Source organism: Electrophorus electricus, chromosome 22 (assembly GCF_041902795.1).
Source record: "Electrophorus electricus isolate QZ-2024a chromosome 22, ASM4190279v1, whole genome shotgun sequence".
Lineage (NCBI taxonomy): Eukaryota > Metazoa > Chordata > Actinopteri > Gymnotiformes > Gymnotidae > Electrophorus > Electrophorus electricus.
In genome coordinates, this window is record NC_137518.1 from 7,297,285 (window position 1) to 7,369,170 (window position 71,886).

Genomic DNA, 71,886 nt, shown 5'->3' on the forward strand with positions numbered 1-71,886 from the left:
TTCGTCATTTCACAACTATTCAGTTGTTCGGTTTTGTATGCCCTCCACATAGAGTACAAAAACTGCAAAGTTTGATACATGAATATTTCTTTTGTATAGAACGTCGTAATATTTTTAGTCCCTTCCTTGCAGATCACCGTGTTAACGCGCCACAGAATTAAAACGTTATCATTGCTAAACGAATGTCTAAATACTAGGTCACAAAACATGTGGTGATCATCTGAAATGCGTAGTCGTGGTAGCCTATAGATTCTGTAAATAATCATATATATGGCATAGATTCTTTATACAGCAGCCAAATCAATAGACCAGATTAACCCTTCACGTCTTTAAGTCTTCGCACGACTTTTTTCTTGAGAGGCTATTGGAGGTTACGTCATGCCAAATCCTGAGATTATCGCTTTAAACCGCTGTCACGATAGACAATAGCGACTCGCGATGCTCTGCGAAATAGGGAGGGCTGAAAGATTGGCGAAGCAAAGAGTTAAGCAGTTAAGCAGCTTTGCAGTGACTTAGCATCTTAGACTGGACTAGCGATATTGCGGTGAAGAAACATTGGAAAGGATACTGATAGCTTTAACCTACTGCTCTGTAAAACCACTTAATCTGCAAAAAAAAATAATTTAAGGTCAGAAAATTAACATTTATTATAATTTAATTTGCTTGCCAACCAGTTGCTAATAAACCGGCTAACTCACCAACCATAAACAAAAAAACAAAACAAAACAACCCCCCCCCCCCCCCCCCCAAATGTTAGCTATATACGATATATTCCATCTTCCCGATTGGCGGCCTCGCGTTTGTGTAGCCTAACGCTACCATTTTATAATCGGATCTGAACATGTTCCGATAGCTATATAAAATCTTCTTACACAGGTCTACAGTTGGTATTTTCTCTATTTTGGCGCTATAAAGCTGCTATGCAAAGCCCCGCCCCTTTAAAACAGCCAAAACAGTAGCGTGATTGGTTGAGGACGCTCAACGTGGCTAATTCCTTTGAAAACCGGCGGTAACCTATCGCAAGTAAAATTTGCGTGGCGAAAAAAAACCATTCACTTGAATGGGAAAGGGCGCCTGAAAGCGAGGAAGTAATTCGATTCACCGAGTTTATCCGGGTGAGGTTTAATTTAAGCTTGGAATCGTGAGCCAATAGAAATCCAGAGGGCAGGACTATGCGCTTTTCCTTCAGAAAGAAAAAAATAGTTAGCAGTCTTTTCTGCTCATTCGTTAAAATAATGTCACAAAAACAAGACTACTAAAACAGATAGTGTTAAGGAACATTAGCTGTTTGCTGAATGATTACGTCCTTCCAAAATGACACAGTATGAAGACCGCCCATAATCGCAATAATTAAATAGCTTTTGCTATAAACAAAAAATAAATTATATATATATATATATATATATATATATATATATATATATATATATATATATATATATATATATATATATATATATATATATATATATATATATATATTTAGCGTCATAATTCGAGATTAACAAAACTAGGCTACGGAACTACTAACAATGAGCCTATTTTGCATTTTCTTTTGTCTGGATAGAAATATATACAGAGAACTTTATAATCGTATTAGTCTATATTTTATGTGACTTTTTTCAGAAAAAAACAAACAATTATTAAGATCTTTGCATTCTTTTACTAAAAGTGGAGCTCAGTATACCATGTTTCCCACTACATTTCTGTCTTAGGTAGGGTCACATCCTTCCTATTAGTCAGACACCAGCACATAATTTAAAGATATTTCCTCTAAACAATCTACAAAGTGACTATGATGTTTAAAAAAATGCTGCCCACACACCCGCACACCCACACGTACCACAGTCAGAATGGTGGATAACATCTTTGAAAAGGTCAAAAACCATTAGCTAGGGACCCTTGGCCTCAAGATGAACCCAGGCCCTAGTCATCATCTATTTGAAGAATTCCTTAGACAAGCTTCTTTTAAGGTGGTTTACATGAAGCAAGCATCGCCCAGAAGCTGCTGCCTTTGTAATGGTAACTGTAGTTCTCCACCACTATGGTTCACGTCTTTGCACATAATTAATGAACAAACAAAATGCGCCTAATACAGGACCAAGAAAAGCAATACTACAACAACTATGATTATGATTATGATTATGATTATGCTTATATTATTATTATTGTTGTCATTAATATTGTACGTACTTAGTAATAGATTATTCTAATTGGATATAAATCACCCGTGAGTTCTTTTTTTTTTTTAATTTAAGGAGCATTTATGAACTATGTTTTTAAAGTGACATTTGAACTATTTAGATTGCCCTTATATGTTTCACTCATGTGAGTTTACATGCCACACTACAAATAACTAATTATTTTGGGAAATTGTTATTATAGTTTAATTATTTTACCATGGCGTGTAAACAGTCATCCCTAAATTATGCGTGTAGACTATTTAATTTGCATTTAAAGTGCTCCCATCATCATTCCTTCTTTTACAATTGAACAGTCTCACTTTGCTTTGGCACCCTTTTATTGACCAAGGTCAATTACATCACAAAAAGCATCAGTTTAATTTTATGTTTTCTACAAATTATAACGAGGACCTAACATACAGTGCCTCCTGTATGCATCCATAACAAAACACACCTAACTGAATTTTGCTTTAAATGTTCTAAAAGTCTCAATATTTTACTAGGCTCATTACATTAGACTGTGAAAGTTTTTCACATAAATATGAGATAAATCAGTTACAGTTTTAATAAATATATGATACTGTTTGGAAACTCTTTTTATCCAAGGACAAAAAGTCTTCATGATGACTAATATATAAAAATGCATTTGTATAAAAACAAATTTTTTCTTCTGTACTTAACATATCTCTTTAAAGTATTGTAATATCCTGGTCTCTGGCGATAACGGACACACAAGAGCGTCCTTCGGAGCCCGGCCCGCTAGTGGTTCGAGTAGTCGCTGTGTTGCAGACTGCGGTGGTTGTGTTGCCGGCTGAGTTTGAACCAGAAGAGGTCGGTCGAATTTTGGTGTTGGCTAATCTATGATCTTTTTTCCACTTCATCCTGCGATTCAGAAACCAAATTTTTATCTGCCTCTCAGAAAGTACCAGGGCATGGGCGATCTTCTTCGCGTTACATACCGACTATAGTGGAAGTCGTTCTCCAGTTCTAAAATCTGCTGCCGGGTATAAGCCGTTCGGGACCGTTTGGGCCCAGATCCACTGAAACAGGAGCTCACTGAAACAAATGGATAAAAGAAAGAGTTGGCTGGGGGGGGGGGGGGGTAAACCAGCGTAAACTGGTTTCGGCATTTATTCTATATTTGTATTCACATAACCACATTTGGGACTTGGCCTGTGTAAGTAAGATATGAGCTACTGAGAATATCGCCAAAAATATAAATCTAACATTACAAATATTGGGGTTTTTGCTTTATCTTAGTGTGTCTCTCCGCCTTCCATCTCTCTTCTCCGACACATACTTACGAAAAAGACTGCCAAGAGTAGTTCCTCTGCTGTATAATTTATGGCGGGTGTAATTGCAAGTGCTCTGTTGTAAATCCGCCTCGTATGCGTCGCTTCAAAGGACTTTTCTCTTATATCGTTAACATCATATCCAGCATGACTGGTAATGGCAAACAAGCGAAGTAAAGTCATGGGACTGGAACGGAGCAAACACGTGCAGAGAAAGATGGAGAAGGAGAGTTGTCGCTATGGGACAGCAATAACAATTACATAAGCTATGCCTACCCGCACTGGCGTGGGTTTTCTTCATCCAGGGATGACCCACGTGCTGTTTAGTCGCGGCTGTGTTGTTAGGTAGTTCAGGGGTAGCTTGGATGCAGGCGGTTGCGCAGCTGTTGGCGTGGAAGTGGAGGTCAGTATCGTCGGTAGGCTGTCATGTGGAGCTGTCTGTGCCTTCCCCGCGAAGAGGTTTCCACCATGGGTGAACCCATGCCTGTGTGGAGGCTCAGACTCAGAAATGCTTTCACAGTTATACCGTCGCTCCTGGTAGGTCACGCGCTGAAGATACAGTTCCTGGTGGAGATGCTGGAACCCGGTGTCCTGTCTATAATATTCAGGACTGTGGTCAGTGATATTGTTTTTTTGGGAATATTCCTCACAAGGAGGAAATTTAGGATCGATGTAATTAGAGTCCATCAAATACAAGCTCATGATCATTAATTTCGAGAGTGAGAAATAAATTTTCCACCTTTCTGCTGTATAAAGCCCTCCTACCAGTGTGGGGACGCTGTAAAGTTACGTTTACCACGTGACTTAATAGTCCAATTGCTGTTAGTGAGGTCATATCTGGACAGGGAACCAAATGTTTATTTGTCTTTTGTACCTTTTGTGTGAGGTTATGAAACGTATTTCAAACTGCCATATATAAAAATAGTTTAACACATGGCATCAGTAATAGAGAGGGACAGTGATTTACTTCATATTTCATAGTGTCATAAAACTGAAAATGTTTCTTCTGCGTATAACACTGTGCAGTTTTCTAATGTTTACTTTAACTCACAACGAATTTATGCCACAGACCTGCCGTAAGTTCAGGACGATTATACAAACTTCGCAAAACGTGGAATTTGGAATCGCCCATGTATTCCCGTAGATACGAATTTGCGGTAAATATTACACAAATTCGGCTCTACAGGGTGCATATAGACGACTTAAGGATAAATAGGTGCAAACGTCTCCATCCGTTGCCCCGCCCCACTAGAACAGATGGACCGTATACTCGTTTAGCCATACAAACACGCTTTCTCTTTCTCTCTCTCTCTCTCTCTCTCTCTCTCTCTCTCTCTCTCTCTCTCTCTCTCTCTCTCTCTCACACACACACACACACACACATCGTAGAAATCATAAAAGACCGCTTATTTTACTCGCGAACCGTAGCGTTTTTAATTTTACATTTACATTTAAAGCATTTAGCAGACGCTCTTATTCAGAGCGATTTACCAAAATCTTAATTCTCGTTTTCTTCTTGCTGTTTACCACATACTGTATTTCTAAAATCAGCTTGTTGGATTAGTAATTGTAAATCTCCAAATATTCTATTTCTACCTTTAAGCAGTCTATAAAAGACATTGTACATGACCAGTGACAATTTGGCAAATAAAATGTATGATAACATTCACGTTAGTCTCGTTTTAGTTGGATTATTACAGTGAGATATCTCAAAGCAAAATCAAACTGCCTTTTCTGATAGGATATGACAGCAAATCCGTACGAATGTGGACGACCAAACTCATATAAAAAGTTGTTAATTATTAACTTTTACGGCCTCATTGTGAGGAATTCAGAGACATCTCTTTGCTCGTGGTAATCTGACCAACTTTTTAGTGAGATGAGATCACACTTGTTTTTCTGTATGCTTCCGTTAGTCTAGGATGCCAACAGCGCAGTCGCCCATCCCCCGTTCACCCTGTCTCCCCCTCTCTTGCTGAAGGCATATTTTAATATTAGACAGCCTGACCGACGTTTCACCCCAGGATAAGATTTGTTTCAATAGTTCACTGCCAAAGAATTATTGATGAGACACCGTCAATGAAATTTGTCCCTATACAAATGTCATCTATCCTCTTCTCATTCGCTGAGTGAATGTAGACTTAGGCTACTATGCATTTAGACCATGATGTTTTTTGAAACAATACTAAATGTTTGAGGTTATGCTTTATTCTACTTTGACTTTGATTCATATGAGACGATTAAGAGTAGGCTATGCAGTGCAGTCGTTAGGAAATAATCCTTGTCCGAGGATCGCCGGTTAAAAATCTATAAAACGGTTATAGCCTGTATTGCTTTATTTCATTACATGTATACACTTATTCGGTCCATTTCTAGCCTGTGAACTATTTAGAAACCTAATATTTGCATTATTTATACATCTATATTTAATTTCTATCTATTTTTATAGCGTCAGCGTCATCTCATCTGTTAAAACGGGTGAGTATATCTATAGAAAATGTCGCTTGGATCTATTGGCATATTGTGTTTGAATTAATAACGAGAAATTTAAACGCAAAAACCTGAACTCCATGTTATAGAACCTATATTTTTTTGGAATTCTCAATATTCCAAACAAAATCACAACAAAAGTGCTAGGCTAACACGTACAGTGTTTATGTCCAGAAGAATTAACAGTGTTAATTCAACACTGATGACTTTGCTGTAGTGAGTTAGGCCCTACATTTTATTTACTAATATAAGTAGTAGTAAGTAGTAATATGTTATATTGATGCATTGCAAGGTAACGTTTAGCAGGACGTGCGATTGAGATCTACCGAATATCTCTGCCAAACCTTTGACATCAGAACTCAGAATAAGTCTGATCCGAATCGTTTACTTAAAGAGAACAAGCCGTATAATTCCTCATTCTGCAGGCTGTCTGTTTGCTTGATTTTTTACTGTTTGTAAAGGAATTCGGGGTGTCATCGCAGGTCACGCAGTAAGAAGGAACTTCGGTGTCTACTTGCACAGCCTGTCCAGAGAGAATGTTCATTTCTCTGTTAGATCCTTAGACAACATATGAAGCAACTGAAGTATAGTATAATTGCTAACATAATGATTTTAGAAACGCACTATGAATAGACTTTCAGTGAGGATGAGACTGATTGCCAGGTGTCATATTTTATACAGACGAACAGCTCTTACTGCACGATTTATCATACGGGAAATTCTTTGTAACGGTTGCTTTACTACTGCAGGATACGATGGTGCAAAGATACATTTGACTTTATGAAACTGCTTGAGGAAGAACAACAGTGATATCTAGTCACGCTTTCATTTTGTTTCAAATTATTCATACAACCTGAGGATCATGAAGATTAATAATATTAAACAGAATGTTAAAATCCTAATTGAAACCCATTAGCGCAAAAACACCAAAGCATTTCTCAAAGTAACATTAAATTATGGTATTAATTAGTGCCCCGCCCTCAAAGACACCCCTTGGGTGGTAGAGGGGCAGGTGTCTATTTCATTACTAGCCTGAAAAATAAGATTATTAACTTACTTCACCGTGTGGAAGCCATTTGCCGGGGACGAGTATACAGTTCGTGGATCATTTGGAGTAAGATAATAATCACTAGACACTCGTGTTCTAAAATTCATTTAGATAAGATGTAGTTCACACGGTTAAGTTGTTTGATGTAAATATATTGAGGTGTTTGTCAGCTCTGCCTAACCATAAAACTTACTTTAACAGCATCACGTGCTGGCCGCGAGCCACTCACGTCACTGAACTTAGGCCCGGTGCCTTATTCAATCTCCAAAAGTTTAAAAAGTGAAAAAGCCCTACAAACAGGTTTCTGTCAGACACAGTCTAAGATCCGTGGTAATTCAGCAATGCTATATAAGTTCAGATATTAATACCACTATATTCAGTTTTTACAAGGCTGCGACGGTAAGTAACCTAATAGTTTAATAATTTGTTTTCTTTATGTGGTAGCCATATGCAGTGTATATTTTACCGGTGGCCGTCAAGTGTCTGTCATTATATATAACATTCTAGTGTGCAAATACATTTGATTTTTCAATACGTTGTTGTGTAGTTTGTTAATCTAGAAGGTCAAAACAGTTAAAACGCTGTATCCCCATTTAAGATAACTGTCACTTCATATGTATTTTGATATGAGCATAATGTGCAACATATGAACTTTCATTTAATTTGAGCTATTTTAATTTAATTTCGTTTATTTCCTGCTTTAACTTCACAGAACATTATTTAAAAGATAAAAAAAAACTTTACTTAGGCCTCTGTTGTCAGTTGGTTTTGGGAGATTTTTTAAAATTTCTTTAACCGTAATTCAGACTGTCTTATTTACACTGCCTTGTGCTTCGTTTACAAACAAATGTGTAATTATCTTTAGTCTGGTAATTGCTGACGTTTTGGATTATTCTTATTATGCCGAACGTATTTAAACTACTCCTGCATATATCAAAGGTAGCACGGTAATCTGTCAAAGTAAGGGCTATCTCCGTTCCCATCTGTTTCATTAGACAGGAAACAACTGTCGTCGTTTTAGAGGTGCTAGGCAAAGCCATAAAATTTTATTACGCGTCAGGGCCATAAAAGTTTTACAGGCACACGTCTGTACTGTAAATAATTACAGAGGGCCACAAAGAGCCTGCATCAAATCTCAGCTACGAAAGTAAAACAGAAAATGGGTCGTGCATTGTTTGATGAGTGAATCGCTACTGCTTTATCCATTTAAATATACTTATCTAGTAACAGAGAATTCCATACATTGTGAAATCAGAAGTTGCCTGCACTTCATAAGAATTCTAGCTGATCTATTGGTCACAGTAATACGACCAAAACACAGTAATAATAACACAGTAATTCACATTCTTAAACAGGGGCGTTGGTTTCATTTCTACTTTTGGGGGGTGAAGGACGAACGACGACGACACACTGCTCACATCACCCAATCTAACACATTATATGAGTAGTGTGATTAGGAATTATTGAGGGTGGCCCCCCACCCCCCGGCACCAAAGACAAAAACAAAAGTAAACTAAACTGTTTTTACGGAGTTAAAAATGTAAGCCTAATTGTATAGAATCTATACAATGTAAGTGTTTTGTAGGATTACACATTAATTTCTTTGATCGACACGGAAGGTATTTCTTAAAAGTATGTTTAAATGATAAATTAATTTATCCAGCATCCTCAAGATCAATTTGACACATTGCGGATGTCATTACCCATTCGGACAAGAGACATGGACCGGAAAGTACTTAGTGCCTCTTTAGTGACAAAACACTGAACCAACAGGCCAAAATACCTCACACACTAACATGGAAACATTATACCCCCTAATGACGCTTTACAACAGGATTACATGTCTATGTATTTTTATTAAGTACATACACGAAACTTACAGGTTGTACATTTAGTCCACGTTTTTTCCTTCAAATCTTCTACTCAGTTGACTCAGTAGCCACGAGGTGATTATGCGAGTGTTTCCAAGCAACCTGAATTTTTTTTCTTTTTGGCTATTCAGACATGAACACACTATCTATTGGCTATTCGACACATTTTAATGAAACATCCAAGTTCTACAACTAATTCTACGTGAATTTAAATAATCAGTGAACTTAATAAAGGACAGTAACGGGTCCTTCGAGATCAAATATTACCATAGGAAATCTCTTTAGTTGGCAAGTTGCATGTAGTGCATAACGGACAAAATTTAGGCTAAGCCTGCAGAAAATGTAACTCAAAAGACAAAACATTTCATGTTCACATTATTTTCTTAATCTAATATTCACCGCTACAGCTCCAACCTCAGTAATACTAACATTAATTTACATCTTAAACTGTACATAAACAGACACACACACCAAAAATCTCAGACTATGTCTGTCAACGTTTTAAAAGAATTGCGCATACATGTTTTTAACGCCGTCCACTGAAATCCGAGACCTAGAATTGCTGTTTAACTTTGAGTTTGGAATCCTTCTTCCACTTCATGCGGCGATTCTGAAACCAGATTTTGATCTGTCTTTCGTTCAGACACAGGGTGTGGGCAATCTCGATGCGCCTTCGACGCGTGAGATAGCGGTTGAAATGGAACTCTTTCTCCAATTCCAGGGTTTGGTATCGGGTGTAACTCGTCCTCGAACGTTTTCCATCCGATTCTGGTACCAAATTGAGACACCATATTAATAACTAATGCATAGTTAAGTCATATGCAGCAGTTAAAGCCTGGTCCTTACTTCCTTCCTAAAAAGATCTGCTCTAGACATTTTTAAGTTACGTGGACGTAGAATACTTCCTGCACCTTTTAGTTATATTTAAGGCCTGACACAACTGATGCTGGGATACGGATAATCAATCAATTTAAATCCAGTCTAAATATCTAAACAGCAATTAGGTCAAGCCACTGTTCGCCTATAATAACAGATATTATTTCCCTTTTTCATTTAAAGACGTTATTGATTCTTCTTGGGATTCCCAAACCACTTTAGAAACATAATAAATATCACATAATTCAATGTCTGATTTCTATCAAGCAACTCTGAAAGAGCATTTCAGGCCATTTTAAAAAGTTTTAAACTTATATTGAATTTTGATCTTAAATCAGACGCAGGGGTTTTGGATGGTGGTTTGTTTCCTTTATGCAATTATGCCGTCATAAATTTGGGCCAAGATAGTCTCCTCATCGTAAGCGGACAGTTTTATGAGCAATTGAAGCCTTTGTCATAAAATTTACGACTGCTAGTTTTATTATTTCCGAATGCGGTCTATAAAACAGAAGAAAAACATTGAACGGACTCGAGGGGTTTAGGGAAAACGACATACATGAAGCAGTTATGCTAACCCAAGTACAACTGGAGGAGAGAAAAACTTTACCGTGATTCATGTGTAGTTTAGTCATCCAGGGATATATTTGCGGTTTTTGCGGGCTTAGTGGCTCCTGACGCTGTTGACAAGTTTGTCCCACTGTCTGTACGGACTGCGAGGGTCGAACTTTGTTTTCGACGACGTTTCTTGTTTCGCCTTTGGGCATATCACTCAGATTTTTTCCACCTTCTTTTTTGTGGAGGTAAAATCCATTGTTTAGAATACCGGTACTGTCTGCATTTCTGCGAACACTGGACGAGTCAAAGACAACTGACGGCTCCGCTTGACCAGAGCTCATTTCCTCCACTCGCCTCGAGGTTGATGCTGATGGGCTCATAAAAGAGCCGCGCCGGTTTTTGAGCACGCCGAAGCAGTATCTAGCTGGTACGTGGAACTCGGCGTCTGAGCCGTAGGCATTATGCACAACGAAGGCGGACGCTTCATGTTTTGATTTCTTGAACAACGAATTGGAAACATAAAAAGTCATCTCACATGTAACAACAAGAAAGAAACATTTACATTCCGTTGAATTACTACACAGATGTTTTATGTTCGAGGTGCGAGAATAATTTTGTTATTGTAAATGTATTTGATTTGTTTGTCTTTTGAACTTCATGGCGGCTTTATATTCTAAAAGGACCTAAATTTATATGTTAAGTTTTGTTTTTTTTCTTCTTTTTCTATTGCCAAATATGGATTGTTTAAACGGAATCACGTGCGTGTGCCGTACAGTCATACATTTGGTTAGACTGTACCAGTAGGTTATGCATGGAAGTGTACAAACATTTGATAAGTTGGTAACGGGGACGCAGGAGAAGTCGCAGGGAGAAACCGGACAGAAGACCAATAGCGTCATCTGCTGCTTAAGACTGTTTAGAGCAAGCAGTGGGGAATTGGAGCCTTTCTAGCTTTGTATTGTTGATTTGTATGCCAATAGTAAAGGAAGAGAAGGGAAATCAAAAAGAGAGTAAACAGATGTTCTAATCATATTTTCATAACAAGAAAAAAGAATTATCTAACTTTGTTGTATTCTAACTAAAACAGATCTTTCCGTCAGCATTACGCAGAAAGATTTATAAGAAGATTTATATCAGTGCCGCCAGGCCTAGTACATATGCTATATTAAAACAAGTCCACAGTAATGTTACTTTAGCCATTGCAGTGCCTGTTCCATCCTGTTCCAATATAATTTATGGAAGGCTATAATTTGCAATCATTGAGCCTTTTCAAGCATTTGAAATGTTTAAAATGAATAACGTATGTAAGAAGTGACAATTTATGCATGTTATCTAAAATTCCCCCAAATTTTAATGCATTTTTCGTTCATTTGCTTTGTATTACGAAATGAAAACTAAAATAAAATGATCTTTTAATGACCAAATATCTATAACCTACTCAATTTTAATTAGAACAAAATATAAATATATAAAGCCAAACCTGTTTCATGGTGTACTTAATTTTTTATTATAAACTTCTTCCTTGTATCGTCTTTGCCTGAGCTATTAACTGAGTTTACGTCATTAGATCATTTAAATTAAAATAATTAGTGAAAGATGTTAAGGTATTTCTTTTTTTCTACGTTTAACAAATAACAAGCCGATGTGTATGAACTTGAATTTCAATGCTTTGGTGGCATTGTATTTTGCTCTCGCTTTTTACATGCATTATCATTTTTACATGCCATATTTGTATGAACTGAACTGAATTATTTGGTGACCTCGTTGTCTTTATGTAATTCATGCTAACCCTTCCAGTTTTAACTTCACTTTAATGATTTCCCTTTTGAGCCTTTGGATAGTCTAAAGTATATGACGGTTAAGTAACTTTAAACTCACGAGATGTGAAATTCCCAGAGTCCGGTGGATAAATGGGAGGCACTAACACATTGCAAACATTCTGAAGAAAAAGAACTGACTTTTTTTTACTCTATGTAACCCGAACTCTTTGTCCAGTTAGGCGAGTTCCATTTCATCTTAGAGACTTGCAGTCTAAGAACATAACATCACCTTTAAAACGTAAGCCAACAATGGTTCTTGATGTGGGGTTAACATGGAATTTGGTGTGAATTCTTAAATGTTGTGATGTACATTCTAAGAAGGCATTATTTAGGTGGCCTATACAGGACGCAGAAAAATGCGGCGCAACACCTTCAGTTTTCGTAAATTGAGTAAAATAGTTTGCGTGCACCTGGTTTAATCCTATTTCTGTTTTATGTGTGACGCCACATTTGAAGACCTACAATGTGGACACGCTTTTACATGTTGTATAAACGTCAATGTAACTACTACAGCCTAAAAGCTGAGAAATACAAACAGAGGCTCAAGCTGGTATTATGTTTTATATTCACAAAGACATTCAAATATGTTTACAGTTCTGATAGTATATTTGCATAATTGGTTTAGAATTGGTGCTTCATACTATGAAACGATGATAAAAATATAGACTACATGCTTCGTAATGTTTAGCTTCTACATCACAAAGCAACGAAAAAACGTAGTCCTTAGATATAGTCTAATTTTCCCCAAAAGCAAAACAGTGTTATATTTATTTATTTTGGAATTTTCAACATTGTAGTAGTTAATTATTTGCGCAATATGAAACATACATTCAATGTGGAAATTTCAATAGCTGCCTGTCAAGTGGTAGGTACACAGGCTATGTTCCAGAATGAAATATGGAAGTAAGCGTTTAGCCGTTAAACACGGGTACATATATACAAGTGACACACCTTCTGCATACATTTTTTTTCTCTCTCGTCGAGGGTAGGTTGGGCTTGCAACAACTGCCAAAGCTCAATAGGTAGTTTCAATAGGTAGTTTGATTCAATACTTAGTGCTTGGACTATTCCTTCTTCTCATTAGTCACCCCTTTTGCGCTCTCTTTGAGCGGTTCCTGGTCACCCACCACTGAGACATTGTCGTTTAGGGTGGATGTTAGGTTTGTCTCTTTCTTCCATTTCATCCGGCGATTTTGAAACCATATTTTGATCTGTCGTTCAGTAAGGCACAACGCGTTGGCAATTTCGATACGTCGGCGTCTTGTCAAGTAGCGATTGAAATGAAATTCCTTCTCGAGTTCTAGAGTTTGGTAACGGGAATAGATCTGGCGACCTCTCCGCCTATCAGATCCATAGCCGACCCCTGTGAAAAGAGATTTGATTTTATTAACTTATGAAATCGACGTCAATTTAAGACTGAACATTTCTTTACCTAATAATATTTAATAGGTATATTCCAAATTTGTGCATATTCCAAATGACAAGATCTTAAATATTAAAAATAGAAATATCTACTTAGATACTTGACTGTATTATGCATAACCAACCTACCTTAATTCCCGGAATAGCAAGCCATATATTTCAAACTCCCATACAGCAATTAAAGCCCTATTTGCGTTTGTTTTGAATGGGCTTGGTTTCTGACAAAGCACGTGTATTTTGGCCAAAAGGGATTTCCTCAAGAGATAAAAGACGTTTATTGCTGGGCGACAGCTCCTCTGATGCTTTATGGGGTGATAAAACGTGGGTTTCCAGTCGTAAAAACTGGTCCTGCTAAAAATTTATCTCTCGTGTTTAAGTACTCACCACTGTGAGAGTTCATCCGCTGCATCCAGGGGTAAATCTGAATGGTGCTCTTTGGTTCCTGACACGCACTGCTGCCTTGGTCTGAAGTGTAGTCCTGTGCCAACGGACCTTGTGCGCTCTGTCCTAAGCTTTGCCTGCAACTGGGAAGCACATCCTTGTCCTGATAAAAGACATTTGATGCGTAATCGTACGGTCCTCGGCTGGAGCCGAACATAACGTTGTCTTGTGGTGAGTAGAACGGCGTGGGATATATCCGGTTCTGGGCCACTGCGGCGCCATAGCTCGAGAAATGGCGAACAGGGTCATAAGTAGTCGAATTTAGGGCCACGTTGGGTAGAACATCCTGACCGCCAGTTAAATGGCACGAGAGCGACGTGTTCGTGAAATAGGAATTCATACCGTCCCTCTCACCCTCTCAACCTTGCTCCCACTCTTTCCCACCCTCCCTTACTTTCTCTGATCTTTCTCTATGTCACTCCCTCCCTCCCTCACTCACTAACTCCCTCTTCTTTTCTCTGTCAGTCTTTTTTGATACAACTGCCTTATGAATGCTAAGTAATTTAATTCGGACGCCAAAAAAGACACCATGCATGCAGTCGAATGTTTCCAAAGCCTGGTTCTAAGATGGACAAAGATGACAGTGTCAGCTGACCCGTTTCCAACCAATGAAAAGCTTGATCATCAGAAAAGAAGAAAAAAAAACTGAAGTCGACTTTTTCATTCTTTACCCAAGTAACGACACATCTTACACAGTCTACATGCACAACCTTCAGAGCTTTTGAAAACATTTTTCACATACTTAGTAACTGACTTTCTCTCTTTCTCTTTCCATTCTCTCTCTCTCTCTCTCTCTCTCTCTCTCTCTCTCTCTCTCTCTCTCTCTCTCTCTCTCTCTCTCTCTCTCTCTCTCAGACCTCAGACACACACAAACACATACACAAGCACTCAGCATCTCACGAAACATCCTGATAATGGCCTGATCCTACCCCACAGTGTAATGTTTTTAGTGGAAAAGTCTCCAAATCTGCGAGTCATTTATGTGTAGGATAAATATTTCTGAGTAACGGTCATCTTTCTTTCATCTTTCACAGCGACAATGTCATGAAATAGAGAATTATACTCAGGGCAGAAAATAGACAATGTTATGTCATAGAACACTATAAAAGTATATCTAAAAGGGAAACAAAACTTAGTGTAAATGCCGTGATGGCAAAAACGTGTTTGTGTGCATAAGACAAGCAACCTGTATAACGAAAAATATGAATGAGGATCGGATAACAGACTAAAACGTTAAAGCTTAAGATAGAGAGTAGGGCATACGGGAGCTTCATACGGGGGACTATATTTTTCGGCAAAAACGATTTTACAACTCAGCATGAAGAAAATTCGAGTTGATTTTATATGTGCTTTTTTTTTTTTAAAGGTAACTCATATAAGTGCTTTAATCTGCGAAAAGTCCCATTCGACTTTTCGTATGGTTTGGACATATATATATATATATATGTATGTATGTGAAAATATATATATATATATATATATATATATATATATATATATAGAAGTCGTTTCTATTAAAAGTCAAATTACATGAAGGTGCTTTATTAAGTTCGTATTATCCAAATCCAAGCATAACAGTAACCGTTAAAGGAATGTTTTTTTTTGTTTGTTTGTTTTTTAAGTCGGAAACCCAATATTTCGGCATGTAGTTAAATATAAAATCTGTCAATACTAATGCTATATAATAGTATAAGTGTTATTGATCTTTATTGATTACGTGTCTTGTCGATATACTGCAAATGTAATCAAATTATGTGAAGCTCATGCTGATACAGACAATAAGGTGAAACATTAGGGTTTATTTTTTATTTTACTTTATTTATTTTTTTGCTTGGGTTACTATCAAAACAGTTTATGACGTAGTCTACATTTGTCCAAGGCTGTTATATGCCTTTCAGATAAACAGAAAGTTTGTGTGGGTGTGTGTTTTTTTTAAAAATCTGGCATCCTCAGAATACTTTAGTGTTCTGTCCCCTTTTGTGCAGAGGGAGCTTTAGAAGGGAGGGGTGGTTTATGGCTGTTTTACTGCGAAGGAATGCCTTAACGCCTGAAGCCGTGGAAGTCATAAAACTAGACAAATGTCAGCTTCCAGCTAGGGTACCGTTACCAGGAGTGCAAAAACAATCATCCCTATAAAAAGCGATAATTGTTAATTTCACTTTTCTTTTTTTTTACCTAAAGCAGTGTGTCGGCTGCCGGAAAGTGTGATAGCGGTTGCAATTGCAGATTTATTTTTACCTAATTCCAAAACATAGAAAATTACACAAATTTTGTGATTTCCCACAGACATTTTTATAGAAATTTCTGTTAGCTGCTTGAAAATCATTCGGTTAACTGGGCTGCGAGAAACTGATTCATTTTGAACATGTCATACCATAGCATAACATAGTAACATAAACCGCAATCTAACTTGAGGAATTAATACCTTTTTCTTTATATTGTAGCACAAATGACACTCATTTTTTAAACAAGAGGAAAATTTCAGAAGTAAATAAATTGTTAGAAATATGGTTATTGACAGGTCTGAATGTTTTATCTTGTATATGTATAAATGTAGCGTAAGTGTATTTACATAGCTGAAGATAAAGCAAAAACTTGTAGGCTTGTGGGCTCAGAGTACTAAAGAGCGTCTGTCTTTCATTGAAGAAGCGCAGTCTCCATATTGTCGGATGCAAACGTGCTGTGTCACTTTGATCTGTAACTTGGTTCACGTTTACAGTCCTATTACCATAATTGGGGCCACATGAGTCTCCCTGTTGAGTCGATATTTGGCAGTGAGCAGAGTATTATAAGCTCATCTTTTACACAGTCCACGGTTAGGCCATCTCGATGCAGAGAACAACCTCCGAAACGGATGAAAACCAATTACTTAGAATCGAAAACCTGGGTTTGGTTACATAGTAGCCTAGACTCACGGTAAACAAACAAAAACTCACGTTTATCTGCATATGCTGCTGTGGTGTCACTTATAAACTAAATATAATCATAATGTACGTGTGTGTGTGTGTGTGTGTGTGTGTGTGTGTGTGTGTGTGTGTGTGTGTGTGTGTCGCTTATAAATATCATTACGACGCATGGTTGCAATGAGTAGCAGGAAGGTTTTTCTGTGATTTCCCCTGGAAGACCTTTTGGGGTGTTGTAAACCAAATACAATATCTCTACGTCTGCTTCGACGGAACTATGCTGTACATTTCAACGAACCACAAAGACGACATGCTATTACCATTTTTAAAAAATGTCTATATTACTAAAATTACTCTTCAAATTGATTCGTCACAATCCGAAAACTGTATAGGTTTCCCACAGACTGGGTTAGCTGTCTGTAGACCTTATTTTCATTCATTTATTTATTGTCTTTTCATTAATTTATGTTCTTTCTTGAGCTCTCTCGCATCTCTATAAGTTGCTTTAATTTGTCGTCGTTCTTGATGTGTTCTTGATGTCTTTTGCAGCATGCTGAAAAGACCGAATAAATAAAGATTTTTTAAGGTTCAGCAAAGATTTTTAACATATTATATTTCTCATAGGAAAACGGTTACTAACGTCAGGCGTCGAACAGTGATTCACAGTTTGACTTTGAAGTTAGGGAGACTTCTCCTTGGTCTTCAGATTTGCTTCGTTATTTAAGTTATGGCTCTAAAATTCAACACCAAAACTCAGCAGACTGCAGTTCAGTGGAAGTGCCTTTATGATTTTTACATCTCATGTGCCCTTGGTGAAACCACAAGTGGTCCATGATTAGACTAAAGTGTCATTTATGTTACCATCATGCATCATAAAGGAACCCCTAGCCACCTAAAAATCTGTTTTGAAGCTCAAGGTCATAATTATGGAAAGACGAGAATTTCTTTAGTACATTCCTGGCATAACAATATAATGACGCATGTGATGGCTACCGACGTGGCTCACAGACAAAGTGGATGTTCATTACACAGAATATTTAATTTATTGGTTGTATATTTAAATAGTTCAAATTTTATTAATTGACTCATCAATATATGGATGCTTTAGGATGTTGTTTATAAATAATGATATTTGAAATAAAACATTTAGAGCATGTTATCAAAACTTGTTTGGTCCGGTCTGTACTAGCATTTATACTTTGTATTAGAGTTTATAAATATGAGCTGTCCTCCAGTTCTACAGAAGATAAGGAGCTGTGTTCACCATCATCATCACCATTATTAGTAGTAGTAGTAGCAGCAGAAGCAGTAGCAGCAGCAGCAGCAGCAGCAGCAGTAGTAGTAGTAGTAGTAGTAGTAGTAGTAGTAGCAGTAGTATCGCCTACAATCATTAACAGTACAATAGAGATTAGAACAATCACGCGATTGCAACCAATTCTTAGAATAAGGACATTGCGTTTGCTTATTACATTATGCATTATAGGACTGTGTCCAATGTCAATCTCCACATTGAGTTTACTCAGTTAATTTAACTGTAAACTGTGAATTCTAAACAAATGTGAATTCTTCCACCTCAATCCTTCCGGATGTAACAATAATAAATAAGACTGACCACTAACGAAAAACGGAACTGCTGTGTTTCAATTCAAAACCCCTGCTCGATTTAAGTAAACAGTATTATTATTTTTTATTTTAGCTTGGGGATGATTTCCTTGCAAACCTCACACAAGAGCAGAGGCGAAGTACATATAATTTAGCACTAGATGGCGACAATAATATTTGCGGATTAAGGAGGTTAGTCCTCAATTTTGTAGGTCTATTAACAACGTCTGCAAACGTCCAGTTTCGTATTATTAGTGAATGTTATTTCTCCTGAAACCAGCATATATTTTATCTTAGGATAGTTTGAAGGTTTGAAAGTTCTGAATAATTCCAGTATTAATTAGATGAAGCATGAGCTGTCATTCTTTGCATGAACGCATACACCGTAAAAGTAATGACAGACTTGTATATAACAGCCTACTAAGTATTTAGGGATAAAGCCAAAAATGTATTCAATCCAACATTCCATGCGCTAAATCGCCATTAATTGGCGATCACGTTATGTTGACCTAAGAGGCAAATAACTTGTAATTACTATATTCATTTATCTCTATATTAAATAGATATAGGCAATTTACGCAAAGAATTTTAGAAGAAAATAGTCGAAATAAAGTTTTAGACCTGTATGTAATTTATATATTTCACAGTTACCACAAATGCAACGTCTATAATAGGGATGTAAGGATAAATGACAAAGGCCTTATTAGTAAAAATAAGCTTCCACGGTGATTAAAAATATTTTAAATAAAGACATTTTCTTTTACTTGAATATCAAAGAGCTGAATATGAAACATTATTTTATGTTATTGATGCTACTTCTATATTACATTAGGGCGGCCTAAAACAGTTATGGTGTTTGTATGAGCTATTTCATTTTAATGTTTTTCATGTTATGTTTGAAATATATCTTACTGTATAATTTAATAAACCTACTAGCCTCTAGCATTCCTGAACCTCAGAGAGGATAAACAAGAAGAAATTTTATCTTACGTACCCAAACGTGAAACACCTCTTGCCCACGTCTGTTTCATCTAGTTGATGAGTAACATGCAATAGATGCGAAAAATGAACTTTTCTCACATTACTTCTTTTTGCAAGAATAACAGATTTGCTAGGCTATGTGGAGGCTTTACATTATAAAAACACATGCCATAATACAATTCTCGCATGTACTGAAACATAACAGCTTAGTGACATTTCCTGTAGTGGATTTTTCCCGTCAATTAATTAAACCCAAAGACACCTTGTAAGCATACTATAAAGGAAATGCACTTTCAATCGATTACTCGGCTACATGTTAATGCATTCGTTATGCTACATGTACATTTAAAGCAATAAGAAACGCAGAATAGCAAACTTACCTTCGTTCCCACGCCGCTCCTGTGACGCAAGATAACTTGTCTAAAGCGTAGTCACCCAAGGGGAGGGCGGGGGAGGTAATAAGTACCTGAGGTGATTCATTTCATTAGATATTCCGTATCTTGTATGAGGTCTGTTTTGTGAAAATAGGAAATACTTGAAACCAGCTTTACCTCTATCGGCAACGTATTTAGCTACTCCATCTAACCCGGGGAAGGGAGAGGTAACAAGAAGCTAGACGAAGTGAGAAAACGGAAGGGAGGAAGAGGCTGTCACGTGCGTTGCAACTGATACTGCACACGCATTGTTTTTCTTTTCCTTTTTAAATTATATCATCATTTCCTGAATGTACGGATGCATGAAGGTACACTCCGTCTGAAGAAACGGAGAGCGAATATGACCGGAGCAAAGACAACAGTTTAAAGTTCATGTTCATGGAGAGGATGCCATGTGACACCCCGTAGCCAATCCTAGGCGCGGCATAGTCGTAAACGTTTATTACTTAGCTATAAATTTCCCACAAAACAACCAGGAATGTGTTGCGCCCCCTTCCAGCCCCGCTCAACTTGTGTTTTTCAAGGAAAGAAGCCCTCTTTTTTTAATCGCAGTCACGATAACGTATTTCAGTGCCTTATCACAAGCGTTTATTTTCCTTTTCTTCGACAAATACCGATTACCCACACAAACATAATTTTTATACCATCAATGAATTACCTATCTTATTTTGATTCGGTTTTAGCTTTTAGTAGTCTGCTTAGTTCGCATGGGAAAACATATACAACCTGAGTGATACATTTGTTTATGTCCTGAAATCCCAGTGACTGACAATCAGTAACCGAAAATAAAAACGTTATTCCTTACCTGCACAAAGGTTCTATATGCAGAGTTATCAGTGTACAAAAGCGATCTTTTAAACACGATTTGTTTACAGTCAAATCATAAACCTCTTCTACTTACATATTGAGAACATCTTAAACGGTCTTGCTTTGTAACCATCTGAAGTAAAACGAAGAAGATGGGTTAAAATCTATATTACTCAACGTTATGTTCCATGGAAATCCTGTCAGAATCCGAATTAGGCGTGTGTATGTTTCTGCATGGGGAGAAATTCGCTGTGTAGAGACACTAATGGGTTTATGGGCCACCAATAAAGTTTACAGGCGATTACAACCATTTTAGGAGTCTTCCTCCAGTAGCAATGTGAAAGTACAAAGGTCTGACGGGTGGACAATACTCTCAGACAGCTGTCACTTCCCCAGAAAACTTCCGGAATGCCAGCAGTGACTACAAAGACATTTGCCTGCATGTAATCTGAAATTTGTCTCGTCTGTGTGGGACAGAATATTGCATGTAGTCGTGAGGTTTTCTTATCAAGACGTTTCACAAAAGTAAAATTTAAATTTAACAAAATTAGTCTCACTATTTTGATATTATTCGAATTTAATCCTGCCTTATGAAGTTTGTCTATTTTTAAAGTTAGTGTTTGCGACGCATTACTATTATTAAAATAATGTTAAAGATTTGGTCTGGTCATTATGTTAACGTTAGGCCTATATTTGAAGCTAATGAGAACATTCCTAATCTTGATTATTTTGCATGTTTATGGGCAATAATGTTAAAATTATCTTGTAAATAAAGATGAATGTATGAAAGATTGCAGATTTCGTATAGAGCACATTATTTAGAGGTTGTCTGAATACAGTCTGCGAAGTATTGCAAAACGGTGTAGCTCTATTGCCTACACATTAGATCATTTGTGGAGCTGTTCAAATGTATTATCTGACCTATCGTTTTTTTGTTTGTTTGTTTGTTTGGAGTTGACAATACCTCGAATGCGTACAGAAGTCTACCATAGCATGTTTCATGGACCACTGTTTGTGTAACAATATAACGAGCTACATAATGTATGTTTTTTTTTTTTGTTTTTTTTTACATTTTAACCGAACCTCGGTCTTTCAAGGTTATTAATGCTCAACAAGGACGCGGACCAAACTGTCAATCTACATGTTGCACAGCCAGCCCTAGGCAAACTTATGGGTGTTCCATTACCCGAGTGCTGGCGTTTCCTATGGCGACCAAGAGCTCATAGACTTGTACATTACCCACCAATCGTTATAGAGGATAGTCCACGATCTCGGCATTACGATTGCTTTTGTAGCACATCTGATATTCTAAAAACGGAATATTCGAGAATTTTTTCACCAGCAACCCAAAACACAGAATGACCGTACAATTTTGATGTCCCTGTCTTATCACATCATTCACAGCCAAGACACGTCAAGATAAAGGCTTATCAATTAGTATGAAAACAATAAAAGTTACATTTAACCGGTGGTACTTTTTCTTACAACTTCATTAGCATTAAAATTCAATGAAATCGCGTCGACTCGCTAATCTGAATTTTGCGCGAGAATCGCTTTTTAGTTCATATTATACACTGTGTGTGATTTAATATAAACGCCTAATCTCTGGCTGTTTTTCTAAATTTGAATAAACAATATAGATTTTATATTAAACATGTGTTTATGTTTATGTTTATTCTGTAATGGGGAAGTCATACGATATGGGCTAACAAGCTGACTGAAAGAAAAGTGAACTGTTAATTTGTTTTTACATTCATATATGTTTGAACTTCAGTACGGATAGAAATGTTAAACAAAGGAATAAAAATTGACTTTGCAATTACATAGTTTGCGATGCTTAATTATACAAATCCATAATTAGGCCAATGTATTCGACATGTAACCCAGTTAACACATACACAGTGCAAAACAAAAAAACAAATAAACAAACAAACAAAAAACATTCTATAGGGGTCAATGTTACACAATAACTTAAATATGCTGTTTTACAGTTAATTTTTCACCAAGCGTTTCCGCACTGTTTCCAGTGTGGTCGTGAAAGTCCTTCACTTGCCAAATCCCTGGTCTTATGGTTACATTTTAAGAAATAGCTGTAATGTCCACAACTTGAATATTCATAACATTTAATCTAAACAGAAATTGCTACAAGTAAAAGTACTAAAGAGACGGTGAGCCAAACTCGAATGTGGACATCATGCTAAAAGCAAATGCGACGAAATTTAGCATGACGAAATATTGATAAAGGTGTTACTATCGTTGTTTTGGATTCTTCATAGTCTGAAGTATGATTAGAAAATTGTGATAGTAATATTGCAAATTCCCAGCGTCACAAATACACAAAACCTAAAACTGATAAAACAAAAATAACTAACATATTTACATAAAATAAATGTATGAGATAACGTCAAAAACAAAAATCAAGCATATATTTAACAATCCATTGTATTACTACGATTTTGGTACAGAGAGAGCGAGAGGGGAAATTGTTTTATTGCTCAGATTCTTCAGGGATTGTTTAATAAAGATTCCCAGTTAGGGTTATATATATTTATATTTGTATTCAGAGTATTCAAAACAATATACATGGATTTGCCCAGAAACCAAGTCTCATATTGTTCTTCATAATGGTAAAACGTCCCATCACCCAAAACACCATTCACCTCATTTCTCTTTTCTGGGATAAGAATTAGAACTATATCTGAAGAACATGGTGAGGAGTAGCCTAAGAAATTGTGAGCACAGGACTTTTCTACGGATGTTCGTTCTCATTATGGTGAACTCCAGTGAGAGGAAGAGCTTTTATGATCTGTTCAAAATGTTTTCTTTTCCAACCCAATGAAACTATGGTCGTAAAATGTAATCTCTCATTCTCATTCTCTGTCTTTCTATCTCACACACGCTCAACCTGGAGTCATATAACCATAAAAAGTAGGTTATAAAATCACTCTTTTGAATCTTCCTGTGCTGTTTCCTTTTTTTGTTGGTCATCTCCCTCAGCGTCGTTGTCTTCTTCCTCGGCCTCACCCTCAACCTCCGCATCCTCTTCTCCCCTTTGACTCGGAAATTTATCTTTGTTGTTCTCCTTCTTCCATTTCATGCGTCGGTTCTGGAACCAGATTTTGACCTGTCGCTCAGTTAGTTTCAACGAATGCGACACTTCAATACGTCGCTTGCGCGTGAGGTAAGGATTGAACAGGAACTCCTTCTCAAGCTCCAGTGTTTGGTAGCGACTGTATGTCTGCCGGCCGTTACGCCTTCCTGGTGCTATGGATGAGATATGAATACATTTTAGCATTTGGTAACTTTTTTATGTTGTTCTATTTTTAAATGCAATTGTTTTGTTTTTGCTGTGTGTGAGAATGAGACGATACTACTCTTCATCAATAAACATTTAAATTATTCGCTTTTTGGTTTTTCCTATATGGCCTGAAGGATTCCCTGCTCAGAATGTCATACACAGTGCCAGTTAAAATAACTTGAACAGTGATTACACACTTTTAAGGTAAATCTTAATTATCCTATCGAACATCTTTGTTGTATTTGTTACTCTTTGTTAAATATTTTCGAATCATAACATATAAATCGTTTAGTGTCATGCCTGAATTTCCCATTTGTTAGTAAGCATGCACAGTCTTCATACTCAGATACCAACACAATAGATGATATTAATAAACAGCTTACATTATTGCTGATGAATATGAAATATTATATATTTTCTGTTAACAGAAGCAAAATGTATTGGAATAAAACTGAATATTCTAACCATGGGGTCTCATCCAGGGAAACATAATACCAGGCGGGTTTTGATTCAAATGGCCTTGTCTTTCTCCTAGATTCGCGCCAGAGGAAGATTTACAGTCTGGGTATTGCGCCAGGCTTGCCTCTTGCCGACTCCCATAAAGCGTTTGCCTCGGAAATGCTTCATAACCGTAAAATTTTGTGGAATCGCCATGGCACGCCAAGGCACAAGGATTTTGCTGATAGCCCGGCGTCGAGAGTCCAGATGTGCCTTGGTGAAAGAAGTCTTGAACGTGATGGGGCGCGCGTTGAAATCCCGGAGTTGTTGTTCCAGCTCCATAAATTAGTGCATGGCTCCGAGCGACGGACTGGGAGAACGTGCAGTCGTAGTAAGTTGGTTCCAAGGTCTCGGTGCATTTATATTTAGAGTATAACGGATTTACAAAATAGGTGCTCATATCTTGTATATCCTTTCTCCGAAGTCAGTGTTTGGGGTGATAGCTAAGCAAGCTAACATTCGCTTTTTAGCTCAATACTTCAGACTAGACCAAACGTACAATGTAAATCTATTAAAATGTGAATTAAGTCTTCTGCTCTCAGCCTTGATAACGGTAGCTCCCTTTCTGTGTCGTATTTTTTATTGCTTTCCGCTTCTCTCTCTTGTCTTGTTTGCCTCCAATTAGACTATTTGTTACCTTAAATCCGGTAATGTGAATATTTGATGTGTGCTAGCTCAGTCTGGTTAGGTCTCCGGACAGTCACAAGCGGTGTCTGCGCCCGTCAGCCCCCGTTTTCCTCGCCAGTCTTCAACCCCCTCCCTTCCTCGTTGCGTTCCTAGACGTCTACCTTGAGCATAACAAGCTCTGAATCAGAGTTCACTTATTGCTGCCACTTTGTGTTATGGAATCTCCTTTAAATTATATTCGGTATTTTATGCTATAATATCCTTATATATTTTAGTAGGTGCTATATTACCAGATATTCACAGTAAAATACCTGGGACAATAGGCTACGTTTGTAGGTCAAAGCTCTATTAATAGCGTTACTGTGGTATTAATCGAATGTAGGCCTATACATCTGGACTATATATCAAAATATTTTGGCTTTGGAATACAACTAAGATGCATTATATTAAGGTTCTTAGATATATGACTGAATTTAATATAGGCCTATAACTTAAGATACATGCCTATATTTGTCAAATACATTCTAATGAATCCCGATGATAATCAATATCTTTTGATCTTTTGATATGGAAAACTTTAATTATTTTAATGCACTGGATAAAAACAAGATGTGTTGTGTAATTAGTAGGGCCTATGCTTTTATGGCATCCTGCCTGAAAATTGCTAGCAATGCATTTCCATGCCTTGCTCATAAAATTAGTAATACAGAGGCTTTTGATTTTGAAGGTTATTAAACAAACAAGCATTTCAGGTTATTTTCTATTATTCTAATACGCATCATACACCTCTTCAAAAATCAACTTTCTTCTTTGTACACTATGTAAAACTGCTAATTACAGGGGCGATCTAATTACAAATAACTAACTAATAACTAAGTTTTTCACACTTTAAAAAACTAGCACTGAATGGTAACATTCAGTACTAAAATTAAAGACAGAGAATACTGGGTTAGATTATGAATTTCACAGTGCAAATGAGAATGTGACAGATCAGTGTTAATTTGCTAAACTGTTATGGCTATATAACTGTTATGAGGCAGTGGTAGCTCAGAGTTGCCACTCTTGGGCCCCTGAGCAAGGCCCTTAACCCTCAATTGCTCAAATTGTACTCAGTCATAACTATAAGTCGCTTTGGATAAAAGTGTCAGCTAAATGCCGCAAATGTATATTTTACAGTGTATGGTTTATTGTGGTGTATTGTATTGCTTATTTATTTATTGTATTGATTGTAAATATATTGATTATAATGAACTGAGTGTAGCATGCTAATAAAATATATAAATGACTGTGAATGTGATTTTCATACCATAAAATTTTATTTTTTTAAATAGGTGTTTTTTATTGCACCTCGGCCTCCAGTTTTTCAAATACGTTTTGTTAAGTGATTTTAGATCAATTTTAGCTGCAGTGAAACATGTTTATTGATCAATAATAATATTGTTTGATATGTCTATTTAATTTTAATGAGGACATCATATATCTTATATATTTAAATACAAATTATTTATTATAAAGTCTGTTCAAAGTCAACCACAAATGTTGTGTCCCACGAAGAAACTGTAATTTCTGCAGTGCTGATTACCCTACTCTGTTTCCATGATTACTGATTTCCTCTGTTACGTGTAATGTCAAACAAGGCCTGCTCCCTGCTGGTGAACATGAGATGGTGCGCACTAATCAATGTTGTAAAATATCTTATCCTGGAAGGTATAACCTACACCACTATAAATCTACACACATTTAGTTCACAGTTAACCTATATGCAAAAAGGGTTAATTGACATTTAATGGCCACAATTTGTATGTAATGTACAGTATTACAAATGTAAGAAATTTGAATGCACTGAATTTTGCCTTGGCTAGTTTACAATAAAATGAAGAAATGAAACGTTGCTATTTTTAGCAAAATTGCACAATTAGTCTAAACTGTATAGGGGACTAATTAGGTCAATAATAACACATCCATGAATACACTGATCTGAAAAAAAAACTTTTGCAAATATCAAATTTGAATTTAAAATATATTATTATTTGTATTATTATTATTATTATTATTATTATTATTATTATTATTATTATTAACAATATAATATTAATATTATTATTACTATATTATCATTATCATTATTATTATTATTATTATTATTATTAGTAGTAGTAGTAGTAGTAGTAGTAGTAGTAGTAGTAGTAGTACTAGTAGTAGACTCGTAAGGTAACAATAAATATTATGTATTTAAACTGTTTTCCTAAATCTTTAAAAAAAAAATTATTTAAGCTTGAATTTACCTCTTGGACAAATCCCCTCTTAGACAAAAACCCCAAAGGGTATAATTGAATATGGGTCATACATCTTTTAGAATTGTAATTTATGTTCATACTTTGAAATATATTTAATTTAAAACTGCATATTCCTTTTTAGTGAGATTAAAAAAACACGCTCAAGTACTAAAGAAAAGTTTCTAATTATTACTTTTCTGCATGAACATAGAATCCTTAACATTACGGGAGGATATTGTTTATTTTTTGGTCTTTGTTATAGCCAAAATTTGAATGATCAGCGACATCTAGTGTTCACTTTACTGGGACAGTTTCACAATGACGTGTTCTTGGTCGGGAGAAAGGCAAGCTGGACATTTGGGCATCTATTATTAATATTTATTTTCAATTTTCATAATAAATTGTAGAATCTTCAGGGTCGATAATAGTTATCATTTGCTGAGTTGAAAATGAGAAGCGAACTGCAGAACCTTCAAATAATTTCATTTGATTAACAGTGGAAATATCCTATTGAAATGTTATTACCTTTACAAATAAACAAGCAGCCTCTTTTTAGACGTTATTTGCCAAAATGATACATTTTACCTCCACCCCCAAATGCTCCAAAACATCCACAACCTTTAGACAATTTTCAAAGGCAAATAACCCTGCCAATTAATAGTGAATATAACAATTCTGGATAACGGTCGTTGTAAATTTGTAGGCAGTGCACTGAAAACCTTAATATTATATTAAAGTCAGTAAATACACCACGATTGCATAACGCACAATTACATACCAAAATATTTTTTCATCCAAGCAATTTTATAGCAACTAGCTATGAAAGCCACCGGATATATTTTATGAATGTTATAAGTAACAACTCAAAACATTTGAACAGTGTTCGATGAACTGTAAAGCAGAAGGTGGTGAAATTTCTGCTTTAATTTTTACCTTTTTCTTCAATACAGGGGTATTTGAACTGGATTTGAAGTGTCCTACGACATGTATTTATAAAGTAGCCGTTTGGATGACGACTACACTTTTAACTGTCGCCGCGAAGAGTGGGATTTTCTCGGTCCTTTCAAATACTCCACAACCCCCTTTCCACTGAACAGAACTGATGGGTGTGAGAAAGGAAAGGTTAGAAGTGTTTGTAGTATACCAAAAGACAAGCGTAATAGCCCCTTTGTAACAATCGGAAGTGTTCCTTCCAATAAAAACAATAAAGTAATTTTGTCCAGACGTCTAGCCAGTTCCCCAGGTTTTGTTTGTTTGATTACGTTTTAGAAAAACAGTGTTGCCGATTCGGAGTTGTAAAACTACATTGCCCCGTTCCCAGCAACGGAAACGTCCAACTACGGAGTTTTAAAACCTCGCTTGATGTCAGCATTGTCTGAGGCATCCTAAAAAAAGCTATGAGGACCCTCCCTCCACCCCGAGTAAGTTACTGATTTGGTACGCACATGTGAGAAAAGGCCAGGAAATATTTAGGAAGTGGATTCGAATGTTAAAAACAATCCCAGTTGCTTTGAATAAAAATCCTCCCACAGCGTCTATTCAAGGTGCTATCGGAACTGACACTATTCCACCTACTTCACCACGCAATAGCTCACCTTTTTACACTTTTATAGCCTTAGGTTTTGCAAGAGGTAAATTAGAAGTGGATGTTTTACTCACATGAAGGCTATTTTAAATAACAAGGTTAGATTCGTAAATATCACGCCATTTATTTCTTATGTGTCAGATGAAACCTTAATGGAACCAAGATAATGGGTCTGACGGCTAAATGGAGTCACGTGCCATAGGAGGGGTTATGGTTAAATAACAAACATACAAAAATATATAAGGACGAAAGTGGGTTTCTTATTTTTAATATTTCTCATCATATCTAGTCATTTTTAAACAGTATATTACCAAGCTTATAAAACTGCTAAAGCTAAAAAAAATATACAGGCTTTTAAATAGCCACAGACTACACATAGCCTACATACAGGCCGATTTTCAGACGCTCACCTGCAGATTCTCATTAACAAACATTTAACTTACGTAAAGGTAAAAAGCAATAGCCTATATGTATAGACCCAATGGGAAGTTGGATTTAAAGGAGTATATTTAGAACTTAAGTTTTGTAGTGGGTTGTGTCTAGACCTACGTCCAATAGGCGACTATGAATAAGAGTTTCCTCAACAATATATAACTGGCTCTTGCTTCTTGCTGATGTGGTGTTTCAGTCCATTGTCCAATACCGTTTCGTATTCTGCTACGAGCACTACTCACAGCATTCAGTCTTATCTTTGTTTATTTTCTTCATTTTCATGCGTCGATTTTGAAACCAAATTTTGACCTGTCGTTCGTTAAGATTTAGAAGACGCGCCACTTCATACCGACGGTCTCTGGTAAGGTACATATTAAATAAAAATTCCTTTTCCAGTTCTAGAGTTTGGTATTTAGTGTAGGGACACCTTTTCTTTCTCGTTGATCGCGCGTGTATCCAATTGGCCACAGGGTTATCTGTAAAACAAACAAATGAGATCTCGGTTACATACATACATACATACATACATACACACACACACACACATACACACACACACACACACACACACACACATATATATACACTACGCTGTCATATTTGTACATACGACTATTTACCTTTGTTTACAAATAATCTAGTTAGAATCGTGCATTTCGTTCCTCTTTCATTTCTATAAGCACTAGGCTTTTCTACTGCCTGACGGAATCTTGTCATAAAATGTGATTAAAATGTGTCCACTGGTTTTATTGGCTCATAAAATACTTTTAAAACATTTAGTTTAATGTATTCACAGGTCCCGTGGACACCTCTAAGGCATTCTGTTCTAATGTTGGTTTATATACAGATATATATGGTATTTACGTCTATGTAACACTGTTGCTTGAAGGACGTTTGCTCGAAAATATCGACAGTATACTCTAAAATGACTAAACACGTTGCGAATGTTTTAAGGTCCTAGTGCAGTACAACATAAAGACCCTTAAATTATCACGTGCATTAAAAACACAAATGGGCATGCTGGTGTAATTTCATCTAGAACTCTAATGAACCACATATTAAATAAACAATAAATAGATAAAAAATAGATCGCCAGCGTTAAACATTCGGATTCTTGAACCCTCCGATTCTCTGCTGATTCTCATTTCGGTCATAAAAGAGCAGTTTTCGGTGATTGTTCATTTTATAGCCGCTTTATGGCTCCTGTCTATTTACAGCTTTCAAGCCATTGGCATTTGGTCTGAAATGATCTCAGACAGGAGTTTTCGTTAAAGGACATTAAAATTTTATATATATATATATATATATATATATATATATATATATATATATATATATATATATATATATATATATATATATATATATATATAAAGGTCACACACACACACACACACACACACACACATATATATATATATATATATATATATATATATATATATATATATACATAATCTAAAGTTATCTCTACAGACATGGATATTGTCACCAACAAATGTAAATTGGGAGAGAGTGACTAACTTACTCTGATCTAACTCAGATTTATCCTCTTTAATCGTGCCAGAGACCAGCGCATCCAGTTCTAGAGAAGAGCTGATCTGTTTCGTCTTTTCTCTGGGATCCCACGATGGACAATAATAATACTCCCGGTTGCTGCGATCGTTGGCGGCAATGCATTCGACAGGTTTGTGTTCTGGAAAACCATTAGCTTTCAATCCATAAGGTCTGCTGTTGCTCGGGTAGCCTGGAAAAGATATGGTCCCTGAGATGGGTTCAAGCCATGACCGCAAATACCTCGAATCTGCAGCTAAATGAGGCTGGTGACCATAGGGATGGTATACCACGGATTTCTGGGAATGTACAGGGCCCCAAGACGAAGTGAAGACAGGAGCTTTGGGTGCGAAGCTGCACGAAGGGAATTCCGAGTACTCTGCTACAAGGGGCGATGGACGCGAGCCGGGTGGCAGTACCTCAGATGCCGAGAAACGCGTCATCAGTACTTCTTCATTTTCGTGATTTATCAAGCAATCCATGTAATAATTGCTTATAGGACCCGTTGCCGACATGGCGATATCCCTCGTCTTCTTAACACGCAACAGATTATTATGGAATGTATGTGTACTTTTTATGCGGTCATAGTACAATCATGTCAGGTAATTATTGCTCTCGGGGATTTTGGCTGCCATTGGCTGACGTTGGACACGTGATTTTATTTAGTTAAAAAAAATACACTGGAACTTAATGCGCGAGATCTCGTTGGATAGCAATGGCATAAATATCACACATTGCTAATATCCGTTTGACTTCTATTCTATTCCTTAACAATCATTAGGGCAAGTGGCCTGCCCTGCTGTATGTTTTCACCAACAGAGAACCTTGCAATGCTTTCTGGAGTGTGAGGTACGTTAGACATTTTACTCAGGCATTCATTTGTTGCGTCTTTACTGACGTCTTTTATTCATCGTAACATTGCTATCAAAAGTCTAAACCGAAACATCTGGTTATTTTATTTTCGAATGCAAAATTATTTACATTGTGAAGTAAATAATAAATGTTTTGAATATATGGCCTATGTAGTAAATCATAACACAAATAAGCCTGTAGGCCTAATAAACCATAACTTGATTTAAAAAGACACGAATACTAGCACCCACAACTCACGGTTTAAACTAACAAGGCTAAAGGACAATTATACCAATACGCCTAAATAAAGTTTAGAAGTCTACTTTAAGAAAACGGACTGTAGAGAGTATTAAAGAATAAAATTTTGGAAAGCCTATAGTCTTTTTCATGCATATATTCCCCGGAGTACATTTTTAATGGAACTTGATATTTACGTTTACGATATTTACTTGATATTTTAAAAACAACTCATTACAAAACTGGCAATCATAAGAAGGAGATTAACAAATGTGACAATGCATTTCTTTTGACTAGAGCAGATTAATTAATCCTGCTTGATTCCTCTTAGTTTCGTCTCAAATCTACAAAACAATAAAATCGTTTAGATTTAAAATAATGTGGTTTTACCAATGTCTTTCCATAATTATATTATATTTTCACTGTGTTCAGATTTAGGATTAGTTTTTATATAATTTAGAGTTAGTACAGAAATAAATGCGGAAAAATATAAGCACTGGTTTAGAAAGCTATAGCAACTATAGCTATTTAGCTCACGCTTTTATCCAAAGCGGCTTACAATTATGACTGAGTACAACTTGAGGGTTAAGGGTCTTGCTCAGGGGTCCAACAGTGACAACTTAACAGTGGTGGGGCTTCAACCAGCAACCTTCCGATTACAAGTCAAGTACCTTAACCACTGAGCTCCTTCTGCATTTATTGAATGAAAATTAAATTGTGGTTTTGTTTAATGTGAGGACTATTGAAAATCTGCAGTTGCTAAATGGTTCAATCATTGTCAGCCAGACACTGGCCCGAGTAATATAGCCTACCACTCTCCTTTCCCTGTAGGCTACATAGAGTGTTGAAAGAAAAACATAATATATTCTAATATGCTAATATTCCTAACGGCATGTCATTGGCCTATGGTCTATTTAATAAGCAAAAAATATTCTTATGCAATTGTTTAATTATATTATGATCATTTGATTTTTCCAAAACATCGCAACACAATCTATACACTCCAGTACACATGGGCGCTGAGGCTGGATAACCTTCATACAAAAAACAAATGTTATTTCATGTGAAACAGAACTATTCAGGATTGCCGAATAGGTTTGATAGATTTTATTCAGATCTAGTGGTCACCCTGGGCATTACATTCAAAATGTAAAATATAGTTTCAATAACTGTATTTATACAAAACACGACCGTGAATGCAACTGTTTAATCAGCTTCAGGTCATTGTTGCCAGCAAAATCCTAGCTCTTCATTAAAATCCTAAACTCAAACTCTACTATAATTTTCACATTAGTTATTTATTACTGCCCAGTGTCAACAAACTAATGATAAAGTTAATTTATGTAGTCACAGCATCGTGTTCACTGCATCAGATCAGAGGTGCATTCCCCCAAAGCTTACGATGAGAATTCGTTAACCTGAATGCTAATTTATTAGAATGCTAATTTAATAGAAAGTGTTTCCTGAAATCCTGCTTAATTAAAATAAAACGTTAACTCGCTCGTACATAACGATAAACACGACCCATTTATTATTCACAAAGTACTTTTTAATTTGTATTTTGCCTGCAGTTCTGCACCTAAAAGCCAGAGGCCGCTAAAACATCAACAACGCGTTTGTTCTATGCATGAAAGCCGCAGAAGAAGAAGAAAAAGAAGAAGAAGAAGAAGAAGAAGAAGAAGAAGAAGACGACGAACAAGACGAACAAGAACATCAACAACAAAAACAACAGAAATAATAATATTTTAATAAATCCAGGCACTGTTTACAGTGCTGTGTGTTTTGTAGGGAAACAGACGCAATGAGACCCTCGGTAGGGAAGGGATAGTTATAATGACAGGCTAGCACTTCCACATTACTATCCGATTATCTTAAACAGAATATAAACGGACAGGATTCAAACCATACGTAACAGCAAGCCAAAGTATACATATGCGCATGCGTACAATACACAAAACTTAATTCTGTATTCTGAAATTCAGACTGTGAAGGGAGTAATGCTTTTGCACCCTTGTAGACCCGGCCCTGTTATATTTCCTCGTTTTTACAGGTTAGTTTATTGATTGACTAAGGGATTTTCTGTGTGCGCCCGTCTTTGTAACATGCTCTCATTCGCTATCGGTTTGTGTAACTTGCGGTACTACAACATTATTTTGATTTGTATTCACGTTTGCATATCGATTATTTTTAGAACGACTTCGAACAAGCTTCAGCTAAGCAATTTCCGAATCCTTATGAAAATATTGCTTTAGAAGGTATAAATGCTTTTCCGAGAGTAACTGTGAATAAATGTTATATATTTGACAGTGTGAAATCGATGGATCAGTTTTCGACTAGCGATGCTTTTATCACACTTGGCCCAAGGACGGAGTCAACTAAGAAATACTTAAAAATCATTCTTTACATTTTGGATTACAAAGGCCTTTGGGAAACACAGGCAAAACCCATTCCTTTCTCATGTCATTGGTTAGTCTTTTCGTCTTTCGTTAATACGTTAGGATTGTTAATACGTTAAGATACTCCATATTCTAGCTGTTCCCATAACTACACCTCCCCAACACAAACAAGTCTAGTGTTCTTATCTCAAAGATAAGTAAGCAGTTTGCCAGGGCAAATAATAATGAGCAATACGCCACTGATCATTCAATATTTTAAAAATCCTTTACACTATAAAATATACCTGTGCATATGTCTGTATAAATGCAAGATGGAAGTGTAGTTTGTTTGTTGTGACAAGGATACACCTACGACAAACCAGTCGTAGATTTGTCTTATATTCCCTAAAACACTAAAACTAAACATTTCGCTTATTGTTTTAGTTAAAATATTTAGGCCTGTTAACAGCAGCCATATTTCAGTTTGATTTCGGTCCAACCTCAACATGTGCACCCAATATTTTGACATTTATCTAACGCTTCTTATCCAAAGCGACTTATAATTATGACTGAGTACAACTTGAGCAATTGAGGGTTAAGTGCCTTGCTCAAGGGCACAACAGCCACAACTTGGCAGTGGTGGGGCTTGAAAAAGCAACATTCCGATTACAAGTCAAGCACCCTAACCACTGAGCTACCACTGTCTGAAGAATTCATAGTTCTTTGTTAAGTATTTGGTCAAAGTTGTATTTGAACCATTTATATGACTTTCGATTTTTCAATACAAAATTTGTCCAGATGCAAAGACATAGACCCCCACACTCTGTGGAACTTTTTATTTTGACTTTCCATTTGCAATCTGAACAATAGCAATATTAATATTATAATAGTATTAATCGATACCAAATCTCTCAGAGAACTCTTGGGTTTCCTAAAAAATGTAGTTTATAAATCAAATACACCATTATTTTTGCAGACTTAGGACAAGTCATAGCTCTAATTAAACTGGTCACTCACAAGGTAAATATGTGGGCTGTAGACTGATTATGAATAACAGTTAAAATCTAACATTATCTGGGTTAGAATTTGCTGCTGCATGCTATTTTCATATGTGAAACGTGAAAATTACATACTAAAAGACAATGTAAACTCCAACATTTAAATGTGAAAGAAAGGTACTTTTAAACTACAACCTGCTGTGAATTAGATTTTTGGTTTTTGTCTTAAAAAAAATCAAAATTTGCTCTAGTGTGGACTTATTTTGTATTCTTAAAATATCTCACTTTCTGCCTGATTGATCTATCTAAATCTTTATCTATATACATGCGAGTTTGATTCCTTATCCTCAGAATGCAAATGTTTTGTTTAAAAAACTATTTAGGGTGTTCATTCCTAAATATTTTTAATACATAGGCTGTAAGAGTTAAGTCAATTCAGAAGCTGAAGACTATGTTTTACATTCTGGTTACTTCGTGTTTTGTGTACTAATTCGACTTGTTTAAAATATAAGTATTGGTTTATAACATTAATATAATATTTTAATAATATAATACTACAACTTTTAAAATCGCACACACACACACACACACACACACACACACACACACACACACACACACACACACACGAGTCTTCACTTAAAGGGCTGAGTAACGGTGTGTAGATATGGATAGGCCGACATGTTTAGTCCAACGTTTGTATTAGTGTCTTCACACGAAGGGCTGAGGGCGAGTAAATTAAATAATAATACAAAACTCAAAACAAGACAAATTTAAACATCTCGTTGGCTTTTTCGTTTGAGACCACTGATACTGGTTTATTTCACCTAAGACTCAGTATGCAGGCAGTAGACTACTGATGCAAACTGCAAAATGTTGTTTACTAGTAGCATTAAATGAGTAGAGTAATATTACAACTCATAAACACACTGAAAGCCTCTACTCGATCCTGTCGCGAAGCCCTCTACATTCAAAAGCAATATATTATCTGGCAACGACTCTAAAGCGTTTCTTCGTAGTACTATATAGCAGTAAAAAGAAAACTTCAAAAGAATGTTTAAGAGATCGTGTTTGAACTCTACATACAGGAATTGTTTGCGACATTGTTCGACAGCAGTCCACGGTTTCTGCCGTGCACACTAGGCTGTTTCCAAAAATAGCTCAAGAAAATGTTTTTACCGTTTAAAAATACTGCTATGGACATTAAATGCATATAAAATGCTGTCAGAACACACATTTAAAAGGCCGCTCGAACTGTAACGTTAGATAATGAACACTATGAACAACATAGATGGTATTATTTCAAGTCATCGCGCAATATCTAAAGCATTAGAATGCTATTTGGAATTTGATATATTCCCTTCAAATAGACGTGGACGGCATGTATTAAAATGAATTCACATGGCTTTTGCTGTGAAGAATTGCATTACAATTTCAACGAACATTTTAAAAATAAATATTTTACCCATGTCAATTTAAAACGAATAATATGTGACGTCTATTCCAGGACTAATCCCATGGTACAAAACTAACCAGAGTAATGTGTGCACTATGCTTCATATCAAATAATTACATATGTGATTACATAAAATATCTGATTTAAAAAAAAAATAACTTCGAGGCCTTTTCTGAATTACGCCCTAGAAAATTTATGCAAAGTCAGGAACTGCTGATGGCCAGTGATTCCGCACCTCGTGGTTACTGCAGTGCCCCAGACAGCCTGAAGTGTTGTATTTATCCCGCTAACCCTCTCTATCCTTCAACAAGCTGTCCTAAGTCCTGTATACCTCAACAATCATGCAGAGAATGAAACTGTTCATTCCAGCCGCAGTGCGTTTACGGCCCCAATTCACCCACCGAAGACTATAGACATCCTTGAGTGACACATAAAACCAGCGGAGATGGAAAGGGAACAGGTGGAGGTCCTGTAGATAACAGAGGCGACGATGGTTCATTTACAATGCCATTTGCGGATACTACGGGGGTAATTTAGCGGAACTGGACGCCCTTGATGAAGGCGAACTGACGTAATCAAGGCAGTTTCTTGTTGCCGAGCCAGGAAGTCAATCCCAACAACATGAAACTACCTAAACCACGCAACAGCTAAATGTGAGAGGCTATCCATGATGTTTAGATGTTATCCCCAAAACATTACCAACAAATTATGATTCAAATTGCGTCTTCTTCGATTTAACATAAAATCATTCTATATAAAAATGCGTATAAATACAGGCCTAGCATTACCATCATAACGGCTCGTCTTTGTACTCAACTAATTAACACTCGGCCTATATCTGAAGCTTATGTATGTTACTAATGGATACTATGAACCAAATCAACAAAGAATTTAAGATCCACTAGGCAATGCAATTAAGTGGTGCGCTTCAAAAACATCACGATAAAGCTCAGCATAATCCGTCGCATAACGTTCTCTGATCCACCAAAATATTCATTCAAATTTAAGACCTACAAACAACAACGCAGCCTTTCTTTTAGTCCATAACGTCCATAATACTTCAAAAGTAAACTGTATAATTACATATTGTTTGATTTCTCTTGGCACAAACTATAAAAAAAATAGAGGAAAAAAATCCGCAGTATCCATAGCCAAGTAATTCACTGCCAGGTGTAAAGGAGAACGCAGACTTGCTGCCGAGCGTACTATCATCCGAAGAATGGAAAAGTAGTGCCAGTGTCTGGTCTTACCTTTGTGTCCCCGGCTAGTGAAAGCCGTTTTTTGCAGTCCTCCGACAGTCGCTCTTACGCCTTATCATATCTACTCCCATGGATCCCTCGTATTTGGATTTTTGTTCCTCCAGCCAAAAGCAGCAAACTCCACTGTCGTCATATCAAATTCGGAGAGAGGCCCTCTTTGTACCCGTATGAAAAGAGAACAGTCGCCGAATTTCGCTCCGTCTCTAAGCCCATCCTTCTCTTCACCGTTAAGGCACTTTACTGCGGCTGCAGTACATTGTAATTTGCAGATCATAAAATCCAGCTCCGGAGCTCCAGTACTAACACAGTGACATTGATATTTTATTACCTTAACTTACAGTCACCCGCCTAATATTTAAATCAACGTTATGGTTGGTTCTCCACTCACTTTGTTTCTCTCTCTTTCTCACACTCTCTCTCGCTCTCTCCCTCTCTCTTTCTTGCTCTCTCTCCCCTCACATTCTCCAGACTCTTTTTGCCTTATGTCAAGAAAGTTTAGAAAAGTTTTATGAAACCAGTTTGTAGAATCCTTGCTATCAAAATCCCCTCTCTTTATTTTAGGTATCTTGGCCACCTTTTTCTGCGGCTGACTACAAGTGAATAAGAAAATGTTTACGTGCGGATTTTCTCACAACACGCGTAAGTTACCTTACAGAGAAATTTCGTTTCCTTCGTGTAAATACACACAAAGCAGATGTTAGGTAAGTAATTAACTTCCCATTATAAAAACAAGATAATTAAAAAATAAAATTATTGCAGTGCCACATTACACAATATACATAGAAACAAAGTTTAAACTGTTGGTTAAATTTCATATAATTACCGACTTAAACTTACAGTGTCATAAACAATCTGCGAGCTCTACTAACTGTTTCGCCATCTGCGTTTTTGTAATTTTGTATTCTGCGCGTGGGTGTGCCTTACTCTGTAGTTGCCCACGCAGGCTGGAGCTCGAATGAAGAAAAATAGTAAAGATTTCGCACGTGACTCAACCTCACCACCGTCCGAGCTACAGTAAATACAAGTCATCTTTTAGAATCTAACTGACTCGATGATTTGGACAAGGAAAAAAAAAACCTGCACACAATATAATATTTAAAAACAAGAAAAGAATTAAAAGCAAACGACAAAAAAAACATTCATATTTTGTAGGTTACTTGGTTCAAATCTTATTTTACTTTATTTAAATAGAAGTCATAGGTCATTACATACAAAAATAACTAAGTAGATGACAGTATGATGCAAGATGCAAGGTATACATATAGCTGCACTCTAGCTACCAGTCCTATTTTTGTCAGTTCTTTGTGGCCAGAAGATAACTAATTAATCATTCTATCTGCTCAGTTCTGTCATGTTTCCAATAACCTCTTCCTTGAGTTATTTGTATTTCTAAGGGGGAGGTTAGATCTGGATGTTTTGTGACATAACAGTGGTGTAGTATATGTGATAAGCAGGTATACAACGTATAACGTAAGAAAGCGCCACGATTTCCATATACGGATATAAAACGCGAACGTAATAATATCTTTTCGTAATAAAACGTTGACTTCAGTGATTTTGCTTTAAGTTCTGTATATACCACTTTATGTGTGTAACAGCGAACCCAGGCGCTCATTTTTTGTTCATGGTAAGTTGACTCTAATGAGCATTCGGTAGCTAGGTAGTTTTGATTAGTTTGATAGCGTATCTAGTTCACTACCTAGCTAGTAAGGTTAGCTAGCGAGTTAAATAGATTTCACATTAAAACTATTAAACACTGATCGATGTTAAGGACAGCTCTCGCAGCCAGTTACCGGCAGTTATTTGTAGCGTCTTACTCTTATTAAATATCGCCACTAGAAAACGTGTGTGTGTGTGTGTGTGTGTGTGTGAGAGAGAGAGAGAGAGAGAGAGAGAGACACACACACAGAGGGGGTCCAGTGTCAACAGAACACAATGCTTTGATCCCACTGTATATCTCCTTGTTCCTTTCTAGAAGATGACTCCTGGCCAGCCTTGAGGACTGAGAGTCAGGCTAGGGAATTTAAAAACAAGCATCCTTGGTAAGAGCAGCTGTGTTATAAACAATTGAAATCCATAAAGAAAATTATTATATGCAAATGACAATATAGTTAACTCATTGTCATTTTAAAGGTGCAGTAATTTCAGAATTTTACACCATTAAATTTTATTATGGTATATTGGATATCAGTGGTTATCACATAATTAGAGCTACTGAAAGACTGGAACATTTGTCTCCTTTCATCTCCTTTTCATGCATTGGTCAGCCATGGTGCAGATGATTAAATACTTTGAATAGATTTTGGTTACTTTCATTGTGCTATTTGCAGCACTTCTCTTGTGTTTCTTATAATAAAATGTAAATAACACATACCCAGTCTTGCAGAACAGAATACTTTCAGTTACACACCAGGGCTCCCACTGCTCATGAATATATATATATATATATATATATATATATATATATATATATATATATATATATATATATATATATATATATATATATATATTCCAAACATTGAAATTCAAGGGATTTAATCCTTATTGGGAAGTCACAGAATATCAGGGAATTTTGTTTGTAGCATCTTTAATTTGTAGTTGCCATTTATCTAAATGTTACATTTTCATGTTTCCCATATTGCGAATTGGTTATTATGGTTGCTTACATTTTCCGCACCCATTTAAAAAATTCAACATTTTAGTCATTCAATGTCACCAAAAGGTCAGGGAATTTGACATTGGACTTAAAGTGGAATCTTGCGGTGTGGATGCCTATACTGTAGGCATTAAAGTGTTTGTGTGAAGGTGCTTATGGGGTATCACTCTGGGATGGGTGTGTATGAGGCTGGTTGGGAATCAACACAGTATACCCACTATAATAAGATTACACCACTATGACATGCATTTGTATCCTTCCGTGCTGCAATTGTACAATCAGCATTTACACTCCACAAGTGCATTATAGTATAAATGTGTATAAAGCATTTTTCTAAGACCTGTCCATTGGTTAAAGCCAGGTCATTCATGGAACACATGAATAATATGCAGTCAGGTAAATGAGAAAATCTGGGAACTACTCATACAAAAGGAGCTTAGGCCTCCTTTTTCACTTATCCGTGGCAAAGACATGTAATTATCTTAATTGTTTTAAACAAATTTATAGACTAATGTAGCCTATTATATAAGTTATACGGGATATTTCTTTTTAGCCTTTGTGAATTAACCTTGCCCAATAGACTATAAAACATTAGATAGATAGATAGATAGATAGATAGATAGATAGATAGATAGATAGATAGATAGATAGATAGATAGATAGATAGATAGATAGATAGATAGATAGATAGATACATAGATAGATAGATACATAGATAGATAGATAGATAGATGAACAACTATAAACGTTATGACTGTGGAATAGTTTGAATGCACAGGCCAATCCCTTCCAAGCTGTACTGTGAGGCTCTACACAGCAATTAAACCAGTATGTTGTACTATGACGAAGTAATTCAGTATCATAAGTTTAAAAGCAGCTGCACAATAAATTGCCTCATACAAAAAATAGACGCCATATTTCAGTAACGTACTAGATGACTAAATGCATTCACCATTGTCAGATGATATTGCACACCTAATACATAAAACACCATGCGCGCAATACAACTGGGAATCGGAAAGTCCTCTATTTAAACCACTAGCTACAATCTTTTTAAAACTGAATACGTGTTGGCTTGGCAGGTGTCGACCAGTTTCCGTCGCGTGTTGTTCTACGTCAGGAGATTGTATAAGACTGTTCAAATCAGTCATTTAACTGTAAATGTAGTTCGGTTATATCCATATCGACATGGGGCAGAGCTGGCAGATAACCTACAAGCACTTTTTCTGCTGATGGATGATGAAGATTTAACTGGGGCTACGGACTACTGAGCGGCTCAAGCTTTGTGGTTTTCCCGTGAAGTGCGCATCTGCGAAAAATGTTGTGGTGTGAATAGAGTTGACTGTCTGGGTTGTAGCCGGAGGTCGTTCACGCGGGGCAAACTATTTTTCACTATCCGCCTACTGAAAGTCAGCTTTCTACATTTCACAATTGCTGGAGTTATCCCTTTTGAAAACAAGGGACCTTTATTTTGTAAAACGCATTTCACAGTGTCGACTGGGTGTCACTAGTGTTATGAATGTTACAATATAATTTATTCTTTGTTGATTAGCATACGGTTTTGAGCACGTGATTAAGAGACCAACGAAGGCAACAAAAGCGGCTCTGATGTACCAGATATAGAGAGGCGTCACTGGGTGAAGGTAGTAAATATCTGTGCCTTTTTGCAGCATAAGAGCGCCATCATGGAGGTCGCACGTTGTAATTGCAGTAGATCCAACAAACGATAATTAAAACCAAAATGAATCATATTTTACATTTTTCTGTTATTGTGATCCCGTTTCAAAAGTCATATTAGACAGCATATAGCCTAAATATAGTGGACCATGCAAATGCAAATTTAGGTTTGGTTAAACTCTTTTGAATTGAACAAAATTCTTAATACCACTGAAATATTTTTGAAATTGCAAGTTGTTTCTGTTCTTTATAAATTCGTATTTATTACAAATACAAGACATCACTTTTGTAAGTCGCTGTGGATAAGTGCGCCTGCTATATGTCGTAAATGTAAATGTAAATGTAAGATATACAATGCTATTCTTTATTATAGCATAGCAATTCATTGTATAAAATAATAGTTGACATTATTGCGACCTATAGGCCTAAATAGTTTATGTACTGTGCAAAATAAATGCTATTATTAAAGTGTTTTAAATAAAATCATAAGTCATTTTGTTACAATCATACTAATTTCCGTAGGAAAAAGGGAGAGAGCTGATTTATCCGAACATTCTTGTAGATCCTATTCTCTGAGGCGTCTGTGTGCTTGCCAACAAATACAAACGGAGAGTTTTCATTCATTCATTCATTCATTCATTCATTCATTCATTCATTCATTCATTCAATCAATCAATCTGTGTAACATATGCCTACTCAAAATTGAAATGTTTTGGGCCGTCAGTTCAGTCTCCGATGCAGTGTAGACAAAACTCCACAACAATAACTAAAAAAAAAAGAGGCAAGTAGATCCTATCAGATGTCATTTTATTGCGAATTACCACGGCGTCCCAGTCAATTGCATTAGGAAAAATGACAATGACCCTTTAACTGACTTATGATTTATTTTCACGTAATAGATAATGGCAAAATATCGGCGACAAGGGATTAAGTAAATTCAGGTGAAAAGCATCTTGTAATCAAAATAGCTTATTTTATTCAAAATTAAATATATGTGCTGGCAATATGGCGTTTATTTCCTGCATTGTATTGAATCAATTACTTTCAGTCGACATATTTTTTCATTTTGCTAATAGGACACTGACGTAGATACTTCACTTTCAACTCTATGACCTTTTCTTTTCTTTACATTATTTTCTATGTTGGTATGAGTACTTTGTATTTAGGCCTAAACATTTCCCCCCACATTTTATTACTATAATAATAATAATAATAATAATAATAATAATAATAATAATAATAATATCGTATTGTTACTAATGTAATTGTCAATGGTACTGGTAGGTCTCTCATTCAAAACCTCAAAAAAACAAAGCACCATTAGCCGACAGTTTTCAGTGTTTCCAAGTTTGCAAACATTTCTTAATGATCTGCAGTAGGTTCCCCAAAATAATTCTGTTTGACACAAACATCCTTAAGTAGTGGAGCGAATATCACAGTAAACACACACTCTTATTTTAGATGATCTTAACATTATAATATTTTGTGGGAACGGGGCACAGGTTTATTTGTGCACAATTTTAAATTTAGAGAACTGCATTCAAAATATCGGTGAACCACTCGTGAAATGAAATTTAAAAAGATATATGTTAGGGTGTTTATTTATAAAGGCGAATGCAATGTATTACGATGACACTGAACCGACCCGAAATTTTGCCTGATTTTGATGTTTGTACGCCTATACTTTGGCAGAAACGCGGCAACGGAAAGGGTTTCAGTATATTCGGGCATTTCCCCAACATCTTAGATTTCTGTGCTTTTTAATTATTTTTAATGATTTTGAGTGCATGTAAAGTGTTAGGCCTATTTCTTATCAATGATTCAAAGTAAATTATAAAGTACGCTTGGGTTTGAGGCACCAGAGACTCAAATGCTTCGTGCAAGAACTTTGTTGCATCTCGCTGTATGAAATGTGATTTATAAATTAAACTGCTTTGCTATACATTTTATATGTAAAACTTGAGATTTTCTGCGCAGTTTTCAATTCCTTCAATTTAAGTTACCGTTTCACGTGCTTTTTTCATAGTATGTATTTGCACAGTAGTCATGCATGGGTCTCCTCCTTCATGCGTCTGCTATGCGGCTGCTTAAGCACTACAAGATACCGTCAACGATGAGTGGCCCTATTTGGTCTTATAAATTTTCCCAAAGCCTATAATATGTTTAAACAAGCTGCTTAATGAAACAAAACCTCTACATCAAAACGCCAAAGTCGTTAAATTGTGTTTTTTATGCATCGTACTTGAACGTGGTTTAATAAATCTGAACCACAACCGCCTTAATTATGCATTACAAAACTGAACTACAACTGTCTAAATTCTACTGGGATTCTACAGGAATTCTACTGAATTCTACTAAATTCTATCTTTTTGAAATGCTTAATAACAACGTTATATTTCCACATAAACATTAAATCAAAACTATTTTTTCCCGCTTACATTAATTTATAATCGTATATGACATTGCGCCATATCTGAAAAAAAATATCTGAAAACAATTACTGGAATGTCTTTTTATACTAATATTTTATAGACAAATGCGATAATGCTACACTTCTACATTAATAGCTATGGCCATTGCCCCAGCAACCGCCACTTTAGGTGCATAACCTTTTAGAACGGCTTTTCGGACTCCGCCCTAACAAACTCAATGCTCATATTTTTAAGCGCAAAATCTGCGACAGTCAGCATTTGTCTGTTGCTTCTTTTGATACCCAGAACTAGCCTTCTTGTCATCGACCATCTTAAACTTAATGCCTACATGGTGTCATTTTTCTTAAACCATTCCTATTCATTTTAGCGCCCTACATAGATAAATTCAAGTAGATTCCACCAGCAACGTAAAACGAAACTTAAAAAGTTTGTATATTTCAATGATAATAGTAATAAATTCAGCGGAATTCTATATTCCTCACGAAATGTGGCTCTTCCTTAAACTAGTGTAATTCCATGTTGTCATCATAGCATAAAAAACACATATTGCTCATCACAGCGTTGCCTTGATTCAACATACCCAATCCCATATATCAAGTATTTGAAAGTACTCTTTTTTTCTGGGCCCACGGACTATCATTCACGGAACTGTTCTAATGATGGCTCCTCCAATGCTGCGACGTCTACGACGTTAGTTTATGTCGGATACGAACTACAGGGCGCGTGCGTCCTCTTTGAGTGACACGAGACGCCACCACAGAACGCACAATATCCCAACTGTGGTCGAGCAGGAGCTGTCTTATTGGTTGAAGCGTCAAGTTGGAGACGGAGGGGGCGGGCATAAAAAGGAAGCCTGACAATCCTGTGCAAAGAGTGCCTGGTTTTGAAGGTTTTCTCGACAGGGAGTAAATGAGTGTAGAAGTCTAAGATTCCTGATCTCTCTCTTACACACTCACTCACACCACATACCCTTTGTCTTTGTATTCCGTTCCAATCAGAGGCAAAAATGCCATTCAGTGTAGTCATACCTTAGACTCAGAGTTATAGATTCTCGATTTATAGTTCAACCCGACAAAACGCAGTTCTGGGGTTCCTCTCGTAGGCCCAAGGGTTTGTTGTTGTCGTTGTTTTTTATGAACAAAAATGTCGAAAAGATCTTTCGAATGATTTAGTGAGCTCCTTGCCTAACATTGTGCCTAGTATTAGATTTTCGTGTGTGTCACTGCAAACAACAATATGGTCTTAGAATTACAAATCTTTGTATTTATCATTTTAATGGCCTTATCCGCTTCTCCTTCTCTCGATCTAGGCTATTACCATTCCGTACATGACGCCCTAGGATTGGTAGACTTTCAGTATGCGTGGTGCCCTTCTTTGGCTCTTAGCTAGCTAGATATAGCTCATATGCTCACCCTGTAGAAGATATGTTTGAAAGTTCTGGCACATATTTATTACGCAAATTTTGTTTTTTTGATAAAGCCTTTGCCCATCACCACTAGTCATCGATTAACCTAAAGTTAATTTGAATACGCCGTAAAAGTGACGTTGACTCAGCCTACCCAGGCCCTACTTTCCAAAACTATTGTAGTGTTACCCTCTACTTTACTATTACTGAAGGTGTGCTGCAATAGTAAAGCTCAGTCCCCGTTAAAGAATAAAGTGTTGTGTTAACGTTTGGTAAACTCCTACTTAGCTATATTTGGTAGCTGATTCGTTGTTTTATCAAGCTATTATTAATATTTTCATTATATAAATAAAAAATAATTATAGACGTTATTATTACCATTTTTGTTGTTCTTGTGTCGTTGAATGGGACGAATACTGTACTGAAATCAAGGGGCGCTTTTGTTACAGCCGATAAGTTGTCATTGCTGATTTTTCTTCTCGCCTACGCCCGCTCCAGTTCTCTGCTCCTGCCCCCCGCTGGTCCTTCACCCATGCACTACCCATATTTCTGCGAGGGCAGAAGTTTGTAGAAGGCGCTTTATTGCGCAAGGTTAAAGGTGCTGGCCTTGACTCCACGGAAGTTCAAAGACATATTGTGCACTGGAGTTGTATGGTCTTTGAACATATCCTGCGATCTACAGAGTAATTCCACAAAACATGAAAACCACATCTAAACCAAAATCGTATAGTGCCCACCGGATGTACGCAACTAAACAGGTATTTCGTTAACCCCAAGTGTACCCAGATGGGCTCAAATGTACATCTATGCATTCAGATGCATTTCCACCACGTTTCACAGATGTGTGGAGACAAAAAAAAACAACCCCACGACATATGGTTTTCTGACTGAACCAATTTAACTGTTAGAATTTCGCTCTTTAAATATATAGAAATATGGATAAGTCTTCGCGTAATACTGTTTAAAACTAGATTTTTTTTTGTTTTTTTCCCCAATTTCTTTGTCTCGCACCCACTTCCTGTTTATTTATTTTAACGGCGGAAGGAATCCCATTCCTTAGGGCAGAGGGTGCAATTAAGAGAAAAACAAAATACCATTTAGTGCCGATGCATTTACGACAGTGTCTAGACTGGACGTGTTTTCAAATGACCGTTGGAAATTTCTTTTAGTGCGCACCCTTAGTTCTCTCCTAGACTTTTACATACACACACGTGTTTTCTTCTAGACTATATGACTGTCATACCTGGACGTTAACAAATGCGCTCTAGCACATTCGTTCTAATTCTTTGCAGACATTTCGTGAAACTAATTAATACCAAAATATACAGTCCGGCTGCATAGCCAAGACAAATGAAGAATCAAGGCGTATTAGCTTTAGTTGTTCGACAAAAGCAACTTCGATGTGATGACTTTTCACAACAGTTGATTTTCAAAAGGAAACGGTCTCTGGTTTTCTAATTACAGGCTATAGTGGTTTTAAAGCTCGTTTATGTTTAACATTAATCTTCTAGATTTCCAAACTTCCAAGAAGGCGTGTGTTGGTTTCTGTTAGTTGTTTTTGCATACATAACGCACATTATTTAATTATCTTTTTAAAAGAGCTTTATTTTAATATTCTATTTAAAAAGGAGCGCTGTCTGATGCCAGCATACTTCATAAATGTACATAATGTATCGTTCCAAATGGATACTTCCTCACACTTTATATAAATGTAAATACAAATGTTCTAAATTTAAATATTCTAAAGTAAGGTTTCTGAGGATCTGAGTGAAATGCTATACAAATTCCAACCACAAGAGACATATATGGGTTGGTTTAATTTAGGAATTAAGTTTACTTTATTTTTGTTACATTCTTATGTGTTGATGCATATGTTCAAAGCTTTCACCTATTTTCACCGCATAACATGTAAACTGCAAGCAAAAACATATTAAATGGTGTTGAAATAGAAAACCCTGCAGCCTTCACTTTATACCTACATGTACCTCCAGTTCTCTATAGTAGATAATGACGTGAAAAAGAAATTCAGAGAAAATTTAAAAATACATATTTACAAGTAGTAATACTTCACAACTTGTTATAATACTAATTGCATAGTCTCGTAAAGAAGGGAAGTTTGGTAATTTTTGACGATTTCGACTACCCAGTAAATAGTGTGTGACTAAAGTCGGCAATAATAATAATAATAATAATAATAATAATAATAATAATAATAATAATAATAATAATAATAATAATAATAATAATAATGTACCCTAATGACAATATCTCAGTTTCACTGATAAACCCACAATGAATTCACGACCGTTGAGATTACTGTGACTTTCACGCTATAGTTCATGTGAAACGTCACTTAGGCCTAGCTTATGCTTGCACGCTAAATGTTTATGGGGAAAAAGAGCATTCACTTGATGCAAATGAACACTTTATCCTTTTCGCGCGTTTCCTTCTAAAATCTTAATAATATATTTATTATTAATCCGATACTTGAAGTTAATGGCATTAAAAAGCAAGATAGACTACGAAGTGAACAACCTATTTGTCCTTGAAGTCCGACTGTTGTAGAAACAACCATAATTTTCTCCGAAGTTGGTGCTTCGGCGATGGCTTCGTAATCAACGAATTAGATGTAGATTACATATCCGTTACACGCAGAAGCGAAAATGACATAGTTCACAAAAGCGGATTACCAGAATAATACTGCAGGCGATCTCGGCTTAATTTCTTCTCTTTCATTCGTCGGTTTTGAAACCAGATTTTAACCTGTCGGTCAGTGAGGTTTAACATTCTTGAGAGCTGGAGCCGTTTCTCTTTGTTGATGTAAACGTTAAAGAAGAACTCTCGCTCAAGTTCTCGGATCTGAAACTTGGTGTATGGACACCGCTTCTTCCTCGTCCGTGGTGTACCTTAGAACAGTTTAAGAGAACAAAACAGAGTGCAAGGTCAAATACGTTACATGCACTACCCTGTGAATAACAGCGTGCAGCAAAAACATTAAGGACACATATTGTCCAGTTTATGGAATAATTGTGAATTATGCTCACGTTTCCAATATTTGTGGATGCTGATTAGTATAAAGTGAATACAGCTCTGAAGCAGAGCGGCGCCTCCAACACGCCGTTGAGTGCTGATATAAGTATTTTCCTCTTTTATTGTCACAGGTTAAAATCTGCCCCGATATGTAAGCTCTATATGCACGTGTTAGTGAAAAATCAAAACTAAACACTATTCTACGTCACGTAAGAATGGTTAGCAGCATAACCTTAACCATGACATTTGATCGCTTTATAAAGACATCATACTGAGCTCAAAATAAATCCTAGCCTAATATATACCAGATTTAAAGATTGACTTATTATACCTTGGTGGAGTAAAGGACCAAAATTGACCGAGAAAGCATGTCGTCTGCAAATAGTGTAGATATAACGTATTGGGTAAGACGGAGTGTGTAAATAGCTTAGTTATAACCAATGTTCTTTACAACATTGTAATCAAAATAAAGTATCTAGCCTTAAAGTATCCTTACATTAAATATACACAAGACTAATCAATGATGGAATTTTGTCGTCATAATAAAATATTTAACATTTTGCTGCCAAAGAACTTCAGGATTATGTTATTATGTAATCAGTGAACTATGTTATTTTAAAAAGAATTCAAATTACATTAGGCCTACAAAGAAAACGTTGCACTAGCACTAATTACAGGCGACACAAGGATGATACAGTGCAGACATTTTGCACGTGTCTAAAAACTGCCCATCTTGAAGCGGGGCTGCCAGCCTACAGTGTAAACCTACTTATATACCAATCAATGAGCTATAGCCTGTTATATCTAGGCTTACAAAGACAGTCGCCGAAAACACTGTTCTGCCTAATTGCGTTTTACTCTTCACAGCCGGCGAATTATCCCTTAAAACGACTAGCGCAAGTTCATGATCAAAGTTAACATTTGTCACAATAGCTGGCTGTTAAATTTTCACAGACTCACATATAGCTTCGTCTAGGTATAGCATATCGCTTTTTCCGAGATCTTTCCCGTCATAAAATTCTTCTTGTTAGAAGAAAGAACTTTGTAGGTTATAATAAAAACCTCTGAATGCTTATAAAACTCCACATAAAATCTGACCGACGAAACACTGAGCTTCTCCCTTCACTCCTTTTCTCTATTTACAGCTATGGATACCTACTAGAGTGATCGGTTTTGCACAAGTTGTCATCTTTTTTTTCGTTAGAGGAAGCACATGAACCCGACGTTGTATTTTCTTCCTCATCTTCATGGCCTTTTTCTGGGTCTTCGGATCCACGGAGGGCTGGGGGCACATGCGACGCCGAATCCGACTTGCTGGTGTCGCCTTTCTGAACACAGTTCTCTAACGAGGGTCCGTCTTGCCCGCAATGGACACCCTCGAAAAAACGATCAAAGCCTTGCGGAAGGACGTTATTCTTCCCCACGCCAGAGTAAAAGCCTGTGCTGGGGTGGTTTGAGCCGGGGTGGTGGTGATGGTGGTGGTTGTAGACACTTTCATTCTTCATCAACATTTCCGTCATGGTGGATGATGGCGGAAGGCATTCTCTGTGCACCAGGTCCTCCCCCGTATAGCAGGATGCATAGTTCCCTCGGTGGTGCCACTTTCCCGATGGATCCAGTCCGTATGATACGTCTCGAACGGGCTGAACTTGTGAGAGGTTCGTGGAATAGGGGTAGGTGATCTGGCGCGAATGGGCCTGCGGCAGAAACGAGGAGACTGCAGAAAATTCGGGGACGTAGTAGGTGCAGCTAGGGAGGTATAGATTTGAGGCACAGCCCGCTCGCTCTCCAAAATCGGAAGTTCTGTCTTTTCGTGTCTGGGAACAGAAGTTGCCCAGATTGACTGAGTTAAACATCGTTCTAACCCGTGCTCCCTGCGACTACAGATAGATGTTTTGGATACGAACTGCAGAAGGGGAAAATTTGGGAATGCGAGATGACGCGCTTTCCGTCTAAGTCGCTCTAAGACACGTGATCGAAAGTAGATATTGTCGTATATCAATTTGAAAACCTTACATGCGTAGGAGTGGTTCTCTTAAGATATAGGCGGCTGAAACGATTGGTTTTCAAAGACCGCAGGAAAATAAGCGGTATCCCAATGTAAATGCATAAACATTTCTTGAAACTAATATTGCAGCATATAGCACATGCGCAGTGATATAGTGCATATCTTAAGCATTTCTTAGTTCATTATTATTTGAAATAATTTATATATATTTATATACATAAATCCGAAGAAGATTCTAGGTGAGTAACTGCAGTGTACCGTAGTAAGAGCTGTAGAGAATATTCAAAATTGTAGTAAAGTACACTGTCCAGCTGTTTAGACAGACCTTGAATGTGTGTTTACATACACACACACACACACACACACACACACACACACACACACACACACACACACACATATATATATATATATATATATATATATATATATATATATATATATATATATATATAGTGCTTCATATATATGAATGTTCTCTGTTCTTACTACAGTGCACTGCAGTTACTCACCTAGATCTTCTTCGGATTTATATGCATATATACATATATACATATATACATATGTATATATGTATATATGCATATAAATATATACATATATACATAATACATATACACACAAAAACATCTTTCCTCAAAACACCTTAAATATTTAAACATTTAATACATAATCCAGCCTTATATTACTGATTTCTTTCTTATTTATTTATTTATTTATTTATTTATTTATTTATTTATTACCAATATTCTTTAAATACGTTTAGTTAACATATATTGTGCGGAAGGAAGAATGCAATATTAAATTATTCATGAGTTAAACATTAATATAACTGTTTTTTAAAGTATCTGGTAATCAGTTTAATCAAGACCGGTCTCACATTAGTCTTATATAATTTGTATTGTAAATGAGAGATATGGATCACTTTTCATTTAAAATATAAGATATGACCTACAATAAAGCATAACCTTGCATACTCTGGATGTTTTATTCCACGTTTTATAACGCATCAATCTATATGCTTTAGTTTATTAAATATCATTAGATTAAAAGACGTACCAGCTTTGTTTGTGCAACCAACTTTTTTGATAATTTTGCAGATGTAGGTAAGTGTTTGATTGGCATTAGTAGTGGCCTACAAGACTTAGTTGTAAAAAAAAAACAACAAAATCCAATCTATCTTGAGGAGCTGATTTAACTTGAACCCGAAATAGTAGTGTGTATACAAAAGGCAAATTAACGATTTGGCTACAAATAAGACGACTGTTTTTCTGTTTTTAAATTATTATATATATATATATATATATATATATATATATATATATATATATATATATATATATATATATATAATTAATGTAGATACTGGAATATCCCATGTAGTACTACTCCCTGATTACAGCCCTGAATCTTCGTCTATTGACTTAAGGACTACGTAATTTAAGACAACCGACAGGGATATTTTAAACTGTGAACCGTTTGTACAAATGGGAGCTTTTCTGGAGATAAAAGGTTGGATGTAAGTCAAGTACAAAGGAACCAGACAGCTGTCCAGACAAGCCTTGAATTTGACTACTAAAGTTTTGTAAGCAACAAGCCTGCCATAAAACTCCAAATAGTCGCAGAGGTATTTTTGTTTGTGAAGAAGAGTGGAATCAGAAGTAAATAAACCGTTTTCTTAATTTGCTTTATTTGACACATAAATGTCATTTAAATGTATCATTTAAGTGCATGAGTATGGAGTGTAAAAAATATTGCCACGTGTACGACATATAACTGGGAAAATAATTTCCATTAATATGCAGTTTGATGTGGTTTGATTATTGCTTAAGATAAGAGACAAATATGCAACGTAATGTACTTTAGTTTAAATGTGATTTAAATAATTAGCCATAGTGAATTAAATATCTCACTCTCACTCTTTCAGATAGATATAATGGAACCAAATGCCTTGGATGCAAATAATCTTTTATCAGATAACAACCAACCCACTAATTCTAATTTTTAAATATTTATTTCTGTTTTGTGTTGTCTACCATGTAAAGTGTACCAATAAGGAGAGGCAATACATGTTGGGCCTTTCTGAAGGAGCTTCAGAAAGCTGTGGACAGGAGAGCGTAGTTGCAATACATTTGCCGTTAAGAGTTCTACCGTGGAAAACAGCGCCCCGAAGCAGATTTTACAACAAATGCATTTCTGTGGAATACAGGCAATGCCTCTTCACTCTTGCTTAGAAGCAAAAACGATGAAAATTACCGGGTATATATTTGTTGAATCGAATAAATGAAGTCCCTAAAAATGGAAAGATCATACCTGTAAATCAAACGTTTCTAGCGTTTTCCATCAGCAGCGATCAAGATAGTTGTTCAAAGGCATCTTAGCACATAAATCGGCTCTGAAACAAGCCTTAAAAGTGGCAAGCGTGTTAAATAATGTTATTGTCCCCTCATGGCTACGATCATTTTAATTGGATGTTAGCCAAGCTATTAAATTCGGTTGTATGAGCTGTGAACAGTCCAAAGCTTCACCAAAAGAGCCATCGCTAACACTAAGACTCGAGCAACCGAGTGCTTCATAGACAATTCATGCGTGTAAAAGCACAATGAAACGACTGATGTAAAAAGGCTTAAAACATAAAAACAAAAACAAAAATATATGTTAAATATATATAATATATATAACCTGTTAAATTGTATTGCAATGTAATGGCTTAAGTAATTTGATCAAAATAAATACATAATAATGGCTTGCATTTTTGCTGAATGCTCCGTTTAAAATGTAAGAAAATCAAACTAGACATTTATTGTTGTAAAACGTGAACATAACTGAAATTACTCGGTCTTAATGTGTATGTGTTCTTACAATTTATTGCACATACAAGACTCATAAATATATTACTCAAATAATACCGATTAAAAATACGGAAACATCTTGTGCGTTTAGCTGTGATTTATTCGCTCGGGTTATCGTTGCTAAAATGATATCCTTTAATAGAAAATATAAATTTTATATTATATTTAAATTGTGTAGTCATCATTTATGAATGAAGTCATACATATATATGTATATATTGAAAGAAGACGTTTAACTTGATAGGATTTGGCTATAGTTCGAAAAAACATTACTGAGTTAGTAGATCAGGCAAATATCTGAAATAAAAAAAACAGTTCGAATAATTTCTTAGATTATAATACTCTTCATAATGTATTTTATTGTTTACGCGATAAACGTATTTAAAACTATAACAGTAATCTCTGTTCGTGAATGTTTCGTTTGGTCACATGGATTGAGAGAAAGGCGCTGATTAGCCTTCTGTCCTTCATACATAAAAGAATGCTAACGTGGTTTGTCTTAGCACATATCTTTCTTTGCAAAATGATCTTTGCCCCAAGTCGAATTGGTAGGGTGAAAACAGGCACCAAAGTGTGTTTCCCCGTGTCGTATCTGATATAAAATAGATGGATAAAAGATGAAGTAGTATCTGTATTTTCTTACCGAATAGTCGTTTTTGTTTCCTACTGCATTCTGTTTCACTAAGCACTGGGCCCTAATTTAGTCTCTGGCTTTATGAAGTTTAATTTCCTCTCCAACACAGGATTGCAGCACATAGCACATATACCCTCGTGGCAGTAAAGAGAAAATACAGCTGACATAAAAAGATAAAAAACTTGAGTCTAAACTCTCGAGGCTGTCTTCACTATTCTTTCTCAAAACATCAGCGGTGGATTTCAGAACTCCATATAAGGCGTTTACTATCTCGATCTTCAATTTGTATGCGTTCCCGCCCACATACGGAACCTAAAACTCCGGGACCTGGAGCTCTTTCTCTATTCATATTGTGAGATTAACTCTGGTTTCTACCTGTGCTGAACAAAAAAACGTACATTCCAGGGACGGGAAAAGGCATGTCTTGACTTTTGTACATCTCTATCTAGCCTAGACTGAGCGAAAGGGATGCTGCACTGTTCGTGGATGAAGACAGCGTAACAATTAATAATCCTGACACAATAAACTACACATTGGAATAACAGGGTTTTAAAGGCTTTGGCACACGTAATACAGATTTATTTACTTTCAGTGAAACTCTTTAATATGGGCACCTGTGTGAGTTTGACAATCTCTCGTTAAAAGCTACACAAATCAAATCAATTTTATTTATATAGCGCTTTTTACAACAGATGTCACAAATCAGCTTTAGAAATGTCCAGCGAGCGAGCCAAGGGCGCCAGTGGCAAGGAAAAAAACTCCGTAGAGCACGAGGAAGAAACCTTGAGAGGAACCAAGACTCGAAGGAGGGAGGGGGCATCCTCCTCTGGCCGACAACGGTCACCACAATAGTAACAATTTTAAGAAATGTATAAATAAACAATACTAACATGAAAAAATAAACAGTTATGTCTAGTCCGGTTTTCTAGAAGTCATAGTCTGGTCCCGATGGTGTGCGCGTGTCCGAAACCCATCCTGCACGAGAACGTCCATCAAGGGCAACAGAGAAGTAGATGGCTGGGTTGGAGGTGTGGTGGGCTACAGCAGGGGGCATCAGGGGGTGGTGGGAGAAGCCATGGCAACTGAGCTGGGTTGAGGCTCAGTAACATCATGACATCAGGGGTAGGTGTACCTCGGTAGAAAACGAGGATAGATTACACATTAAACCACGGTGATTCTCACATTCTCTCTCTCTCTCTCTCTCTCTCTCTCTCTCTCTCTCTCTCTCTCTCTCTCTCTCTCTCTCTCTCTCTCTCTCTCTCTGTCACACACACACACACATAAATTAACTGGATGAAAAATCATAGGCTATGATAATAATTAATGTCTCTTTAAAAACACAAAAATTAATTTATATAGTTTTTAAACTTATAAAATGTTTAAGAAACGTTTGGTGGGCCACAATATGGAAAGACCGATAAGAAGAAACCGAAATACCGAAGCTGGAAAAGAACATTCACTAGCTTCGAGTTAACTGTACATTTTGATTATAATAGGGGATTGCCGAGTTGATTGAACAACAGTAAAAGGCTACTTGGTTTCAAAGGATTGGCGTATTTTCTTTTATCGTTTTGTTGTGTTTGTGTGTGTACACGTTTAACAAAAACTGCACATGTTTACATAAAATTAGCTATACCACTTGAATTAATCTACATCACATTAAATTGCATATCCGCCTTCTGTCGAAATTACCTGTCATTTGTTTAATATGAATATATACTTAAACTTTATGATATACCATAAACGAAATGCGTGTGGTATATCTCAAATCTATACTGGATATAAGTACAAATCCTTATATACAATATTTTCGCTACATATACTGTTATTCAAAAGCCTTTTAATGTCTACTTAGTTACCGTAAGCTTGATTTCTTACATCTTAGTCTAATGAGAATTTATCAAAGCACCTTGCATATACTCTCTGAAATGTGAGAACGTAATAAATAATAATAATCTAGTAAAACAGCAGTGCTGTGAAACTGTTAAGTTACAGAACAGAAGAGAGATAAACACAACACACACATGGATGCTTCCTATTGGCTCGTGGTCAGTTCAAGGTCACTGTCTAGTGCGCTGATGTCTTAGGCGTATCGAAACTGCCGTCCTGAATCCAAGACCAGATATGACAATAGCGTGAACAATTTTCCCTTCCTTTTCTGTTGTGTTTTCACGGTGCGATTGTAAAAGTCGCAAGGCGCGAATGTATTAAATAATTCGCAGAAAATTTAAATTGCAATCTGAAAATAAAAATTAAATAATGTCATTGAGGAGAATCACGAGAATAAGGCATTAAGGCAGTCGACACATTATCAGTGAAATCTGAAACCTTGTGTGTGTGTGTGTGTGTGTGTGTGTGTGTGTGTGTGTGCGTTGTGTTGTTTGTGTAGTGCTTGTTCATTCATTTTGTTTTTTCTTTGTTGGGAATTTTCTCTGAGCATGATCCCGCGACATCTGCAAGGCTAGTTCGCCTCTCAAACATCTGGACACGACATAAACTACAACATGGCGTACGGAGACTTTTTGGCATACTTTTTAACCAAAGCAAGACAAATACGCCGGTTTATAACATATATGGTCTAAACAACATTTGTAATCTTCCATTCCCTTTTCTTACTCAACCCCACCGCTATCACCACAAGTGCGCGTTCATACATACACGCACACTGCCACATTCAAGGTCCGTGTCAAAGGCATAGATCAATGGCCACAGACCTATAAAAGGGCTCCAAGTACGTCTCAAAGTCAAAACCTCTACTTAAATCGCACAACGATTAAACACATTGGTAGACCCAAAACAAACTCGAGTGTTGAGTTTAAATTTCAAACTGATCAAAAATGTTTACTGCATATTTTATACTATTTTAGATTTGTAATCACTTAAGCAAAATCCAGTCCTGCATAGGGCTAGAAAGACAATTACCGCGTTTAACGTGGGAATAATATGTTTCTTATGCATTTTTATACAACTGGCCTATGTTTTCCGATCTTCTCTACGACCCATAATTTTTGATCCTGTATATTCAGATCATTATTATAGAATTATTTATAGGATGGAAAAGCGGAACCAATGAAAGTGGAATCCCCCTATGTTGGCAGAACATTGGTGGACTTTGAAGAGAGGTTCCTGGAGCTAAAAATAGGCGAATATCATATACCTGCGCATTTTTAGACGTTTAGATGTTTTAAGTGTAACAATAGTATTTATTGTAAAATGTCATTACTCTGTCACTTAAAAACCATGCCTCATAGAAACTCTAAAAACGTTTCAGCATAAAAAGTATTATACGGTCCAACTAACATGACTGGTTGAAAGTTTCTTTTAACAATTTTGTTACTGGTAATTCCGAGTCTGTGTATGTCCACTTTAACGCCAAGGTCTCATCTTGGACTATGAATGCACACCAATCTCACGAATAATCGATTTGAATGAAATTTGCAAGAAACTTTTGCAAAAATCACACTTCTTATAATGAAGCCTCTAAGTGTAGTGGGAGATGTACTGACCAGGCCTACTTTAACCATTTGGCACTGCACATATAGACATGTCGCGTATTTGTTCACAGGCATCTATCAGCCAAGGTAATTGGACGGCATGGTACAACAGCATACATATAAATAATAATAATAATAATAAACAGTTATTATTATTATTATTATTATTGTTGTTGTTGTTGTTAATATTATTATTATAAATAGTACAGATATTCATGCCAGGCCAAGCTATAGACTAATGCTCCTATAACATAATGTCCTGTGTTAGGCTATATTTATTCAAAGACTATATCGAAAATCGAATATCAAAATGCAATGCGAACACACTTATAACTTTTGTTTGACCAAACTAAACTGTTTAAACGGTAAAACGTGCAGAATACAGGGGAAAAAGATTTTCCTTGGAAAGTTATTTTACTGTGTCCTTTTTGCGCCTTAGAAATACCTTATAACGTGACGTCTGAAACAGAATACAAACATTGAATAGCATGTCGATTGGGAGCATATTTTATTTCTTTGAATGATTTAGAAATTTTGTTTTCATATAAAAAGAAATTAAAAGATTAATGCTCATTATTAAATGTAAAGGAACATTGCGATTTAATAAGTCCAACATGAATGTTTAATCAGTGAGTCGACATCAAACACAATAGAAGCATTCACAGATTTTAATAGACGTGAATCGGGCACGTACACTTGTACAGAAAGTTATATTAATTTGACAAGCAAACGTAGCAACCCAGAAGTGAGCAGCTAAACAAACAAGAGCAAAACAGGCTGCTGCGTTATTCATTCCAAGACTAGTATCACAGTTTTCTATTTTCACACATAACTCAAACAAACATTATGTTTTGCGAAAAATGAGAAGAATAGTACGAGGAGCAGCAGAGTCATTTAAATAGACCTCTATTGCATGCAAATACTGCACCAGAACAAGCTCTACTACTTTTCGAATAATAGTTAAGTTCGCCCGTTAAATCTAATTCCCTCTACAGAATACGAATGTTCAAATGCATAAAACAATCGCTATGCAAATGCAGAGAGATGTTTTTCACATCACTGGCGCCTTGTTTATTTATTTATTTATTTATTTATTTATCGTCTCGCAAGTAATTTAATTAATTAAGCCTACTCAAAGGCGCCATGTGGGGGAATAGTTAGGACCATTCTAAGGGCTTGTGAATGGATCCTTAAAACATTATTGGAATATTAGTTACTTTTTTTTATTGGGGCCAATATCTTTCCATGAGGCTCGAAATCCCTAGTGGTACCCCTGATCTCGCTACTCGTCATGACTTTACGTAAGGGCAATAGGGATTAACAACGTTTCTTGGATATGTTTTGGTTTTTAGTAAAACAGGCAAACGCATTCAAATGTATCATTCAAATCCATTATATGGTCAATAGATAACTCTTAAATCCCAGGCGTATTTAATAGACATATAGGCTGGGATAAAGTAAATACATTCTCTTGTGAAATACTACAGTAAAGGACTGCTTTTTGAGAAAATATAGATTATTTAGTCATATGATTTGCGTAGACGTAGCCTAGATGTAACTTAGCACTAACAAAATCTCTTTATTTAATATAAACGTTATTTAATATACCAAGCTTTTTCAAATATTCATGGGAATAAAATGTATATGGGTTGTGTGAAAGTACCGGAAGGTGTGTATGCAAACATTCCACATACTGTCGAGTATTATTGCAGTAAATATACACTTGTTGTAAATATTATTCAGAACTGAACAATAGTTCTACACTCCCACGTTCTGCTGATCAACTTTGCGTCCAAAAATAGCAGCACTAACTATCACCCAGTTACCCACTCTCCTACAACGTTCACTATCCAATTATACATTTGTTGACTCTGAACGCCCCCAGTGACGCGCATGTGGGAGACAAAGTTTACTTAAACCAAGCGTAATCACGTGAACGAGAAACAATTTATATTATTGTTTGGTTTAGGGAATCAGATCGTTGATCATGGGTTCAGTTAGAAATGTCACCTGTCTGTTTTCGATACAGAAGACCAATGGGGACTTAGAAAGTTGCTTTCAGGTGTCTTTTTTAATCATGCATACCGACCTAGTCTCTTTTATATCCCTTTTGTGCCCTGCCTTTGTATTTAGATATTTAGGCATATATGCTGGACATGCTATACCAGTGTACACTATTTTTGCTTGATTTCTATAACAGACCTCAAATAACGATTTTCCTGTTTGGAAAATTTCATGCGATGCGTGTTCATTTCAAGAACTCTTTCAATGGTTAATATGTTACTATGCAGTACCATTAAAGCCAGTCACCAATATTTTAGTGTATTTTTAACGATTTCTATTTGGTGGCGTTCTATTAAACTAAGGGTAGACTCGTGTCAAGAGATGTGTCTTGATACGTTTGTTGGTGTTGAAATCAAAATCTTTATATCATTCTTGTTAACCTATATTGGGAACTTCTGTATGAGCATATTTTTCTCTGTCCTGAAATTTACAATTGATTTTGCTCCCCTTAAAAGAAGGACAGAGCCTGTTCTCTTAGCAACAGTCTTTTCTTCTTCATGCGACGGTTCTGGAACCATATTTTCACTTGCTGGTCCGATAGACTGAGCCGGTCCGAAAGCTCCCTTCGTCGCTGACGGGTGATGAATTCGTTGAGCATAAATTCACTCTCTAGTTCGGCCAGCTGTAGTTTGGAGTACGGTTTGCGCTTCTTGCGGGTCCTTGTATGCACAGGGTACCACGTCGCATCTGTGGTGACAGATTGGGAAAATGAAGAGGGAAAACTGAGCATTCACGCAACATTACGCATTTTTTAGAAACAATACCAGAAATGTCAAAGGACACAAATGCTTCAGTTAGCCTAGAATGTCATCAAAAGCATATCTTTTTGGTTCTTTCTGCTGGATGTCGACTTTTTCATTCAAATATTGGCAATATAAAATGTTTATCCTTTGTATATAATTTTCTTAAGAATATCTGATCGGTCTTTTCAAACACCTGATTGTTTTTAACATATGGTCAAAACTACAGTGCTTAAGAAATCTTAAACTAGGCCAGCGTGTAATGTGGTGTTTTGAACTTGTTGGTAGTTGTCAAATAAATTACGCAATAGGCCTGCACTATCAGTACATAACACATTATATTTTGTTAACCTGAAAGGACCATTGATTTTGTAAGTGAAAAAAAGTGATCTTTTCGTCTTGTTTTTAGTTTTTTTTTTAGTTATACGTCAGTACATGTTAAAACAAATTGGGGACATGCGTATAAGCATGATCATTTATATAGCTTTAAACCATAATACTCTGTGTTATTTCTTTCTGAGTGCGTTAAATATCCAGTGCAAACATCTGCACTCCCACCTCCATGACCCTTGTTTGACAGTTTAAGACTTAGGAATATAGAGTGATTTTTTTTTTTAAAGGAAAAATACTTTTTTTGAGAAATAAAATTTGCTTTCCTCAACAGATACATGCGTCTTATTTTATAGCGCAGTAAGCCTTTACGGTTCTTTAAAGAGCATAATGTAAAGCCTAGTGCTGCCTATCATAACGTGCAAGTATTTTTGCATTTGCTGCACTGTTTGTATTCCGTCCCTTTCATGAATGGGGGCAGCTACAACTACGCATCCTAAAAGAGCATTAAGAATTCAAAACGCGCAGGGATCGAAACAGACTGTCACATAAATAGAGCCTACTCACCTCCCGGTGCTGTTCCGTTTGCGGGTGGGCCAACGGATGATATTGTATGCGTGAGGATGCCTGGGGCTTTGCCCCCTTCGTTTTGTGACGAACCAGAGTCCGATTCCAGGGAGTTACAGGATGGCGGGTCTTGCGTCAGATTCTCTACAGTGGGTCCGTACTCATATTTAGAGTATATCCTATCTCCGCCCATCATGTTCGAATTGTGCAGTCCGTGCTCTGCCGTTATGGACACCGACGATTCATCTCCCGCTCTTTCACCACGTTTAAGGTTTGCATTGTCGGCGAAGTTTTCGCGGTTATTACTTACACCATTGACTGTGCAGCCACCACAGCTGTAAAAGCATTTGTTCTCCTCTTGCCGTGTAATCTCACATGCTCGGTTAAATGCGGGGTTCAGGGTGACGGGGTTGCTAAAGAAGGACTGAGTGTATCCGTTGCATTGCTCCGACTGACTCCAAGGTAGGGAACAAACATTGTCCCTTCTTGGGTAAGGGAGGGAAGGTAGACCCGCCAGTTGTCCCCCAGAAGCACGAAAGTTTGGGAGGTAAAAGGTGTCTCCGGTGTGTATGTTTACCAAAGGTCCCACAATCCCGGTATTAAGGAGGTTATGCTCGCCCATTTCGGCGGGCCCGAACAAGAGCTTCTAGTTTATAGCAATCTGACATTTAACGTAGTTGAAACAAGCGGCGCGCCCCATTGGCTGTGTGTAAGTCACGTGGCACTGGTGAAGTTGTATTACACAGAGTGCCACCCACCGGGTTCAATGTCTGACCAAACAAAACAACTTCTGGTTTACTGATTTTATAAGGTTTTAAAACCGCTATAAACATTTCTAAGAATAAAATATTTGAGCCAAAAAGAGTAAAACCTTGAATAACATATTTTAATAGATTTCTTATAACCTAACCTACGGCAAAGGATAGGCTATCTATCAATTTTTTGTAGGGCTAAATTGGCAGTTTTTTGTTTTTGTTTTGCATTTTGTCGCAAAAAAAGACGTTGCGACAAACGTCTTTGTCAGACGTTTTTGATTAATTCCATTAATTAGAAGCTTTGAGAAATGTTGCCTTTGCTGTTGACAATTCAAACATTTTAACGGCATTAATAATTGTATTTAGCACGATCTAATCGTTTCGTAACTATCGAATAAGGGACTTTGTTTTACGTAAACTTAGAAATAAAATGAATGCCACATAAAGCGGAGAGACCCCCTTTTACAGGCCAGTTTTTGAGATATACAAAGTCACTTCTCTTATATTCGTAGAATATTTATATTTAGTTGACAACATATGCAAAATAATGACGCAATAAACCATGAAACTCGTTATAGAGTGGAAACCAAACACTTGAAGATTGAATTTGTTGTAGAGATCATGTTTCTAATAGACAAAGACTGTTTGCCTTTAAACACTGGATACTATTAAATTTGCTATTCGCCAAAGTGGGATATTTAAGAAATTCCGATATTTTTAGATAGTTTCATTATTTTAAGCAAGCTAGCCATCTAATGGAGATTTATGGTCGAAAAATAGTCCTTTCACGAAATAATGAAACTATTTTCTAAAGTAAAGAATGCCTGATGACGGATGTGCCAATATAGAGTATATACTTTACAAAATAACAATCCACATAGTGAATAATAAAGAAAAAGCACTGGCTATTTATTTACACTAAAAGATCATTGGAATAGATTTTATCGTCGTAATGACGATCGTAGGTTAGTTGTGTTAACAGGCGAGGTAATATGCAAATATAAACATTCAGAAAATATGAACACCAGAAAATAATAGATATAGCTCTCTTTCGAAAATAGAAGGTATGGATAGACATGTCCTCAGGAACCAATCACTTTCAAACATACGAACCCTGTCCCGCCACCCAAGCGAGGAGGCCATGTTTGTTAAGATACAACCACTGAACAATAAAGCAGCAGAATAGATGAGTTATACAATTCCTCTAAGATGATTGAACACGATTTTTCCTGAAAACTCGAACCAATTTTCAGATATTTTCTCATGAGTTAGTACATAACTTACTGGCCTAGCTTGGACATCTCTCGAAACTACGCGCTTACATACACAAAAACATTCTGGCCTATGGTATAATGCTTCTCAGGAAACCACAAAACCCACAAAATCATTTAGCTGTGTCCGATAAATCAATATTCTTCGAAAATCTTTCCATATGGTTCGCATTAAGAAACACATTTTAAACACAAGTTGTTTAAAAATGTTTAAAGCCCTTTTGCTTGTGTCTCTTTGGCTTTATAGTTAGTCATTTCCTTTTGTGCTTTTCGTTTATACAGAAGGGCGATTCCCATTGGCGCGTCGTCAGTTCAAGGTCACTGTCTAGTGCACTGATGTCTATCGAAACGACCGTCTCGGAATCCCAGACCAGACTTGACAGAAGCGTAACCAAAGAGTTTTTGCTTCCTTTGCCGTTGTCGTTGGTAAGATCATTTTTTTTATGCGAAGAAAACTTAAACTTTCTTATGAAAAACAAAATTAAAGAACTATGTGCCTTTAGATAATTATCCTTTGGAAAATTAAACCTTGTGTGTGTGTGTGTGTGTGTGTGTGTGTGTGTGTATGTGTGTGTACCAATAACAGCAGATTTAACATCAATTCCATTTACATCAACCTGTGTTATTACCATATGTATTCTGTATTTGTGACCATATGTATTGTGTATTTGTGTTTTCGATACTTTCGATAGTATTAAACTAAACAAAATGATTAATACCACAGCTCAAACCATTAACAGAACTTAACTCAGCAACACTGAACATAAAGCTTCATAATTAAGTCGATTAAAAAGTCGTACCAGAATTAGGAATTAGGGACATAAAATAAAAGCTGAAGAAAGAACAGACGTTCTCGAATTAACCATATATATTTCTTTTATTGTGCAATTTTATGAAAACAAACACATTCACACACACACACATACACACACACACACACACACACACACACACAGAGAGAGAGAGAGAGAGAGAGAGAGAGAGAGAGAGAGAGAGAGAGAGATGAAAATTTTAATTTTGAAACATATTTTCCCACCACAAAACGATGATTTACTGTGTGGCATATGTGCAAAACTGTGAATGTGTAGGCCTACAAAAAATATCATGTCGGTAAGCATGTGCAATGCCACATGTTAACTAAATGGACCGCTTTCAAAACAGCTACGTCTGCTGAGTTGGCACCTTCACGTTAAGTAGTTTAAAAGGTCTCAAACACGGGGAAAAAACTGTTTACAATGTATACATAACATACATAATTATTGTACACTAAACGTTGGCTAAATCACGCATGCAGCGTCCAGCAGGATTAAAATTATTATACCAAGATCTAGACTCACAAAGCATGCCTACAGTTACTCTCCCTCACCACGAGAGGCTGTCACGCGCCGTCTCTTCGGCGTTTGGGGCGTGGCGTTTGAAATCAGTATCTTTTATAAAATTTGATAATCGTACTAGTTGGCTTTACTAGTTTTTTTCAAGTTAAAAGGGAAATTTTTTTATTAGTAGTATTTTTTTCTATATCTCAATTATGCATTTATGTTAAATAAGCTGTTGTGAATAACACCAACAATTTCGTTAATGAAAAGAAGTACATGCCTGAAGAAAAGTTTTGTCTGAAGCCGAACGTGATCACAACGTATCTGTGAAATTTAGAGAATAATAAAACCTGTTCTCTTAAAACATTTAGCGTTGTGGTTAATTGATTATATGCGCACATGGATGTAGGCTACCGTGTAACCCTTGTCCTTAACATCATTTCAAGTAGGCTATTAACATGAATATCTTCACATCTTATTCAAAAACAAATCTTATTGTAATCAAATTTTGTAAATAAATGCTATCTGTACATAAACACAGATACATAAACTGCAAGATCAGCACCATGCATTCCAATGTATTATGCCGACAAATGGTTAAATCTGAAGTTCGTTTAAATTTCTGCTATTGCTTTCCACGTAGCGGTTGTAGGTCATATGCAGCTTATTATTATAAGTTGGAAAGAAGTAGGCTAAGGTAATTGTTATTGTTATTGTTCTGGCCTGAGGCCTACAAACATATACTGAAAGTCAAGCTGGTAGTTTAATTAGATCTAAGCTTTGGATACTAAAAAGTAATTGATCCCCTTCATGTATAGATGACTGAAAAGAAAGCAAAACAAATGCGTGAATTTCCAGGCCTATTTAGAAACATAAATTTTGACTAAATCGTTTTTTTCTAATTACAAACAAAATAATAACATACATAGTCTTAACAGCTTGTGTAAGTAGTAAGGTTGCTATTATTGCTTTTAACAATTATTTAAAAAAATAAATGAATATAAAAAATTATGTAAAATGAATTACTTTTAAATCAATATCAACACGACCCCCCCCCCCCCCCCCCCAAAAAAAAAGGTCGTAGCAAACTTGAGTATAAAATTGCAAAATCTATTAAAAATCTTTATTTTGTCATGCTGGCTTTTGTTAATAATTTTGTGAGTAGGATACAGCAATCTCAGTGGGAATTGCAATAACAGGATTGCACAGAAAGTCTGCTAAACGTGTTTGTTATAATGAAAATAAAGAATTCCAAACGTAACCCATACTCAAACATAATGAACAATCTTCACAATCCAAATCCCTTTGATTTAATTATTTCAAAAGTTTCAATCCACTCTAACCTAAATTTAAGATTTATTATTAGGAGATTATTGTAATCTGATAATAGCTCACAGTTACCGTGCCTATAGGCCGTAGGCCGTTAAAAGTCATTGCAGAAACTTAAATTTACACAAAGCCAGGGCGTAGTCACATGGGTGGCACAGGTTTGGTCACTATAGGAAAACTAGAAAAGGCTTGGCACCCCAGTTGCCACCATAATATAGACAAATAATATAAAGCCAATGCTTTAATGTAATTATATGCCCGTTAATTTTAGATGTAAAAATCACATATTCTGCATACGCAAACTGTGCCTCAATAAATAATTATGTGGGGCGACCCTTTAGTGTGCAGTTGCCTCCCCCTATCCACCACGCTACTGTACAAAACTGTATTATGAAAGAGGGCAGTGTTAACGTGAGCATTATAACTAATCTCAGACACACTTACCTGCTATAATGAGCGCCATGTCTTATGGGTTACAATATCGATTTTTTGGGCCAGTTCGGTTTCCCTGTAGGCAGGTTCATTATTTGTCTTAATCGGTAGCCAATAAATCACGACATGAAAAAAGAAGACTTTTTCTACAAGTCAGCAGGGTGCATACATTGAAGACGTCAGTGCTCTTCCTGTTATCTATAATAAAAATATCGTGCTACAGACTCACGGCTATTCAGCGTGTGCATGTTATATAATTAGAATAGTTTTCAAGTCTTACTTTAGATATGGGGTTCGAGAAGGTGTTGGGCTACGATGAAAGCGTAATGGTACATTTAAAGAAAAAAATAAACATTTGACATGTCACGAATGAAGACTACTTTGAAATATTGCTGTTGATCTTGAACGGTTTGAACAGTAGATATGCCTCACTTTCTTTTTTTCTCAGCTTTTTTGTGTCAAGCTCTAAGAGACTGCATAGTCATGGTCAAGAGTCGCATGAAGACACGATAGACGACGAGCCATGTCACTCAAGGCTGGTATTATAGCCTACCAATAGGAAACTAGATTCCTATCTAGGCTCTGGAAGCAACTATACAGTTTGGTCTGGAAGCAACCTCAGCGTATACAATTTCAAGATAAGCCGTGAAGTTGTAGACTAACCTATTTTAAAGTATAACTATAACATAGCTTGAATCTAAACTTTTAGCTAAACTGTTACAACAGAAACTGTTTATAAACCGTATTTTGCCCCATCTAGATCAGAAAAATATAACACTTTAATGGTCCCGAAGGAAAATGAAATGAACATACAATGCAATAAATGCATGAATAAAATAGATAAAGGTTATGATATCTACTATCAACATAATATAACTAATGGTAAAAACAACGTAAATTAATTAATTTCGTTCAGTGATATTATGTTAAAATATTTAACACTCAATGTAATATTTCCATTGTTTACTTTTGAACTATTCTGTAATTCAACGTGATTTGAACCTTCATCATTACGGCGTCCTGGTGAATGAAAAATTGGCTTTAATACTCGGACATTTCTGTTTAATCCCCGGACAGTTCTGTTTACCAGCTATGCATTCTAAACATAGTTTAGAAAGGTCGGCAATAGTGTCAAAGGTGTCATTATCTTTGGTTGAAAAAAGAACCCACACACACTTTGCCCTTTATGCATCTAATAGATATCAATATTAAATTATTTCGATGTACATGAATAAATATCAACAAGGTAATGCTGCATGAGACCGGGTACTACATTATGTGAATGATTTCTGTCCAATCTCTACATTTTAAATCAATGTTATCTGTCGTATCTCTACTTTTTAAGTCATTGTCAAGTCATTGTTGTAAATTATTTCGGTGAAGTTTTCCTTTAGCAATATAATGGATTATAGAAGTGTTGAATTTATTACAAAACTGTGTCATATTCTGTAATCCATACCCTAACTTGTATGAATTGTGATTTCAACTATTCCTTTCTAAGGAATGCTTGCATATAGCATGCACGAATCAATTAAGACGAATATTTGTGCAGTTGTATCTATCTTATTATTATAAACCCCCACAGCAATACAGAGGTGTGAATGGCGATACACAATAGAGCAATAATAACAAAGAAAAAAAAACCCAAAACCGACACAGTAATCCACATTGTTTGGTTACACAGTTAATGTCGATACCTGTGGTTGCTACATTTACCTGACGCTTTTATCCAAAGCGACTTACAATTATGACCGCGTACATCTTGAGAGTGGGGCTTGAACCAGCAACCTTCCGATTACAAGCTAAGCACCTGAACCACTAAGATACCACCGTTGCTAGTGACGTTGAGATTTTAGGAGTAATTCAGACGAATATATTTCTGCATACTCATAGCCCATGTAAACTTTGTATAACCAAAAACTGTTCATAAAAATAATGCACACATTAGGAAAGACACAAACACGCTACATAACCAGGATAAGGAACGTGCAATATTACTCTTTAATATCCAAATTCAACATAACAGAGAGAATGAGAATGAGAGAACTGCGTAAGCAATTTATAACTACTATGACACAAGGAAATCTTATTTAAATAATAACGCATGGCACTATACAATTTTACAATAGCAGCCGTGTTTACACCCTTGGGGTCAGATACAAGACTTTGGAACGCGAGCTTTATGAATATTATAATATTTCGTTCATAGCGATTCATTGTAGCCCTCAAAGAAGTGCGGAGCACCTAAGGTGTAATCTGACGATGCATCATAGTAATAGATTAGTTAAATTCAATTAATTTTCAAAGAGTTACTATGTCAGCGTCCTTCGATATGGTCCAGAAATTTGGGAGGCAAGGTACACCAGGCATTGCATTTATTATATAAATATTTCGGTACTTCAAATCAACTCTTTAAAAGTTATTTCGTACTTGGACTCGAATCAGGTGGCCTGCATGTGGGTGTTTGACTTCGATTTAAAGACGAATTTCTTTTCCTTTACACGTCGGTTCTGGAACCAGATTGTGACCTGGCGTTCGGACAGGTTAGTAGCGCATGAGATGCGCCGTCTCTTGTCTTTGGTGATGAATTTGCTGGAGGCGTACTCTTTCTCAAGCTCTTTTAACTGGATCTTGGTGTAAGGCACCCGCTTCTTGCGGCTACGACGGTAGCTATTGGCTTCAGGCTGCAGTGGCACCACGTCTAAAAAGAGTCAAGTAAGGACAAAATAAAAAAATTAATCTAGCCAAAGCACACATATCATTTTTGAAAAAAAGAGAGAATATTAAATTTTCACTTCGAATTGAACTCCATTCTAAAAAGTCTCGAAACTTTCCGAGTCCGTCCCATTCCAGTCACTGTGATGTATTTAAACACCAAAAATCTGGCAAGAATCGAGTTAGCATACTTTCATTTGCCTAATTTGAATGAGCAGTTTTGACTGATTTTAAACGGAAAATCAGTGAACACAATCAGTCTCTTATTAAACCTGGAATATTTGATTGATTGTATTAACTTTAACCCACAACATATATATATATACACACACACGCAGACAATTAAATCATAAATACCAGTCCAACAATTCAACAATATTTGACTAACGCCCTCCAGTTTGAGCCAGACAAACACTCCGAGTAGCAAACAAAGCGTGATGGCAAATAACTCACGTGCAGTCACAGAATATAATGAATATCTAATACGTAGGCTATGTGATACATTAACTTTTTTTCTTTCCGCAATTCAACCTTGAACTTCATATTCACGAATGAAATGTCAGGTTCTTCTTAATAAATTACCCAGTTACCCATGGGTTTTTTGGTTGACTTCGTATGACTCAAATTTATAAAAACTTGTGTTAATCAGAGAATTAGCAGAACTTGCAAAAAGTCTACATTTCATGTATACAAGTTAACGGATATGTTAAATATGTATGGAATTTGACTAAACGCTTTGTAAGGAATGCTTGCATATAGCTTTGCGCGGTGTTATTACGCGGTGGTTTATTTTATACACACAATGAATCAAACGGAAATTGTGAAGACTCAGGTGTAACAAATATAATCATTATCAATAACAAACTAATTTAACATGGTTCATCGATGCTCAATTTCGCGTTTCACATTAGTTCAGTGGACTGTTGCTTTTTCCCTTTTGTATGTCTACTTTGTCATTAAGGCAATATTTAATTAAATCATACGTGAACTAAGATTAAAAACGAACAAGCATCACTTAAAGGGTCATACAGAACAGTTAATAAACAATATTACTGAAGGCAGTAGAGAAACAGACTGTAACCTAATAAAAAAGGCGGCTAACATGCCATAGAGATGTTTGGAGATGTTCCAGATTCTGGAACTGCTAAGAATTGAAGACAGACTATCAGTAGTTGGTAATATCAGTATGTGATGAAAAATGTTCTATTTTGGTACTTCGGTTATCCGCCTCTATATGATAACTGTTAACTAGACCTGGAATCAGGAGACCAAACTGGAAGTGAAACAAATATTCGGAAACAGATTTTGATATTTAGGTATGGTAGTTTACATAAGGGCCAATCCTACAACCATAGAATGTTTTATCAGATATTTAGAAGATGAACTGACCCTGCAAACAAACATATGCACTTATAAATACAAAGGGAGGCCTATGCCTGTATTCTAGCTCACCAGCACGCCCCCAAACTCCCATCACCCACCCTATGAAACACGTACACACGCATGCGTGCGCACGCGCACACACACACACTATATATATATATATATATATATATATATATATATATATATATATATATATATAATTCAATAACAACAACAATACTACTACTACTACTAATAATAATTATTATTATTATGTGCTTATAAAAATCCTATTATAAAAATGCAAGCCACATACTATTTGCCTACCAGTACATACAAAATATGCTTGTTGTTGTTAAACACTTAACATAATTAATGTAATATAAGGATAAAGAATTCAGCCCAAAATTCAAATCCTTTCGTCGTACTAGTCAGCTTGTTCTGAAGCAGGATATTTTAAAAAACTGAGAATATCCTGAAATGTAGACTATTGACCTGATCATAATTACTACATTAAAGCATGTTTGGACTTTGAAAAGTTTCTTTTTCAGTCAAACACGCTCCCCCCCGCCCCGCACATACGCGCACGCGTTCACACACGCGCGCGCACACACGCACACGGTGTTTACATTTTCTGTG

At 36.3% G+C, this 71,886-nt stretch overlaps 7 protein-coding genes and 1 pseudogene across 11 annotated transcripts in view; all 8 read right to left on the reverse strand.

The window, feature by feature from the left end:
- Positions 1-2,503: 2,503 nt before the first annotated feature.
- On the reverse strand, positions 2,504-4,396 carry LOC145653063 (homeobox protein Hox-C4a-like; annotated as a pseudogene). Its single transcript, XR_014119370.1, has 2 exons — positions 3,752-4,396; positions 2,504-3,239 (listed from the first exon to the last, which is right to left on the reverse strand). The product of XR_014119370.1 is annotated as a homeobox protein Hox-C4a-like (transcript).
- A 4,357-nt stretch (positions 4,397-8,753) lies between these two features.
- On the reverse strand, positions 8,754-12,567 carry LOC113572419 (homeobox protein Hox-C5a-like). Its single transcript, XM_027001947.3, has 2 exons — positions 10,368-12,567; positions 8,754-9,652 (listed from the first exon to the last, which is right to left on the reverse strand). The coding sequence occupies exons 1-2, from the start codon at positions 10,843-10,845 to the stop codon at positions 9,438-9,440; spliced, it is 693 nt and encodes a 230-aa protein (XP_026857748.1). The 5' UTR covers positions 10,846-12,567; the 3' UTR covers positions 8,754-9,437.
- A 114-nt stretch (positions 12,568-12,681) lies between these two features.
- On the reverse strand, positions 12,682-17,082 carry hoxc6b (homeobox C6b). The gene is made up of 2 exons (XM_027001946.3): positions 13,942-17,082; positions 12,682-13,498 (listed from the first exon to the last, which is right to left on the reverse strand). The coding sequence occupies exons 1-2, from the start codon at positions 14,336-14,338 to the stop codon at positions 13,200-13,202; spliced, it is 696 nt and encodes a 231-aa protein (XP_026857747.1). The 5' UTR covers positions 14,339-17,082; the 3' UTR covers positions 12,682-13,199.
- A 141-nt stretch (positions 17,083-17,223) lies between these two features.
- LOC113572417 (homeobox protein Hox-C8a-like) lies at positions 17,224-39,039 on the reverse strand. Of its 3 annotated transcripts, XM_035520231.2 has the most exons (6): positions 24,489-27,195; positions 20,820-23,989; positions 19,865-19,995; positions 19,498-19,534; positions 17,542-17,634; positions 17,224-17,454 (listed from the first exon to the last, which is right to left on the reverse strand). In XM_035520231.2, the coding sequence occupies exons 1-2, from the start codon at positions 24,919-24,921 to the stop codon at positions 23,667-23,669; spliced, it is 756 nt and encodes a 251-aa protein (XP_035376124.1). In that variant the 5' UTR covers positions 24,922-27,195; the 3' UTR covers positions 17,224-17,454; positions 17,542-17,634; positions 19,498-19,534; positions 19,865-19,995; positions 20,820-23,666. The 3 variants fall into 3 exon arrangements, 2 of the variants coding, with proteins under 2 accessions (XP_035376124.1, XP_081561505.1); XM_081705379.1 differs by lacking the exon at positions 17,542-17,634; XR_014119371.1 differs by lacking the exons at positions 17,224-17,454; positions 17,542-17,634; positions 19,498-19,534; positions 19,865-19,995; positions 24,489-27,195 and adding an exon at positions 38,164-39,039 and having other exon boundaries at positions 23,851-23,989.
- Positions 29,250-31,654, reverse strand: LOC113572416 (homeobox protein Hox-C9a-like). The gene is made up of 2 exons (XM_027001944.3): positions 30,970-31,654; positions 29,250-29,917 (listed from the first exon to the last, which is right to left on the reverse strand). The coding sequence occupies exons 1-2, from the start codon at positions 31,508-31,510 to the stop codon at positions 29,676-29,678; spliced, it is 783 nt and encodes a 260-aa protein (XP_026857745.2). The 5' UTR covers positions 31,511-31,654; the 3' UTR covers positions 29,250-29,675.
- Positions 39,040-39,350: 311 nt separating the features above from the next.
- hoxc11b (homeobox C11b) lies at positions 39,351-51,326 on the reverse strand. Of its 2 annotated transcripts, XM_081705377.1 has the most exons (3): positions 50,535-51,326; positions 49,036-49,251; positions 39,351-40,186 (listed from the first exon to the last, which is right to left on the reverse strand). In XM_081705377.1, exons 1-3 carry the CDS (start codon positions 51,229-51,231, stop codon positions 40,182-40,184), a joined length of 918 nt encoding a protein of 305 aa, XP_081561503.1. In that variant the 5' UTR covers positions 51,232-51,326; the 3' UTR covers positions 39,351-40,181. The 2 variants fall into 2 exon arrangements, with proteins under 2 accessions (XP_081561503.1, XP_026857741.1); XM_027001940.3 differs by lacking the exon at positions 39,351-40,186 and having other exon boundaries at positions 48,152-49,251; positions 50,535-51,325.
- A 7,689-nt stretch (positions 51,327-59,015) lies between these two features.
- On the reverse strand, positions 59,016-62,715 carry hoxc12b (homeobox C12b). The gene is made up of 2 exons (XM_027001942.3): positions 62,065-62,715; positions 59,016-61,114 (listed from the first exon to the last, which is right to left on the reverse strand). Exons 1-2 carry the CDS (start codon positions 62,684-62,686, stop codon positions 60,876-60,878), a joined length of 861 nt encoding a protein of 286 aa, XP_026857743.1. The 5' UTR covers positions 62,687-62,715; the 3' UTR covers positions 59,016-60,875.
- Positions 62,716-69,175: 6,460 nt separating this feature from the next.
- Positions 69,176-71,886, reverse strand: part of hoxc13b (homeobox C13b) — a 3,442-nt gene continuing 731 nt past the window's right edge. Inside the window, exon 2 of the mRNA XM_027001941.2 lies at positions 69,176-69,868. Coding sequence (XP_026857742.1) covers positions 69,609-69,868 — 260 coding nt within the window. The 3' untranslated portion in view covers positions 69,176-69,608. The remainder of the gene's footprint in view (positions 69,869-71,886) is intronic.

What these genes read in the sequence shown, in the direction of transcription:
- LOC113572419 (XM_027001947.3), bottom strand. Translation starts at nt 10,845, where the DNA reads ATGACTTTTTATGTTTCCAATTCGTTGTTCAAGAAATCAAAACATGAA. An exon ending in TAAACTACACATGAATCACG is followed by an intron (nt 9,653 to 10,367) that starts GTAAAGTTTTTC and finishes ATTTGGTACCAG; the next exon opens with AATCGGATGGAAAACGTTCG.
- hoxc6b (XM_027001946.3), bottom strand. Translation starts at nt 14,338, where the DNA reads ATGAATTCCTATTTCACGAACACGTCGCTCTCGTGCCATTTAACTGGC. An exon ending in GCGGATGAACTCTCACAGTG is followed by an intron (nt 13,499 to 13,941) that starts GTGAGTACTTAA and finishes CTCTTTTCACAG; the next exon opens with GGGTCGGCTATGGATCTGAT.
- LOC113572417 (XM_081705379.1), bottom strand. Translation starts at nt 24,921, where the DNA reads ATGAGCACCTATTTTGTAAATCCGTTATACTCTAAATATAAATGCACC. An exon ending in TCCCTGGATGAGACCCCATG is followed by an intron (nt 23,990 to 24,488) that starts GTTAGAATATTC and finishes TCTCATCCATAG; the next exon opens with CACCAGGAAGGCGTAACGGC.
- LOC113572416 (XM_027001944.3), bottom strand. Translation starts at nt 31,510, where the DNA reads ATGTCGGCAACGGGTCCTATAAGCAATTATTACATGGATTGCTTGATA. An exon ending in TAAATCTGAGTTAGATCAGA is followed by an intron (nt 29,918 to 30,969) that starts GTAAGTTAGTCA and finishes TTTGTTTTACAG; the next exon opens with ATAACCCTGTGGCCAATTGG.
- hoxc11b (XM_027001940.3), bottom strand. Translation starts at nt 51,231, where the DNA reads ATGTTTAACTCAGTCAATCTGGGCAACTTCTGTTCCCAGACACGAAAA. An exon ending in GTGCAAAACCGATCACTCTA is followed by an intron (nt 49,252 to 50,534) that starts GTAGGTATCCAT and finishes AACTGTTCTAAG; the next exon opens with GTACACCACGGACGAGGAAG.
- hoxc12b (XM_027001942.3), bottom strand. Translation starts at nt 62,686, where the DNA reads ATGGGCGAGCATAACCTCCTTAATACCGGGATTGTGGGACCTTTGGTA. An exon ending in AAACGGAACAGCACCGGGAG is followed by an intron (nt 61,115 to 62,064) that starts GTGAGTAGGCTC and finishes CTGTCACCACAG; the next exon opens with ATGCGACGTGGTACCCTGTG.